The 70857-nt window shown below is 46.6% G+C and overlaps 2 protein-coding genes and 1 non-coding gene across 8 annotated transcripts; 1 reads left to right on the top strand and 2 right to left on the bottom strand.

Annotated features, from left to right (window-relative positions):
- Positions 1-16308: 16308 nt before the first annotated feature.
- Positions 16309-44261, bottom strand: SNX5 (sorting nexin 5). 4 transcript variants are annotated; one of them, XM_060122158.1, is made up of 14 exons: positions 44041-44257; positions 34441-34545; positions 33229-33339; positions 32052-32173; positions 30869-30992; positions 30097-30192; positions 28783-28888; positions 28625-28700; positions 27570-27617; positions 27320-27359; positions 27144-27230; positions 25745-25904; positions 23146-23231; positions 21713-21896 (listed from the first exon to the last, which is right to left on the bottom strand). In XM_060122158.1, exons 1-14 carry the CDS (start codon positions 44089-44091, stop codon positions 21846-21848), a joined length of 1263 nt encoding a protein of 420 aa, XP_059978141.1. In that variant the 5' UTR covers positions 44092-44257; the 3' UTR covers positions 21713-21845. The 4 variants fall into 4 exon arrangements, 3 of the variants coding, with proteins under 3 accessions (XP_059978140.1, XP_059978141.1, XP_059978142.1); XM_060122157.1 differs by lacking the exons at positions 21713-21896; positions 27570-27617 and adding an exon at positions 16309-16899 and having other exon boundaries at positions 44041-44261; XM_060122159.1 differs by lacking the exon at positions 27570-27617 and having other exon boundaries at positions 44041-44254.
- Positions 39114-39350, bottom strand: LOC132506554 (small nucleolar RNA SNORD17). The gene has a single exon (XR_009535879.1). It is a non-coding gene; the product is annotated as a small nucleolar RNA SNORD17 (small nucleolar RNA).
- Positions 44192-54284, top strand: MGME1 (mitochondrial genome maintenance exonuclease 1). 3 transcript variants are annotated; one of them, XM_060122162.1, is made up of 5 exons: positions 44192-44625; positions 45864-46441; positions 49587-49806; positions 52589-52721; positions 53109-54284. In XM_060122162.1, exons 2-5 carry the CDS (start codon positions 45931-45933, stop codon positions 53268-53270), a joined length of 1026 nt encoding a protein of 341 aa, XP_059978145.1. In that variant the 5' UTR covers positions 44192-44625; positions 45864-45930; the 3' UTR covers positions 53271-54284. The 3 variants fall into 3 exon arrangements, with proteins under 3 accessions (XP_059978145.1, XP_059978143.1, XP_059978144.1); XM_060122160.1 differs by lacking the exon at positions 44192-44625 and adding an exon at positions 44640-44786; XM_060122161.1 differs by lacking the exon at positions 44192-44625 and adding an exon at positions 44835-44920.
- The last annotated feature ends 16573 nt before the right edge of the window (positions 54285-70857 follow it).

The following is a 70857-nucleotide window of genomic DNA, read 5'->3' as shown; positions in this document are numbered from 1 at the left end:
AATCGGAAACAGTCCCTGGCCTTTTTCTTGTCTTTCAGGGCACTGACATGCTTGAAGAGTTCAGGCCAGTTGTCACGTTGCCTGTCCCCATACTGGATTTATCTGATTGTTTCCTCATGACTGGATTCAGGTTAAACATTTTTGGCAGGAATACCACATAGATGATGTGAGCTTCTCAAGGGAGAGTTTTTGAAAGATGGAAAATACTCCATCGACTTGAATGCAGATGTAAATGATGCAGTAGATCAGGATGATGATGGGGAGGGAAATTGGCTCAGTGAAGGAGGTCATAACATCCTTAAATTGGCCGGAGGTGGGGTGCGGGGCCGGGGGATGGGGAGGGTGGAAACAGATGAAGGGATAGACATACCTGACTGGCAGCAGGTACGTCTCCTTGGTTGTAGCAAACAAGGAGAAGCAGAAGGTGGTGTGAATGAATGAACATAGTCTGAGGCAGGGAGGGTGAGTCTGTTTGGATCTGATAGCTTCTACCTCCTCACTGAAATGAGGTGGCTGGCGGGAATGTAAAAAGGCACAGCCGCTGTGGAAAACAGTATGGCAGTCCCTCAAAAAATTAAGTAGACAGGAATTCCCTGGTGGTCCAGTGGTTAGGACTCTGTGCTTCCACTGCAGGGGGCATGGGTTCAATCCCGGGTCGGGGAGCTAAGATTCTGCATGCCGTGCGGCATGGCCAAAAAAAAAAAAAAAGAAGAAGAAAAAGAAGAAATTCCCAGGCCTAGATGTTTTCACTGGATAATTTTATAAAATATTTAAGGAAGGCTTAACACCAATTTTATACAATGTCTTCCAGAAAATAGAAAAGTAGGGAGTACTTCCCAACTCATTTTATGAAGCTAGTATTATCCTGACACCAAAACCAGACAAAGATAGTACAGAAAAGAAAACTAGAGACCAATATCCCTAATGAACATAGATGCAAAAACCCTTAACAACGTATTAGCAAGAAAAGTCAGTCATATATAAAATGAACCATACATATTGACCAAGTAAGATTTATTTCAAACAATAAAATATTTGAATGCAAGGTTGGTTCAATATTTTAAAAATCTATCAATGCAATCCACCATACTGACGGTCTTAAGAAGAAAAATCACATAATCATATCAATCAATGAGGAAAAAAGCATTTGCCAAAATTCAACATCCATTTATGATTTTTAAAAAAAAGCTCTTAGAAAAATAGAAATAGAGAGGAACTTAACTTGAAAAAGGAATCTACCCAAAAAATCTACCACTAATGATATACTTAACGGCAAAAGACTGAATGTTTCCCCCGTAAGAGCAGGAAAAAGGGCAAGTAAAGGCTCTCACAACTTGTATTCAGCATCGTGCTGTAAGTTCTAGTCAATGCAATAAGGCAAATACGAAAACGAAAGAAACAAAAAAGTAGGAAGGAGTAAAATGCATATGACTGGAAGAAAAAAATTGTTCCTGTTTGCAGAGAACATGACTGTCTATGTAGAAAATCCCAAGGAATCTGAGAAAACAATTCTAGAACTAATAAGTGAGCTCAACAAGATCTCAGGACACAAGTTAAACATATAAAAATCCATTGTATTTCCATGTTCTAGTAATGAACAGTGGACACCAAAATTAAAAATACAATACCATTTACAATTGCACAAAAAGAAAAGGAAATACTCAAGAGTACACATCTAACAAAACTTGTTCGAGACCTGTATGCTAAAGTGACAACATGCAAGTGAAAGAAATGAAAGCAGATCTAAATAAATGGAGGGACATAGTATGATGGTGGATTAGAATACCCAGCATAGCTAAGACGTCAGTTCTTGACAAATTGATATACAGGTTTAAAGCAAACCCTATCAAATTCCCAGAAAAGGGCTTTTTTTTTTTTAGATACAGACAAGATTATTTTAAAATTTATACTGAAAGGCAAAGAAACTAGCATAGCTAAAATAGTCATGAGAAAGATAAATAAAAAGAGAGGAATCAGCCTATCAGATTCCAAGACTTGCTGTTAAGCCTGCAATTATCAAGGATGTATGGTATTGGCAGAGGAATATACATATAGACCAATGGAACAGAGTAGAACATTCAAAAATAAATGCACACAGACTTGCCCAACTGATTTTTTACGAAGGTGCCAAAGCAGTTCAATGAAGGAAAGAGAGCCTTTCCTACAGGAGCAATTAGACATCCACAGGCAAAAAAAAATTATCATCAACCTAAACCCCACATTTAATACAAAAATTAACTCCAAATGGATTGCTGACTTAAATGTAAAATGTGAAACTATAAAACTTTTAGAAATATGCATAGGAGAAAATCTCTAGGACCTAGGGAGTAGGGAAAAAATATTTGCAAACCATGTATCCAACAAAGAACTATTATTTTGTGTATATAAAGAACTCTCAAAACTCAACAATAAGAAAAACAAACAATACAATTAGAAAATGGGCAAAAGACATGAAGAGAGATTTCTGAAGAGGACATATGGATAGCATGTAAGCAGTTGAAAAGATGCTCAATGTTATCAGCCATCAGGGAAACACGGTTTGAAACTGCTATGAGATATCAGTACACATTTATCAGAAGTCTAAAATAATAATAGTGACAACACCAAATGCTGGCAAGGATGTGGAGTAAATGAATCCCTCCTACATTGTTGGAGGGAATGTGAAATGGAACAGCCCAACTGGGTCTTGGAAAATCTAAACATGCAACTCCCATATGAGCCAGAAATTGCACTGTGGGTAAATTATCTCAGAGAAATGGAAACTTATTTTCAGACATAAACTAGTACATGAATGTTTATAGCAGCCTTATTTGTAATAGCCAAAAACTGGAAACAACCCAAATTCCTTTAAGGGGCAAATAGTTAAAGCAACAGTAGTACATCCATACCATGGACTACTGCTCAGCAATAAACAGGAACAAACTATTGATACGGGCCGTAACCAGGATGAATCTCCAGAAAATTATGCTGAGTGAAAAAAAAAAACCAATTGCGAAAAGAAATCTAAAGAAGAATGAATATATGTATAACTGAATCACTTTGCTATACACCTATATAACAAATTGTAAATCAACTACACTCCAATAAAAATAAAATATTTAAAAAAAACAAAAATTTTTTCAAAAGCCAATGGCAAAAGATTACACATTGTGTGATCCCATTTATGATTCCATTGTTGAAATGGCAAAATTATAGAAATGGATTAAGGAGGGAATGGCTGGGCTTCCCTGGTGGCTCAATGGTTAAGAACCTGCCTGCCAATGCAGGGGACATGGGTTCGATCCCTGGTCCGGGAAGATCCCACATGCCACGGAGCAGCTAAGCCCGCGTGCACAGCTACTGAGCCCGTGCACCTACAGCCCGTGCTCTGCAACAACAGAAGCCACCACAATGAGAAGCCTGCGCACCGCAACAAAGAGTAGCCCCCCACTCACCACAACTAGAGAAAGCCTGCGCGCAGAACAAAGACCCAACGCAGCCAAAAATAAATAAATAAATAAATATATATATATATATATATATATATAAAAAAGGAGGAAATGGCTGCAGGAGGCAAGTGGGTGTGGCTATAACAGCTCAACATGAGAGCCCTCCCCATGTACACAGGATCACTCTGTATTACTTCTTCCAACTACATGTGCGTCCACAATTATCTCAAAATAAAATTTAATTGAAAAAAATCCAGTTGAATTATTAGGAGATAAAGTCAATGACATTTTCCAAAAGTAGAATGGCAACAAAACATGATAACCTGGAAACTAGGAAAGAAAACGTAAGAAAAATACAGCATTCATCCAGGTGGTCTGACATCCAGCTAAGATGAGTTCCAGACAAAAGAACAGAGAAAAACAGTGGGGCAGGAGATTATCAAGGAAATTATACAACAAAATGACCAGAATGAAAGGAAGTGATTTTCCTATTGAAAGATTCATATAAATGTAAATCATCACGAATGTCAGGACTCTAGGGTGAACCCAGAGAAGGAGAAAACAGAAGTGTCTCTGGGGTCCTTTGGTGTCAGTACTTTCCACTTCCCCACTGCCAGCCACTATGGATTCCTGTGTCCTGGCTGCTCAGCCCCTCCAGCTTCTTGTCTCTGTAGGGTTTCTCTCCCTTTACTGTCACTTGGATTCAGGAAGGAGCCGACACTAATACCTGTGCTCGGTCTACCCTCAACTCAGACGTCAGGTGCTAGAATTTTACTCTGTGTTTGAACCTAAAATCTAAATTCTCTCCTCTGCCACCTCACAAAAGGCTCGTGTACAACCAACAAGCCAGTCCCCTCCCAGCCTCTCAGTCTGCAACTGTGCCTTCTTCACGGGAGTTCACACCTGACTCTTACTGTTGTCTAGTCCACATTTCACCTGCATGGCAGAGTGAGTACTTTATCCCTCGGTTGGGAGGTGGGGCGGAGTCTGGAAAATTCACTTTCCAGTGTATCTTGCCTGTCTTAGATCAACATGCCTAGATGTCATGTTTTTTAATTATACGAGTAATATTTGGATGCATTCTTTTCATAAAAATTAAGCCCTTACAAAAGATTCTGCCTTTACCCAGCATTCCCAATACAGGCAGACCTTGCAGGTTCGGTTCCAGGCTACGGCAATAAAGCAAGTCAGGGGCTTCCCTGGTGGCGCAGTGGTTGAGAGTCCGCCTGCCGATGCAGAGGACACGGGTTCGTGCCCCGGTCTGGGAGGATCCCACATGCTGCGGAGTGGCTGGGCCCGTGGGCCATGGCCGCTGAGCCTGCGCGTCCGGAGCCTGTGCTCCGCAACGGGAGAGGCCACAGCAGTGAGAGGCCCGCGTACCGCAAATAAATAAATAAATAAATAAAAGAAAGCAAGTCAGATGAACTTTTTGGTTTCCCAGTGCTCATAAAGCTATGTTTACACTCTACTGGAGTCTATTAAGTGTGTGATGGCATTAAGTCCAAAAAACAATGTACACACCTTAATTAAAAAGTACTTTCTTGCTAAAAAATAACTCTCATCTGAGACTTCAAGGAGTCATAATCTTTTTGCAATAGTAACATCAAAGGTCACTGATCACAGATCACCATCACAAATATGATAATAATGAAAAAGTTTGAAATATTGCCAGAATTACCAAAATGTGACGCAGAGACACGAGGTGAGCAAATGCTGCTGGAAAAGTGGCACCGATAGACTTGCTCAACGTGGGGTTGGCACAAACCTTGAATGTTTGTGAATATTGTAAAACATGCAATATCCGCAAAGTGCAGTCAAGTGAAGTGCGACAAAACGAGGTGTGCCTGTACCAGAGGGATGCGTTTCCAGTCCCTTTTCTATACATTTTCATACATATTCACAAGCCCATAGAAAACATAGAGCATTGTTTTATTGCAGATTTTCTTTTTTACATTTAACACTTGAGAAAACTGTATACCCTTTTTCTACTCAATAACATGTCTCAGCCACCTTTGCACGTCAGGTCTTATAAATCTCCCATCTTTATTTCTTACTACTACACGGATTTTATGCTATGGACATAACATGTTTATATAGTCATTCTTCTATTGATAAGTATTTAAGCTCTTTCCAGTTTGTTTTGCAAGCAGCACAGCTGAGCATCATGACTCAGAGTCTGTGGTCCAGCAACCAGGGCTGGCCCCGAGTTGTGAGGCAGGGGTTGGGAGGGAGTGGTAAATACTGAGAAACTTTTAGAGCAATTTGGCAGTGATGTTATGTCAAATCTCACAACAAAAATCATGGGCTTGTATTTTGTAAGCCTTTCATTTTTAAAACTTTCTCTAGTGATTCATTTTTACTGTAAAAGTAAAAATGTATGAGCTTGTGACAGATTGGAAATAAAGGCTAGAGCTAGCCCAGGACCGCTGAGAAGCCCTGCTTTTGTGAACAACCTCACGCACACCCAAGACCTTACCCTCCTGCTCAAGGGTCTCTGTCCCACAGATTCAAAGACGTGATTCTCTGGGTTATAGGATGTGGAAATTTTTTTATTGCAATAGGTAGTTTCAACTTGCCTCTTTAATTCACTAGTATTTTTTTTTAAGAATTTATTTATTTATTTATTTATTTATTTTTTCTGCGCTGGGTCTTCACTGCTGTGCGCGGGCTTTCTCTAGTTGCGGCGAGTAGGGGCTACTGTTCATTGCGGTACACAGGCTTCTCATTGCGGTGGCTTCTGTTGTTGCAGAGCCCGGGCTGTAGGTGCGCGGGCTTCAGTAGTTGCAGAACACAGGCTTCAGCAGTTGTGGCTCACAGGCTTAGTTGCTCTGCAGCATGTGGGATCTTCCCGGACCAGGGATCGAACCTGTGTCCCCTGCATTGGCAGGCGGATTCTTAACCACTGTGCCACCAGGGAAGCCCCTTCACTAGTATTTTTAATTCATATGTTCCTGAAAACCGGTGAGGTGGAGCTTCTTTTTAGATTGTTTTTTTTTTTAATATTTATTTGATTATTTTATTTTTGGCTGTGTCGGGTCTTAGTTGCCACCACGGGTTCTTCATTGGGATCCTCCACTGCAGTGGGTAGGCTCCTTGTTGCAGCGCATGGGCTTCTCTCTACTTGTGGCCCACGGGCTCAGTAGTTGTGGTGCGTGGGCTTAATTGCCCCAAGGGCATGTGGGATCTTAGTTCCCTGACCAGGGATCGAACCCACATGCCCTGCATTGGAAGGCAGACTCTTAACTACTGGACCACCAGAGAAGTCCCAGAGCTTCTTTTTATATGGTTATTGTCTCTTTCTGTTCCTTGGAGGCCAGGAAGTCAGCCAGGCCCTGGGTTGTGACAACCCTTTTGTCACCTCATCTGCTTTGAAGCCCTAGGCAGTCCTAGGAGGGGGACCAGGTGAGGGTAATTTCCTCTTTAAATTTCCTCCTGTGGGTAATGGAGGTGGGGGCTGCACCCGGGCCCCACATCCACAGATATTTATTGGCAAAGCCCAGGTCCCCTCCCTCCGGACTCAGAACGAAAGCCCAGGCCCAAGAGTTCACCAGGAGAACAGGCTGGGAATACAGGAGGGGCTGGAGGAGTAGTGAGAACATGAAACAGGAACTAGATGCAGGAGGTCAGGAGGGCCGGGGGAACAGTGCAGAGCTGGGACACACAAAGCGTGACTCGGTTCCCTCTTCTGGAGCCGTCAGAGGGGCTGCCTGGGGCCAGAGAGACAGCGGACTATCCATCAGCCCGACAGTCTAAGTCAATAAGAAGCCAGGCGTTCCTTCTGTCTATTCACCTAATCTTTTAACACTGTTTATTGGAGGGGTTGACATAACTCAAGCCTCCTGAAATAATGCAGGGGCTTTTCCCCAACCAACTCAAACATCGAACCTGCAACTACCAAGACACTAGGCGGAACCATCACAAACACACACCCTGCCCAGCCTGGGAGGCAGTTTCCAGGCTAGCAAGAGGGCTGCAGAGGAGGAACCTGCCGTGAGAAGCAGGGGCAAAGGGAGAAGGCTCCAGGGTGTTCGGTGGAGACTTAGAACTGTCCTCATCCAAATTCATATCTTCAAGCGCCAGCTCTCAGTACTGTTTCTAGACCCCAGATAAGTCACTTAGCTTCTCTGTACCTCAGTTTCTTCACCTGTAAAATGGGGCCATGCCTGGAGTGGATGCTGTGGGTGTCCTGCCCGTAACCTGTAGACCCTCACCATTCCCAGGCACAGCTTTGCCTGAGGACTTTCTCCAGCCACCATAGCCTGCTCTGCCTGCATCCTTAGAAGAACTAGAGAATGAACACGCCCAGGAGCAGCCATCAACCCAAACTAATGGGAATCGGTATATAAGCACCCCTGCTCCTGAGGGGCCGGAGAACTCAGGTATGAATTCCACACTGTCTCCCAGGCTCTCCAGCAGGACTGAAGTCCAGTTGCTCATGGTGATGATTTGCTTGATTATACAATAATAATACAATAATAATACAGCAATGGCTGCCCTTCTCTCCCTGTCTCACCTCTCCACACCCCCGAGATCACTTCCCACAGAAAGGCCTTGCCCTTGAATCGTTATAACAAGGTCAGCTTCTGAGGGGCCCAAATGAAGGACCTCCCTTCCAACAACATTCGCAGTTGTTGGTAAGCTCAGTCAAAGCTCGTAGACAAAGGTCAAGGTTATCATCATGATATCTTGGCACTTCCTGACTGCCACGCAAAGGGAGCTCCTGGTCAGCATGACTTGGGTGTTCTCCAGCTTTTGAACCCTAGGGGCTCCCTGGGGGAACTCTAAGGCAGAAGGAACAGAAACCATCAAAGACAATCATTTGGAGCCAACCTAGGTCCTACCTGGTTTGAATGGCTCCCGACACAACAATCACAACTTCCAACCTCCAAATGGTGGGGATTTCTGCAAAGACCCAGCTGTGCCAACACACCAAACAACTAAGATATATGTTTTAGGTATAATCTGGCCCATAATCGATTCAAACAGAAGATGTGACCTGTGGCCTCAATAGCCCACAGAACCCAAGGAGAATATCTAATAATTAGCCGAGTGAGGGCGGCAGCAAATCCTAGAAAACCGAGGGGAACCAGAAAACACGGGGCTGGTCCAAAGGGTACAGGGGCCCTGAAGGAGCTCCCAGAAGCCAGGGCTGAGAAATGTGAACAATAAAATAAAAAATGATAGTATCAGATTATCACCCACAGAATAAAATATCCCTAAGCCCACACAGATATAAATAAGTATTTGATTAAGTAAGTCGGAGCAGAAGGGACAGCTCTTTCTTTTTTAATTTTTTAATTTTTATTGGGGTATAGTTGATTTACAATGTTGCGTTAGTTTCAGGTATACAGCAAAGTGAATCAGTTATATATATATATATACATATATCCACTCTTTTGTAGATTCTTTTCCCACATAGGCCATTACAGAGTATTGAGTAGAGTTCCCTATGCTATACAGTAGGTCCTGGGACAGCTCTTTCTTGCAGTGGAAATCCAATCAATACATGTGGAAGGAAGGAGGGAGGGAGTAAGGGAGGGGAAGCCAAAGAAGTGATGCTGCAGACAAGATCTGATGGAGGCTAGAATCTTGAAAGGTTTAAGGAGAAAAGGCATCTGCACGGCCTTAAGGAATTTCTCCTGAGATGTCTGTCGATGGGGCTGGGGGTGGGGATGGGAGGTGAATATAACCTTACAGAGGAAAAGCCCCTCAGGACCACTTGACCAGAGAGCCAGGCATCGCTGCACAAACCGGCGTCGTGACCCCGTGGCCCCAGGCCCGGAGCTCCACGGCAGCGGTGCCCTTGCCAGATGTACGCCCTCCGCCCAGACATGAGGACCCCACAAAGCCTGGGCTCAGGGGTGTCAGTCAACACTCCTCGCGGTATCCGGGTCTGGGCAGACAAGGAACAACTTAGGGACTGTTGCTGATAGCAAAGCAGCAGAGATGCAGAACAACTAAATGCACGGGCGGGACCCTGGATGCATTCTTCTGGAGCCAAGAAGGACGTTCGTGGAAAAGCTGGCGAGGTTCACGCAGGGTCTTGGGTTGGATTAAGGGTGTTAGGACGAGAGCTAACCTCCTGGCTTTGATCGCTAGGCTGCGGGTTTGTAAGTTTGGGCAAGTTGGGAGAGGAGGACTGGAAACTTTCTGTACTGTTTTTGCAACTTTAATACTATACTTACTACGTTTTACTCCTACTTTTTGAAATGTAGTTCAAAATGAAAAGTTTAGAAAACAGCAGCCAATGTCCAGTTTGCCAGCAATGTCCTTCTTAGAAAAGGAACAATCGCCACACCTGTGCTGATCTGAGCAATGCTCAAAACTGGGACGACAGACCTCAAAATATTCTGCCGCGTGTGAGTGGGGAGGTAAAAGCCAAGGCCTTTTCTCTCTGCAACGCGCCCCCCAGGTTCAGAGGAGGCAAAAATTGCAGGATCGCATCTGAATAAACTTGGCAGAAAAAATGTTTGGTGGCCTGTCCGAGGGCCAGTCACACATTCATCAACAGCGTTCGCAGCTCTGGGCTCCCCACTGGGGTCTCCCAGGCCTGTGCACGGCATCCGCCAAGGCCAGGAGCTGATTTCCTGGAAAATAACGTGCAAAACTGTTTCAGACAACACGTCCTTTCACCACAACCTCTACGTGGCTTGTTCGAACTGGGATCAGGAGCCCGTGTTGCAGCCAGGAGCAGTTTGGGACATTTAGAATGTTCTCGGGACCTCAGTTCTAGGTCCGTGGACCAGACCCGACATGTGTGGAGCCAGAGGACAGGTTCGAGGTGGAGTCGAGTGACCTGGGAAAGCCATGCTGGGCCCAGGGAGCCTGCTCGCAGAGAAGGGGGAGCCCCCAAGGAAGGACAGGGAAGCAGAGGACTAGGAGGCGAGGGCTGCCATGTCTGCTGCCGCCCTTTAAGTAAATACCAGCCTGTTTGAGGAATAAATATTGACCAAGGCGAAGAGCAGCACAAGGCCAGGAGGCTGAGGCTGCAGAGGGAGCCTGGCTTAGAAAGGGTCCCCTGGAGAGAGCTCTCAGGATCCCCAGGCCACTGAGGTCCTCTCTCCAGGGCGTTGGAGAGGGGCCCTCACACACGTCCTCGATGTCTTTCAGCTGATGCTCCTGGGGGACTTGGGGTCAGTGGCCAGGATGGGAGCCACACCAGGGGCAAAGGCGTAGCCCAAGGGGCTGTCCCTGGTCTAGGATGAGTGCCAGGCCTAGAAGGTCCTGGGTAAACACAGTCCTGCTTCAGCGGGTGCTTCATGGGTCCCGGGTCCAAAAGGCCTACCAGCATTCTCAGGGTCAGGGGAGCTTCTCAATGTGTGGGTACAGGGCTCTCATCAGAGGCCCCTGGGGAGCTGGGTAAAAATGCACATTCCTGGGCCCCCCGGGCCCCTCCATACACTCAGAGGTGAAGCCTGGGATTGTGCATTTTTAGCACCTTCCCTGGTGATTCTGATGCCGGTTCAGGCATGAGGCCGGTTAGACCCATTTCGCAGAAGAGTAAGTCGAGGCCCAGAGCGGGAAAGGTGGGCACGGCTTCCTTTGGCTGCAAGGCGGGTGAGGGGCAGTGAGGGAGGGAGGGGAGCCCTGGCTTCACCTCTCCTAGCCCCCGGGAACAGCCAGCCGCTTCCACCCTTTGACTGGGAACGTCTTTCCCTCCCCCCACCCAGATTGTACAGATGACTCCTCTGGGCCACGGGGGTCTCAACCTCTGCCTCCAGCCCAGGAAGGAGTCCCTGCCTGTCCTCGGCCCCCAGCCCCTGGCCCTCTCTCCCGGCACTGGCCACGGCGAGTGTGACTGACCACGACCCCCGGAGGCCCCACAGCAGCACGGACACGGGTGCGGGAGCCACAGCCTCAGGGATAGCTCTGCAGCGCCACACTGCCCACCTCCACCCGGCAGCTCTAACAGACGAGGAGCTGGTCCTCCAAGTCCCAGGGCCGTCCCCCATCGGCCTGCCCGGGTCAGGGGAGAAGCTCACCCAGGCCGGACCTCAGGGCTTCAGCCTCACCAGGCATGGGGGCAGCCCTAGCAGGAGGGCAGGGCTGGGATTGGGGGAGAGGCTCCTGGGATGGGGGGGGTTCCTCCCAGAGGAGGGAGCAGCTGGGGAAGCAAAAGCCAGCACCTGTCACCCCGCCCACCCCCTCCTGACCCGGGTCTCACCTTCCGTGAGGGCTGCATCTCCTGCCCATCCCTTTCGCTCACCAGACGGCCCCTAACGGGCTTGCTGGCAGCTCCCGTGTCCCCCCCCCAGCCACCCCAGGCTCCACTCCCCTAACACGGGTGTATCCCTGGCCCGGCACTCCCACTTCCTTTGCCTAGAATTGCAGACCCCTCCCCCGCCCAGCCATGGACACCTGCCCTTCCTCGCACGTGGCCACTTCCCTGCTCAAACCCTCAACGGCTCCCTATTACCTGCCGTCTGAATCCTCACTCTGGGGTTTAAGTTCCACCTAAATCTGGCCTCCAAGGTGTCACTGGCAGTGTCATTATTCCATAAGCCTGTTCTGATTACTTATAATAAAAAAGGTAAATATCTCCAGATTCTCCGACCCTCATAGAGATTGGACCTGCTTGTGGCCACTCTTTTCTTCTTTATTCCCACGTGGGATGGAGAAGACACCAGCCACCTCATTACCTTCCCTCACTTTTCCTCTAAGCCTAAAACTGCTCTAAAAAATAGTCTTAAATAAAGCCACCCCCTGAAAAAGTACTTGCGAGAGAGGAAGGGAGAGAGTGAGTGTGTTTGGGGTGGGGTGGGGGACCCACACTTGTGCAGAAGGAAAGGCTGGAAGGCTGTGTGGGTGTCTCACCTCTCCGTCCTGCCACTCAGTGACTTAACATGTAATTTGGGGGACATTAAAAATCAGTTTAAGGAACTTGGGGGGCAAGAGGCAGTTTGCATGAGAAAAGGCACCAACCACGACATTACACAGGCTGGGTTGGAATCTCCATGGTCACATGGCCTTGGGAGAGTCACTTGTGCCTTTTTCTCTCTGAGCCCTGGCTTCTCACCTACAATGTGCGGGATTATAGTAAATTGCAAACGTGGCCGCAATCTTTGCAGCACCTACTATCAAAAATTGGATCGATTTGCCCTCCCCTTGAATCTTATATGTTGACAAAACATGTCCGAAGTGACCGTGCCTGTTCCAAGCCCAGACTTGCTCTCCTGGAAGCTTGTCCAGCGGCCATGAGCACAAGCTGGGTAAGGCCTGCTGGGGGCCGGGAGCCGAGAACACTCACCCCAGTGGAGGCTATCTGAAGCCCCCCACCCCAGCCGGCCTGGCCGCTGACCTCAGGCAGTTGAGTAAGCCCAGCTACCAGAAAAACTGCACTGCTGGGTCCAGCCAGTAAAAATAAACAGCTGCTATTTTAAGCTACTAGGTGCTGGGGTGGCTGTTACACAGCACTAGCTAACAGATATACTCACCAAAAATGCCCCGACCTTGCAACCTTTGCCCTTGCTCTTTCCTCGGCCTGGACCCTCTTCCCCAGATACCCACATGCTTTTCTCTCTCATTGTCCTCAGGTCTCTGCTTGGTGAGGCCACCTCAGCAGGTCCACCCCCACTCACCCTCCCAGACGTGTACCTCACCAGAGCACCATCACCTTGCTTCTTTAAGTGCCTGCTTGTTTGCTTACTGTCTCTCTCACCCCAACACTCACAGTAGATTAAAGCTCCACAAGGGCAAGGACAGTGATTCCTGCCCGGCTGGCTCTGCACCACCCTTGGTGGCTTCATGCCGGCAGCCCCCCATTGGCCCACCTTGCTCTGGATTCTCACTGCCCTGGTCTTTGCATTCGAACGGTCCCTTTAGAGTGTAAAAGGGACTCCACACCATCTATTGGTCCCCTTTCCCTCCATCCACCACTGGGTACACTCCCACCTCTATTTTTCAGAGGGGAAACTGGGGTCTGAGTGACTTGCCAAAGGAGATGGGGGTATTTCAAGGCACATCTTGCCCAGAGCTCCCTCAGACCACTGGACAGAGGTACCTCCTGCCTCCTAGCCCAGGGACCCACTGGAGCCCTGGTTGTGAGACCGCGCTGGAGCCTTTTCTTCTGCTCCAGGCTGCACTGGGGCCTGACCTGCCCTCCCCGCAGAAGTTGTTCCAACAATCCCAGTGCCTCATGACGCTGACCTCAGCACTGTTTAATGTGAAGCACACCACAGGGGTCTTCGACTTTGGCCTGGGGTCCCTCTACACCGAGAGCTTCAGAGACTAAGGAAGAGGGGCAAGGAGGGGGTCCCCTGCAGCCTCGGGGCTACTGCCACCTGCACCTCAACCTCCCTCCCACCCCCATGGGCACCTCGGGGTTGACCTAGTAATTTGGGAGGAAAAGCACCGAGGGCAAGTCTCTGGAGTTCCCGGGTGGGCGCTCCGTCCTGTTTGCCGTGGTTCGGGCTCTTCCCAAGCGTACGGGGAGGACTTGGGCACGTTGTATTTAGGATGTGGCCCGGGAAGCCCTGGAAGGGGGTGTGGAGGTGAGTGGGGTCTGGGACTGTGGACCCACCTCTAACTCATCCCACCGAGGGCCAAGGACCCCCCAGCTCCTGCCCCTCTCCAGGTGGGGTCCCTCCCAGGGGAGCAGCCAGGCCCGGGGGCAGAGGGCCAGCTGTATGTGCAGGAACAGCAACAGGTGGCCTTGGTGGCCAGGGTTGAACCCAGGGTACCTGCAGTGCCGTGCGGGACAGAGACCAAAGAGTGGCTCCCCAGTGGCTGTGTCAGAGGAGAGCAGGGCCAGGAGGAGGGCTCACGTGGCTGACTCTCCATCTCCAGACCGAACGCAGGGTTTTCCGAGCCCACCTGGCTAAGGGCCTTTGCCCGCAAAGGCCCCTGTGTGTACACAGTATTCTCGGAGGGCAGCTCCAGTCTGGGGAGCAGGTCTAGGCCACTTCGGGAGATGCCCACCTGGCCAGAGTAAAGCCTGTTGCCTCTGGCTGCCCTGCAGGCGCCTGAGATATGAACTCTGGCGGAGCTGGAACTCCTAGAATTAGCCCCAAGGAAAGTGGCTCCAAACCAGTGGAACAAACAGCAGTGATTGGGAGTCTGCTGTGTGCACGGCCCTCAGCCAGGAGATGGCAGGATGGATAACAGGACGACCTCACTTTTGTGAAGCACTGACTGCGCCGCTCAAGGCTTTGCGTGGACCATCTCCCTCGGTCCTCACAGCCCCTCCAGCTAGTCGGAGCTATGACACTCATCTGAGATGACACTGATATTCCAGCATCTCAGGTATGCGCGGGGGCCCATACCTCCCCAGCTGGACCCTCTACTGTGCTCAGAGCAAGCCCCACCCTGTCCCCCGTCCCTGCGCACATGTGCAGAGGCCTGAGCTTCGGGAGCGGAACCCCTGTCACTGCTGATGGGAGGGAGGCAGATAACTCGGCCTGGATGACGTGGAAGCGTCAGAGTCCTTACCCACAGGAGACACAGTCCAGGCAGAGAAACAAGCCCCGGAGGCAAATGAGCAAGAGAAGTTAAACCCCAACACAACGCAGTGACACAGGAGAGGGTGCCACCCAGAGCCAGACGCTGGGCACCAGCTGTCCTGCCCCTGCTCTTTACCAACCCTGTGGTTTCTAACAAGTGTCTGAAAAGGCACTTAGAACAGCACAGGGTGGATGGAGGGGCCGCTGCCTCCTACTCTAAACTGTTCGCGACAGATCTTCCCACCCCTTGCAGGGCTCTGCAAACAGCCGCTGCCCCCCTCCGCCCTCCCCCAGAGGGATCAGCCAGCAGGAAAGCAGCCCCTTCACTAAGGCAGGGATGGGCCTCCTACTGCAAATGGAGCCCCCAGGCCTTGGGACACTGCTGGGGAGACAACAAAATTAGAGGGAAGGGCAGTGAGCAAATCACAGAGTGGGAGTGGGCGGTTCAGAGAGCCTCTCGTTAGGCTGGTGAGCTGTGCAGTGTGAGCCCAGGCCCTGCGGAGGGGTTACCTACCTCCTGGGGGGTTGAGGGCCCCTCTGAAGCCCAGGGCACCCCAGCCTCGGCTTCCGCCTTCTGGGCAGACCCTGTCCCCTCACTGTAGGGGAGGAGCCAAGGGGCTGCCGGAGGGACCCTTTGACCTGTGTGCCCGGCCGAGCCTCATTTTCCTCATCTGTGAAATGGGGCTTATGAGAACCTGGCTCACAGGCAATGACGAGGGATCCACCTAAACAAGTGGTTCTGATCTTGCCTCTCCATCAGAACCACGGTGAGTGCTGTGAACTGCCAGCACTGGGGCTGTACCCCCCAGCACTGAAATCAGAACCTTGGGGGTGGGCCCAGGCATCAGCATTTAAAAATCTCCCACACCAACAGCAGGTTGAGACTAGACCAGGCCTGTTGAAAGCGGCTACAACTCCTTGGTTCGTGTCACCAACACCAAGTTAAATGGCCGATTTGGAGTCGCCCTCCCAGATCCCCACCCTCCTAGAACAGAGGGTACTTGAGGTCAGGGCCCTCATCTGTCACAGCCACCTTTGCAGCCCCAGGGCCTGGGACGGTACATGGCATACAGTGTTTGTTGAATGAATGCTGGTAACAGAACGAAACCTTACATCTACAGGGAATCTAGGGTCAGCAATCAGCCGTGCTGAATACTCGAGGGCGTTTGGAAAGACAGCCCTGCCTCTCCACTAAGCAGTGGTCACTCCTTCCACAGACGTCTGCCAAGGACCCACTGCATGGCAGGCACTGTTCCAGGCGTCCAGGTACATGAGGGAACAAAAAAGGTGTGGAGCCCTGCCCAGCCTCCTTGAGCTCACAGTCCAGCAAAGAGAGACAGAAAATGAGCTGAACATATCAAGAGTAAAGATGGAGAGGTTTGTGAACATTTTTTCAAGTAGGTAAAGTAGATCAGGAATTAAGTAGGATGGTGAGGGAGGCCTCAATGAAAGGCAAGATCTGAGCAAAGACTGGAAGCATGTGAGGAAAGGAGTGAAGGACGTGTGGGAGAACATTCCAGCTCAGGGCCCGGGGTGGAAGTGAGCTGGGTTCCTGGAGGACTGAGGGAGTTCCAGCTACAAATGACCACAAATTTAGCGCATGAAACAAGCACCATCTTACCGCGCTCAGGGATTCTGTGGGTCAAGGACTCAGGGCCTAGGGGGACAGCTTGTCTCTGTAACACATCGTCTGGGGCCTCAGCTGGGGAGCCGCAACTGTCCTGGGGTGAATGACTGGACCTGGCTTTCTCTAGAGGACACTGGCCAATACAGTAGCCACCAGAAACATGTGGCTGTTTATTCAAATTTTTATAAATTGAAAAGTCACTTCTTGCTAATTCCCTGACAGTCCAGTGGTTAGGACTCGGTACTTTCACCGTTGTGGCCCAGGTTCGATCCCTGGCTGGGGAACCAAGATCCCACAAGCTGTGGGAAAGAAAAAAGAAAAAACTCACTTCCTCAGCTGTACTAGCTGCATTCCGGGTGCCAGACTTTGCAAATAAAAATGCAGGATGCCCAGTAAATTTGGATATCTGAAAAACAACACGTAATTGTTCTGGTATAAATATATTCCAAATATTGCATGAGACATACTTAACACTAAATAAGTAGTGTTGAATTCAGAAACAATTTGACAGGGTGTTCTGTGTTTTCGCTACACCAGAACTACCATGTGGCCGACAGGCACCTCGCTAGACCACACAGACAGAACCTTCCCATCACACGGAAAGTTCTATTGTCTGCTTCCTGGGCTGGGATGGCTTGAAGGCTTGGGCTTAGCTGGGACCCGCGACCTCCTGCATGTGGCTTGGCTTCTCCCAGCACAGCAGCTGGAGACAGAGAGAGACAGAGACCAGAGGCGAGAGAGAGAGCAAGGCTTCCTCTGGTCCCTACCGGGAAGTTCCACCCCCACCCCACCCGCAGTGTCACTCTGTCCCATTCTATGGATTACAAACGTGTCACTAAAGCCAGCCCAGGTTCAAGGGGAGAAGTAAATTCCTGTGCCGGGCAGTCACATTACAGAAGCACACAGGGGACGTGGACACCTTTGGAAAATACAACCTCAGGGTGGGGTCTACAAATCAGGTGGGGTCTTGCAGTTGTTGGAAGGACTTGTGACTTTATGTTGCATCAGATGGGGGCATCCTGAAAGGGTGTTTTGTGGATGAGGGTAATGATCAGATTCAGGTTTTAAACTGAAACGTTAGGAGCGAAGTGGGGGACCGTGAGCCCGTCCAACAAGTGGCTGCCAGTGCTGGTGATGCGGAGGCTCCCTGACAATCCCGGCCCCTGCCCACCTCCTCTCTGCTTACCCAACAAGGACCCTCGCGACAGCACCCCACGCTGGCCTGTCCCCACCCCCCTCAGTGGGACAAGCGCTTTGCAGGCGGTGTGAACGGGCCCAAAGGCAAAAACCAGACTCCAGAAAAAACACTTGTGCAAGCCCCACAGGCTTCTGAGCAGGCGTTTCCAGAGTTTCCCTCTCGACATGGGCTTTATCCATCACCTGTTTGTGGGCGCTCACTGGCTGCTTCCCTTTTCCTTCCCCTCCTCCTCTGGCCACTTTTTCTGCCCCCAAATCCATGCCGCATGCCTCCCAACAAGACCAAATGGGCTCGTGATACGATCAACCCCGAGGACAGGGAGGCCCCAAGAGCCTCTGTTGGAGCCAAAGGCTGACTCACCCTCGAGCGACCTGCTCAGCTGCTTTGCAGGAACCTCCCTTCCCCAGACAGGACAGGCCACTGTGGCGTTGGGACTCCCACCACTAGGCCAGGAATTAGCACGTGTACCAGGCCTGAATCTGGGGAAACTGGTACTAGCCTAAGCCCAGCAGCAGCGTTTTAGTTTGCTGTCCCAGAATCTTGCCCTGTCTTAGGTTGATCCTCCAGAGCAGGCAGAGTCCCCTCCTGTGATTCTGCAGTGTGAGGGGACATGGCCAAGTACAGACACACAATCTCCATTCCATCTCCAAACTCCACCAAAATGACAAGAGTCTGCAGCGTGGCAGTTAGAAAATGAGGCCAGTAAACAGTTCCTGAAACGTTAAGCATCTGGCCAGCCTTCCACTACATGATCTGTGCAGCAAGCTTCAGCGGAAATCCTATCCCGACCCCGCAAGCCTCTCCCCTTTGACTGATGCTAAAAAATCCTCCTTCAGCTGAGGGTGCACCAGATGAATTAATGCAAGAGCTGGAAGGCAGCCATCAGAAATAAAATGGCTGTGGGCTGGGATTATGGGCTCTCCTTTTTCCTGAGTGTTTTGAAGATTACACGTCTCACAATTTAACAAGCTTTAAAAAGAGGTTTTGTAAAGCATGAAAGTAAGACCCAATTAAAATTAAAATCTTCCTAAAATGGCTATGTAAGTCTTTGGTTTAACAAGTGAAGACTTTGCGGGAGGGGAAAAAAGATTGCTGAAGAGACGCCCGAGGGTGGGAAGGCCAAGAAACCCTCACTTCCTCCACACTTGACTTCCGGGGGTCCTGCCCTCTTTCTGGTGGGACTGGCAGTGGAAAGACAAAGAAACAAAAGGTGTTCAGGCCTCTGGACCACGGAGACCATTCCAAAGGGAGAGAGAAGATACTCAACGGTTAGGAACCTCCAGAAACCAAGCCCTACTCTGGCATCCTGAACTGTAAAATACACTACCTACATAGGTAGGGGGAAAATCAGAAACATATTAACTGACTTTTATGGGATGTGGTAAAATAGGATTTTTACTTCCTAGTTTAGTTTGTATTGTCTGAATTCATTTTTGGTAGTCAGAACTAAAGATTAAAAACAGAAATTAAATGCCTTTTGAATGGCAACTAACTAAACCTGCAATAAGGAGTCACTCTGCTCTGCCCACCCAAGCAAGGGGAGCCGTGCATCTGTTTTGAGGGGCATGGGCAACAGGGCTGGGGGAGGCTCCTCCTGGACCGCTCAGCTCCCAGCTGTCTCTCCAGTTCATAACCGGCCACTGCCCAGCTGTGGTGCTCCCGGCCTTCCTTCCAGACTTGTCACACGGCCCAGCTCTGAACCCATTACCTCCCATCTGTCTGACACCAGTCCCAGAACGCAAGGAGCAGCCTCAGCAACAGAGAGTGTCTTGGGTCACCCAGAGAGGGCTGCCGCTCTGGGAAGAGACCATCGGAAACAACTCTGCAGACACCGGGCTGCCCCTCTGTCCCACAAGCTGAGGGCACGTGTGGGATCTGGGTGACTCTGCCCCTACAGGTGGAAGCTGACGGTGCAAGGTGACTTCCAAATGGAAACCACATCTTACAGCTGGGTCTAGGCATCACCTCAGATGAACCTCGAAGGCAGCACCTGACATGCGCTGTATGTGGTACAGAAGGGTCACTAGCCACCAGGTCTCTCAGAGCAATCCTCAACCCTACAGCACACTCACTGAAGCTTTCAGAACACCCCAACAAAAGTCTCCCACACATCACTCAGAAGTGGCCCCAATTCACCCATGGGCTTGAGGAAAAGCATTTTAGAGTGCTCTGTGCCCACCTGTGCCCCTGGAAGGTGCCTGAGCAGCTGTAAGTTTCCCACTTGGCTCTCCTCCTGCTGAGGCTGCACAAGGTAGCCCCTCCCTTGGGTCTGCACCCTCTGCCGCCCCACAGGCGGCACATAGATGTCAGCACCCAGTCCCACACCGAGCCTTGCCTTCCTGCATCAGGGCGTTGGCTCCCTCTTAGCCAGGTCGCCTGGCTCCTCAGGAAGAGCCCAGGTTTGCAGAGGCAGCAATGGCTCCACTGGCCGACGTGGGCAGGGAAGGGGAGAACTAGAAACACCCTCACCCGCCCAGAACCCCGTGCAGTTTCACGAATGACCAGCAGGCCCATGAAGACTTTAGTGCAGAAGGTAAACACAAACACTCTTGAGATCACTCGTATAAAATTAACTTGAGGGGCACCTAGTTTAAAGCACTGCTGCACCTTACAGATCTGTCTGTTTCAGCAGGGTGCCCCCTTAGCCACCAAGCAGGGCCGGGACTTGGACCCCAGCGTCCCAACCACCTGTTTCACATCCAGCAACAGACCTAGTCCAAAGTGGCCCCCAGTCAAGGGCTGAGGCAAGGCGAGCCATAGCCAGAACTCCTGGGACCAGCTGTGACCCAGGCACACTAGGCAGAGTCGCACACCCCAACGCCACATGACGCCTGTGTTACTGTGGGGAATCCGGGGGTGACAGGTGTGCGGGAACCGAGATGTGGTTAGGAACCCACACAGGAGCACAGCTTGTTTAAATGCACTCGCTTCCTGCACCACGCCTCCCTCCCAAACGCTTTACGTGAAGGGAGCAGGAATTACTGTGTCTAGGCTCGTTTAGTAAATTTCAGTCACTGTAACTGGCTGGGAGGTCAAGACTTCAGCATCAGTTTAACATCAGAAAAAGTCACCTATGGTGTCCAAAACCAGAGTTTTACAACCCTCACACCAGTTACAGCTGATTAAAACACAGGCTAAAAGAAGTGGGTAAACTTTTTACATAGTCTCAAAGTATCTTTCGAATAATTACAAAAGATAGACATAAACCTGGCAGGCACCACCTTAAGGCTCAGTCACACCGATGATGGGACAGATATACCCTTAAAAACAGGTCTGTAGTCTTCTAAACTGTTAAGATTAGAACAGAGTCTGGGACAATGCCTGGCAGATACCAAAGCCCTCACCACCCCCAAGGCTTAGCTGCAAGTGCAGTCTCAGGGCACACCTGGCCTTGTTTCCCACAAAAACACTCCATAGTAGAGCATGGATTATTTTATTGTACACTTTATAAAAAGTCCAAACACACATACCGCCCCCCCCATTAGGTAGGGGGTTCACATCTTTCTTAATGTAGATCTGGCCACCTTCTAAATTAGGCCTTATTACTTGTTCTTATACCCTTAAGATGCTTCTCTTCCCTCAAATATTTATCTCCCAACTACAAAAATGGAGTTGCAAAGGGTGTATATAAAGATATGAGATTTTTCTTGCTCTTGTTATAGTACAAACAACTCAAGGTGATTAAAGAACCAGGAGAGTAAGAAAGGGGGAAATTACCTAATGAAGAGATGGAATGTCCCTCATCTGTAACAAGCGGCTGACTCATCTGTTATAATTGGCACCTACCCTAAAGTAACCGGTTTGTAGGGGCATGGGCACAGGGAACAGTGAGGCAGTGTATGCCAGACCACTGCTTACACAGACTCCAGAAGGCGCAAGATTCCCGCACCCTTTCTTAATTACGAAAGACAAATTAGAGGAGAACCCAGTACTTAGATTCTACCCGCTCTGAGGTATTAAATGCATAAAGATTAGTTATGTCGAAGTAGCATGCAATAGAAATATTTTTGAACCAACATGGTTAAGTGTTAAGATCTTTAGAAATCAAAATATTTATTCACATAATTTTAAACTAAAGCCAAAGGTAATAAATCTTCCGTGGTAATGATCTGAGTGCAAGTGATGCGGGCTTTCTTCACATTCACGTCCTTCGTTCAGTTGTTCTTGAACAAGTCGATGCAGCTCTGCAGGAGGGAGACGTTGTTCTAGAAGACAGACGTTGGGGCACTGGTGAGGCATGGGCCTCAGACCTACCAACTTCACTTGTCACAAGACATCTGGCCGGGTACTTGTTTTTCATTCAATGACCCCTGAACCACAATTCCCCTCATCCCAATTTCACGTTGGGGATTTCCTCACCCTCAGAAGGGCTGGTCAGCACTTCAGCACCTCCACCCCACACCCCAGGTTTGCTCCCACTGCAATCATGCCAATCCCAGTCATGTGACTTAACCTAAATGTGGTATTTGAAAGCCTTGGAAATACTGGGATAAAAAGTTGTTAAAAAGTAGTTATGGGTGAGATTATAAATGAGATTACAAATGATAAATATTCACATAGGACTTGGCAGGAAATACTGTACAAAGTACTCACTTTAAAGGAATTCAAAAAACCTAAAATACTCAGAACACTATCATAAATGACCCATAAATGATACTTTGAAACTCCAATTTAAAAGGTCATATATACAGCAGGACTTAAAGAGGCAAGTGAGTAAGCATCTCTGTTGTGGTCAAAATAAAGAAATTCAAAATACATACAAACGTTCAGTCTTCCTGCTTTAACCAGCACAGATGGCCAGTGACAGTGACCTGACTGCCCTGGCTCAGACAGCACCCTGAGGCTCAGTATCTGCTGTACCCAGGAACCACCCAAAGAGCCCAGAAACCCTGAGTGAATGAGCCTGGGCACAAAAAAAAACAAAAACAAAAATTCCCTAAGAGCTCCCCAGTAGGATTCTAATATGCTCTAGCACTGAGAACCACTGTTCTCCCATCTTTTCTGGGCTAAATTATGCTACAGACATTATGAGGAAGTTTTCCTCCCTTTTAAACCAAATGGGAATTAATATCAGAAGACACTTAGCAAATTAGAAAACTATTTAAAAAAAAATCTTCCATGAAAACTCCAGATAACGAAGAGCTTATAAATGCTATGATGGATGCTCACAAATTACTGGAAAAACTCCTTCAGGGTGTGGCCCGCAAGGACGTCAAGAGAGAAGCTGGGTAACCGCCACCAAGAATGCTCTTCTCAAAAAGCAGTATTTCATCAAGATATACGGAGTTTTGGTTTGCAGTGGAAAAAATACTCTGACAAGTGGCTCCCACCCACATCTCAGGGGATTAAAACCTCAAAGCAAATGCCATCTGCTTGATGACACTGGAATAGTGAATTGGTAAATAACTTGAAAAAGACCCCCCAAAGTTGACTTAGTTTGAAGATAACACTTACCCTGGCATGCTTTATTTCCAGTTCAGACATTTCAATCAGATTCTTCCTAAATGCTGCCACTCTCTTTCGTTTGAAATTGATTAGCTCTACAAAGCAAAGTTTACCAAGAAAAACAGAACAATCTTCATCTTTAACTTCCAAATACCATTTTTACAAATAAAATGATCTCCAAAGCTTTGGTACCCTACAACCACATTTTCTCACATTTTTGTTATCTCTGCCATTGGAACACACCCCCAGTCACCAAGAATGGCCCCTGAACACCTGGAGGTTTCTGAGTTGAGCTGCCTTGCCCTTTCCCTCTAGGAACCAGTGCTTGTGGAGGGTGGGCTAGGGAAGTAGTGGGCCACACATACTTGCACCAATGACCTTTTTATGGATCATTTTTAAACTTTGAAAACTGCTTTTTTGTGGCTATTTCTACAGAACATGCCACCTTTGTGTCTATATCCATCATGAAAATTCAGGATCACTGTCCTATCAGACTCCCTCTGATTCCTTCCACACACTTGTGAACTCAGGCTCTACCCTGCAGCTCTCACCATCATTCCTGTAATCAAAATCCTCCCTTAGCTTAAGCTGGTGCTCAGAGTCCTGTATCTTGTCTACACAGCACCATCCAACAGAAATGTAATATAAGCAGCCACATTAAAAAATAAAAACTCAAAAAATGCATAGTGATGTTAACGATAGTAACTCGGATACATCAGGCTGGTTTTGTCAGATGTCAAAATAAGCTCTTCTCCTTCTCCTTCCCTCCAGGACCAGAACTCTAGACTGACCCATCTGTCTCCCAGGACACCTGCCCACTGCCCTGTGCTTCTGCAAGAGTTCCCATCAATTCAGCCACAATCTTAGAACCTCAACCTAAGACAAACAGGCTAGGAGCCATTTATCTCATTATTCTACAGAGTACTGCACTTTTAAATAGTGTACACCCAGGCTTACATTTTGAATAAGGAGGATAAGATCAAACAACAAAGGGACAAACCTTGGGCAATAGAGACAAGCCTAATCTGGCACCATTGTAAAGCTTTGTGGCTTCTCTTTAAAAAAATTCTCAAAGTCACTAAACTCTGGCCTATATAATAACCTAAGATTTCAACTCAGTAGTTTTGAAGTGTTCTTTTTCCTTATAAATTTAAATTAGCTGTTTTTTTTTTTAAAAAAGCTAGAATTTTTATTTAAACTACAGTGCAGCAAGAAAGAGGTTCCTCTGAAAGAATACAAAGGGCAGCCATGGGAGCATGTCTGCAGGCCATTTGCAAAGACTGTACAGAGAAGCCCTGTCCCTCAGTGAGGGCACCGGAGTCCTGAACAGAGAGAAGCCAAGACAAAGGAGCAGAGCTCTTCCAGATACACCGGGACTGCAGCGCCAAAGAGGAGGGGGAAGTTCTGAGGAAACAGTCTTATAATGAGATACGGATTCCACATGGAAACCTGAGTTTTGAAGGGGGAGGGTGTTTTGAGGGTGAATCAAGTGTCCACTCTAATTTACATTCACATTCTGGAAGACACAGTCTTTACTTTTTGCTCTGGCATGTTCCATGGCCCCTAAGAACTTCAGGGCAGGGAGATCCCCACTAAGGAAAAGACTACCTAGAGTACACTCATGTTCAATGGATATGGTACACCATCTCCCAATTTTATTTTATTTTTTTGGCCATGCTGCGTGGCATGCGGGATCTTAGTTCCCTGACCAGGGATTGAACCTGTGCCCCCTGCATTGGAAGCACAGGGTCTTAATCACTGGACCACCAGCGAATTCCTAAATTATATTTTAAAAGCTCCTTACTCTGGAATGGTAGAAGGCAAGAACCAACCCTGTGGAGATGGAATACAACTGAGTCATTATCACAGACTCATGATCCCTGAAGAGTATATACATGTATGCACACATCCTGATATTTCCCCACTGTTGGCTGAAAGGTCTAGAAGCAGAGGCACCCCAGAAGAAATGAGCACACGTAGCACTCAATCTGGGCTCCTGGAAGAAATGGCGATTTTCATGGCTGGAGTAGAAAAGGTCTAAGATTAGCACAAAACATCTAATCCTCAAAAATACGGGGGTGTCATAAGGCCACGCCAGCTTTAAGGGCGCTCTCACTGGCTCAGTCTGGACAGTAGGAACACCAAAATAATTTCGTACAGTCATGAATTTTAAAACTGTTTGAAAACAGGAATCCATGGGTCTAATGAAGATGATAAAAAAAAAAATATGGGAGAGAAGGGAAGGCTTGTGTTAATAAAGGATAGACAGCACCAAGTGCTGACCTGGAGGAGTGGGGGAGAGGACAACTCTGTATTGTATCAAAGGTTACCAAAGTTGGTAACTGTACTGTAGGGATGTAAGAGAAACACAGCGAAGTTTTCAGGGATAAAACGACTAAGAAAGATACAACTTAATCTCAAATGGTTAAAAAAAAACCACCCAGATATGTTTATAAAATCACACAAGTAGGAGCACATGTACGTGTGCAAGTGACAAGGCAGAGGATGTATGGGTGTTCTCTGTACCATTTGTGCAACTTCTCTCTGTAAGCTTGAGATTATTTCCTAATAAAAAGCAAAAAGTAAATAAAAAGTGGCCCCACTCAACCTTCTTTTGCAGATTCAGAAAGCTGTTCAAATTTCTGGCAGCATTCCTGCTGGTGTGCCTCAGCCAGCTTGACATCTTTGCTTTTTAACCGGGCCTTATCCAACGCCTTGTTTGAATTCTCATAGTCAATGAGGGCTTTAGTGCGTCTGTATAAGAGATCCTGAGAAGAAAATTAACAGATATGATGCACGGTAGTTAAACCAATACCGAAAAACCTCTAGAACAGAACAGGAAGACTATCTGAAGTACTCTAAAAAACAGACAAGTACCTTGGGGCACTGCCTAAAATGTCAGACATCAACCACCTCCTGCACCGCCCCCGCTTTAAATCTCAACATTAGGCTGGTAATAGCAGTGCTTAATGCATTGCTGACGGCCTTTCCGGCATTCTTTATACAGATCAAGAGAAGGAACCAAACAGTGACGACTACAGGATTTTTTTTCTCTAAGAAAACATGTCACAAGACAAGTCACCTAAAAAAAAACTAAACTATGGAGGAAAGAATGAATTTCTACTTCCTGATGACATTTTCCCATTAGGTATTTTCCCTACCTAATTTTATGCTGCCAGGTTTAGTATATTTCACATAAAAATAATTTAAACATTTTTCTTCAGGACAGTGTACACAGTGAAGAATGCACGTTCCATTCCCAAAGGTCATTCTGCCGACCACTTCACCTTGCTTTTGGTTAAGTAATGCTCTATGACTCAAAGGCTGCAGTGACAACTGCAATTCAATAAAAGATCACAACCCCAAAGCCTTTTCTGCCTCAGAAATAGCCCCTTTGGCATGTGTCCGGTTATCTCTGCATCCAACAGCATATAATCTCCCAAGCCATTACCTGTCTACTCGGCACCAGCCCTACTGCCCCTAAGTTCCTAAGCAATGCAAACTAAGGACACAATGTCACAAAAAAGGCACGTCACTGTGAGATGATTTCAATCTAAAACGGAACTGGAGGATACACACCCGCACCCTCAGAATATAACTATACAAATTAAGAACTGAGAGACTGATTTCCCACAAACACCTGATATACAGGAGACCCAGACTTACCTCCTGACCAGTGAACACCAGCCAATGAGCTTACTGGTGGGGACCAGCTCCCTCACGCCAACCATCTTACTGCCAAAGACTCTTCCTCTCTGCACTCCTTGCCCCAAAATACATCCCACCCCACACCCTCAATGGACTCTCCTGTGGCTTGCTACAGTGTTTCCCACACTGCATGCAACTCCTCTCCTACTCCTGAAGAAACTCGAGCTTGCCTCAGTTTACTTCTTTATTTAGGCTGACATCACTTACATGAACAATCCTGACAAATTCCCATCTTCTTTCATTTTTAACAAAGAGAATACATCGGTATCATCAGACCTCTTCTGGGAGAACTCCCTCACCTTAGCAGCCTCTATGTTGAGCATGTAGTATCGGAGGAGCTCTGTCAGCTTTAAGTCTTCATCTGAGGAGACTCGACTCTCTACTTTCTGTTAAAAAATCAAAGGCCACCATCATCTAAGCAGAAATCTACAGATTATAAAACACATACCTTGAAGACCAACATAAAAATCCTTACCCTAAGTTTTTCAAATAGCTCAGCCGCCTTCAATAGGTACCTGCAAATATACACGATTTTGGCTTACGGTCTTAAATCATGTATGAAATATGATCTTATCAATGCTCTAAGACATGAATGGGCAAATTCAGGAGTCCTAGTCTGTGGCGCTTTAGAATTAACTTATCAAAGCAATGCTTTCATCACAAGTGGCCCAAACTAGCAGAGAAGATGGTTACGAAATCGAGTACATTTCCAGTGCTGCACTCACCGGCATTGGTCTCTCTTGCTGCCACTCAGCCACCTTGCTGTGCAGAACCTGTGTCCCCAAGTTTTTATCCGCTGTTAAACTTGTGTTAGCCAAGGTCAGGTTCTAAGCCATAAATACGCTACTAGTTTGTCTTGGTTCTGCCATCAGCCTGACTCCCATTTTCAAGTCTGAAATACTAACGCCCCCTAGACCAAGCCTAGGTGTAAGTAGAACACAGTCATTTGACAGTAACAGTGAGGGGTGGTTCCAGGATACAGTGCCCATCCTGCACAGAGCTTAAAATCCACAGTTGATCAAGTCCCTTATCTATATGGTGTATTTGCATATAATGCACATACACACTCCTGTATATGTTAAATCATCTCTAGATTCCTTATCACGCATAAAATGTAAATACTATGTAAATAGTTGTAAGTACACCGTAAATGCTACGCAAATAGTTGCTGATGCACAGCAAATTCAAGTTTTGCTTTTTGGAACTTTCTGGAATTTAAAAACAAGTATTTTCGATCTGCAATTGTTTGAAGCTGTAGATGCAGAACCCACAGACATGGAAGGGGCCAACTATACCATCCCACACCAGAAATAACTAGAATGAAGAAACTGTGAAAAATTAATATAAAAAAATGCTCAAAATCAGACTGGGGTCATTACTTTACCCTTATGGCTACCTTAACCAAATCTCTTCAAGTCAGCCCAGGGCATTACCGAGTAAAGCGCAAGCACCATTTGCCAGAAAACACAAAGCAAACTTCTCTCAAAGACAATTCCAAAATCAAAAGAATCAACAACAGACACATGTAAGTTTGACAGAAATAAAGGCTTTGACAACAACTATCACGTTTGGTACAGAAGTGCCCTGAGTCCCCTACAAATGTCTTACAAGTACTTATGTTCAGAGGGTGTATAGTATAAAGTGAGTGCTGGAGACTATGGTCCACCCGAGATGGGCTTGGCTCAAGAGCGGAACTGAACCTGTGTAGTCATTACCCATTTTACCACCCAACAGTTTTCAATTAGGGGATTAGAGAAAATGTTTTCCAACAAAAACTTACTTTTTGATGACCGTGGGCTCTTCTAAAGCCAGGCTATGCAAGCAGGCTGCGGTGTGGATGTAATCGTCTGCTACATCTGCAGGAACAAGGATAGCCCTTTTATGTGAGCAGAGCTGGTACATTAGCAGACTAAGGGGCTAATGGGCGAAAGTATTTACTTTTATGAGCGCTGGTCATTCTGTCAGCCTTTGCACAGGAACCCTTGATCCTATCGTAATAGTTACTGAGGAAATGCTTCTCTTGCTCAAAGAAGTCATCTACTTCCTAAAGGGAAGGAAAAAAGAGGTCTAAAAAGCAAAACTTCTTACAAATATGTATTTTATATTAGAAAAAAACACTAAAGAAATAAGCTTATGCATAAGAAGTTTAACCTCTAAAGACTAGGGAAATAAAAATAATTTTTTTTTGAAATGCACTTTTTATACCTGGGATTAGGAAAAGCGAAATGCTGGCAGGAAATGTCGAACAGAGAGAACCACTTTGAAGAGCCATTTAGCACAGCCCAGTAAAACTCAGCATCCTCTCTAACCTCCAGCAATTCCACTAGAGCAGTGGTTCCACCCAGTGGGTGGCTCTCTCGCCTCGGATACCTGCACCTGCCAAATGTGTTCGGTTCCAGACTGGGAGGCAATGCTGGCATCTGGTGGGCACTGACCAGGGATGCCAAACGCCCCCGCAATGCGTGGGGACAGCACACCTTCAGCTGTGCCAGAGACAGCCCCAGAGCTTCCACATTTCTGACAACGCCCTGTCTTTCTCAGCACCTACACCCTGGGCTCCCTACTCAAGCCCTGAAGTGGCAAAGTCAGACACCAGACAGTAACTGTTATGGTAGAAGGGAGGGGCGCTGAGGAGTGAAGAAATAAACCACACCTACAAGGCTAGTGAGAAACTTGTACATTTATTTGATGTTCTAGAACAGCACTGTCCAATAGAAACATGTGAGCTACATGTGCCGCTTAAAACTTTTGTAGTAACCATATTATAAAAAGAAACAGGTAAAACCTATATTTTATGGTTCTTTCTTCCTATCAAGTCCTTGAAATCCAGCATGTAAACAAAAAATTCAGTTCCTTTATTACACCAGCCAACTGCATCTGTCAAGTGCTCTACTGCCACCTGAGGCTGGGGCTACCAGGGGGCAGTGCAATTCTGGAGAATAGCATGAAATACTGGTCTTGTAGCTTATTTTTTTTAAAAAAATAACTGAGTAACCTCTCCTTACAGAAAAGGAGAAAATGAAGATTTAAGTGTGGAAAGGTTCTTATCCCTTCTCCTGGGAAAGAACAGAGTATTTTTGGAAAATAAGTGAAAATTCAATGAGTAGATAAAAATAACCAAATTTGAAAAAAATTATTTACATTTTTGAGAAGCTAATACCATTTGTTTCACAAATATCTATTCTGAAGAAACAAAAGGTCACCTATTCACACAAGGAGAAGAATTTTCTCAAATAGCTAAAGGCCACTTACCTTAACTCCTGAAAAAAGAACTTCATCAGCACTTTTCACCACACTTTTGAAAAAGCCACCAAACATCTCTTTGGTATTTTTCCGCCTAACACTTAGCTAAGGAGAAATCCAAAACAGTTAACGGTACATATATTTCCCATCAAGTCCTGAACACATTCCAAGTAATTGTTTACTAGTATAAGTATACACTTAAGATACCTCTAATTCCATCGTTAACAACAGATCTAAAATATCAAATAAACAGCTAAATCTAAGCACAGGTTGTAAATCTAAAAGTGTGACTTAGGAGATATTGTGAAAAACTATCTAGGTATCAATATCAAGTCTTAGTGCCTTTAAATTCTTGATAGAATTACTGTGCTGTTATGTTGATTATTCACTGGTTAGAAGACCTGTGAGGAAATGTCTAGGTCAGGGCTTGCCTCATACATATTAAACAGCAAGAAATGTAACGTATTTTTGTAAAAAAGCAAGCATATGTCTCTCTTTCAATGAATAAAACAAATGTGGATCAACTTAAATTATTTTGAATAATCCCAAGCTTAACTGAGGGGAAAAAGGTCAAAATATTTACATGCAACATTTTATAAAAATGCCTTACACATTGGATCTATTGCCCTGGGGGAGGTAGGCAAGGGGAGGAGCATCTAAGAAAGGTTTCTGTTGTGTTGATAAGAAACTCAACCTTGAAAGTCAATTTTTCAGAAAATATATCAAGTATATTCTTTGTACATTTTAACTGGATCATGGAAATGGAATAAAAATGCCTTACATCTTGATCATATTCCAGGAAAATGTGAAAGTTGCGATCTTTACTGAGAACAGGGTGAGAGGAGAGCCGCTGAAGAAAGACTTCATGGGAAGACACAGTCTTCTTGAAGACCGCAAGATACTCACTGGAAGAGAAGCGCACAAGGCCTCAGCTCAGCTGACCACCCAACACTGCTCCCTGGGACCTCACTGTGCTGCTCCTGCAGCCATGCAGAACACCTCAACTGGACCCAAAGCAGCTTGGTATAATGTAGCATCCAACTAGGTAATAAGGCAGTTCTCGTTTTGGAATCTGTGGAACAGCCACCGAAAGGGGAAGCGATATAACCAGAGTTGATAGGGTACATCTGTGAAGCCCAAACCCACGTGTACTTAAGCACAAAACACTGGCTTCTTTATAACCATGAAAACCCTTTAATTTTGCAGCCATGTACACAGCAGTGAGTCTAACAAAGCCTGGAACCATCAGAAACTACTAAGTGGCTTCATCTTAATCTACACACTAGAGATGACTCTAAACTTCCCAACAGTAGGAACTTGTCTGTTGTGTTCAGCGCTCTATCCTCAGAGCTGTCCACGGGGTACCAGGCTAATGGGCCTGTGGCAGCATGCTGAAGAGACTCGCTGAGATGGACCCCAAAGAAGGGAGGGAGCCAACAGAAAGAAGTGCAAGGAGGGCATCATAAGAAACTATATGCAAACCTCCAACTATGATACAGAATAAAGAATCCATTTTTCTTTGAAAGAATTACAACCAGATTAAGAGCCATAGCTGTGGCTATTCTTAGAATGCTTCTTTGTAGCAGCACTCACTGCCATCTAGTTTCAACCATACTTCCAGTAAACAAACTTCAGGGAAGAAAGTTTTGTACATTATCACAGCCTGAAGACTTGTTTATATATAAAGACAAACGTTTAGTTCTTCACTTTATGCCAGACCAACACTCCATGACAAGCATGGTCTACAGATAGAACCACCATCTACTCAGCGTCAGCAGTCCCCAGGGAATCAATGTCTAAAGTACAAAGACCAGGCCCCTTCACCCACACTCTGCAAAATGTGGTTTGAGAAGACAATAGCCAGGTAACTAATTAACTGAAATTAGCTGTCAGATTCTCGTTTCTGCACACATCACCACTTTTATTCTCAAAGGGTAGAGCCCCCATCAAGAAAATGCACTTACGCTTCCAGCTCTTGCTTCATCTTGGCAAATTCTTCTTTGGTCATAGACCCTTCACCCTCTCCCAGTTTCTGCATCTTCTCTCGAGGGCCGTCGAAGTCAGGCTTTGCAGGCGCGGGCGGAATCTGCAGTCAAGGCAGTAACTCGTGAGGGTTCTTGCCCCCGAGATGTGCAACTCAGTGCCTGTGCACAGGAGGCAGGGAGCCCAGTGGGGCTGCCTGAAAATCAACTTGCACTTTTCTCTTAACCTTATTCCTTTCGGCCATTTAAAAGAAGTGTCCCCTACAATGGGCACTCACTTTGACTGCAATCATTTGTTCGGTTAATCACTGGACAGTTGGTAGGTATGACAGTTTATCCTGCTTCAATTGTCAGTTTAATTTATATATTACAATCAATGCTAAAATGAAGCCAATGAAGTACGATGAAGATAATAATCTCTGGATTTATAAAGGAATTTATTCCAGAGGATAAAAGATTCTAATTTTGTGTGGACATTCTTAAACATAAGCTTCAGTACTGATTTTGTTTAACTATTTGGCCAGATTCTTCAGCTGGCCTGGCAGGAAAAGCCATGTTTCTCTCTCCTTTAAAATCGGCTAAGGGACTTCCCTGGCAGTCCAGTGGTTAGGACTCTGCGCTTTCACTGCCGAGGGCGTGGGTTCAATCCCTGGTTGGGGAACTAAGATCCTGTGAGCTGCACAGTGCAGCCAAAAAATAAAAATAAATAAAATCAGCTAAGTCTCTTCCCAGAGCCACGCATTAACTCTCAAGGGCCAAGCACAAAGACAACTGCCCCCTTTACGCCTTCAGCAGAACACACCTGAGAAACCCAGCACACACTACCACCAGCAGAGATCAATTCCACTTGATGGCTGAAAGGAAATGCCAGAGAAATGCTAAACCCAAAGGTAGACAAGACTTTACACCATGAAACTGCTTACTCTCTTTTATTGTACAGAATATAAGACTATGCTTCATCTTACAGCTAAAACGCTATTTTCACATACTTTAGATTTTACCAGTAATAGCTAACACATACTCTAGTTGACAAATGAAATCAGACTATTTTCACAATCTATTATAAATAAAAGTGGGTAAAAGTCTCTCAAAACCAAATGAACAGCAAGGTAGAAGAAATTGGCTTCAGTAATTATCTGATTACCCAAAATGTACTTACAATAAGCCCAGCGTAGTCTGTAGTTTCAATAAGAGTGTCATGTAGCCACACAAAGTCTTCATGTTGCCTTGTAACAGAAAACTCTGGGCTCTGAAACGTGGGCAGCGTGGTCTGTAAAGAAAAAAGAAGTGACTGTTAACTACTATTTTCAGATAAAGTGGCTTGGGTTTCATGCAGTGCACTATGGGAAAATTCTGCATAATAGAACATCCAGTTTTTTAATGAGATCCAATAAAGAACAAAGCTAAGATTCAACACGTTCTTTACGGAATTCTAGTCACAAAACTCCACCTTTCAGGTCAACTCAAACAGATATAATCACATAGGCCTCACGCTGCCTGAGTGACAGGTATGTTAATACCACCAAGCCACCAAGGTACACAGAGAAAACCTCATAGACAACATATTACCAATATTATGCTGGAGATGGCATAAACCAAGAGCTCTAGCTTCAAACTTCCTGACTCAAATTGTGCCTCAGCCATTTACTTCATTTAAACCTGTACCTCAGTTCCTCACCTGTAAGATGGGGATAACAGAATACCATAAGATTGTTAGAAAGAGAAAATTAAGCCCATGTAAACCCTTTACAAAAGTGCCTGGCATAAGACAAGCACTCAATATATTTTAACTAGTATGGAAGGAGAAAGGAGGCTAAAAATGTTCCTGAAAAGATCCCAAGGAATTAAATTTTCTATATTTTTCACAGATTGGCATATTGCTTTTGTCAACTTAAAAATCTGGAGAAAAATTAACACAACATTATAAATCAGTTATACTTCAAAGTAAATTTTTTTAAAAATCTGGAAGAAAAAAACCTCTTCTGAATCATAATAGGTGGGGTGACGGCCAAGAACTTAGTAAATATGGGAAAAGCAAGCACTTCCCACGCACACAAATTACAAACAAAGGTGGAGTTCTGTGGCAGGTGGCTCCAGCTCTGTCGCTCTGCCTGGTTTGCTTCCCCACGGAGCAGAGCACAAGCCACACTAAACACCAGCAAAGCCCACAGCCCCAGGGCTCCACCACAGTAGAAAATGCTGTAAGAAGAGCACTCATCTGATGCTTACTAGGAGCAAGTGGAGGGAGGGGCCTCACTTAGCAGGAGTGCCACACTGCACTCAGGTCACTAGGTCTCTTCTCACACCCACTGTGAATAACAAGGCTGCAACCTGGCACTGTTTTTATTACTGAAGTCATTCTGTCACTTACCTTGGTGTGCACCGTAAATTTGACTTTATCCCTCTCACTGAGTGCATCAGGTATGTCAATCTGAAGCGAGGGATCAACATTCAGGTCCACTGACACAGATCTCAGCTGAAATACATTTTTTGGCTATTAGTCTCAAGTTCATTTTAGTCCTAAAAAGTATCCTTCCAAAAATGGGGAGCTAGTAATTAAAAAGCAGTCTATACAAGACTTCTATTGTTCTATTTGAGAACAAAGTTGAGATAGTATTTGAAACTGTGGGGAAACCTGCTCTTAAATGCATGGGTGGGTCCAGTGAATTCCTGTAATCTAAACAAAGCAACTATATAATTCTAATATCATGTACATTACATACTTTATGTGTACATGAAAAATACATTTAACCCAATAATTGAAGAACTGTACTAAGAATAAGAAGGCTTCAACTGGATAAAACGAAATCTTGAACTTCTTACATAAATGCCCAAATTACAAGAACATTCAAGAGGCGTTAACAGACTGTCCGTATATCTGAAAGTTAGAGGCTGGGAAAACTTGGAAGTACAGAGAACAGTCAGGTGGTATGGGATCTTGCGTGGAGAGATAAAAACCCACTCAAGAGTGGACCTATTGATATTCAGGGACTGTCAAGGAGATGCGAAATCTAGACACAAGAAGTGAATTGTAAAAACCAACAAAGGCCTTAATTATCAGAATTCCACTGCGATTACACATAAGGAAGAAGTGTGAGCACTGCCCTGGAAACAAAAGTAAATGATTTTTGTTAGTTGGAAACTCAGAGGAAAATAATATCCAACTCCAGTTTTGACTGTTTAAAAAGAATTCTTGGAAGAAGTGGACTATTAGGAAAAAGTGGTTAAAATGGTCTTGCTTAAAAAAAAAAAGCTTTCCTACTGAGTCTAAAATATGATAATTTCTTTCATTCTTAAGACAGACAAGCTGACAGTGAGTGGATCTGAAGGCCTGACACAAATAAGAGACTGCAGGGATTAAACACCTCATCCTTCCCCCAGCCCCCAACTGTAAACTAGTGCTAAAGTTGCCAGAACCCTCTAGACTATTAAGGAAAATGCCAAGTGAAGACTGGAGTTAAGAGGATGAGAGAACAGGGAATCCTGAGTATTTCCCTTTAAATTTCCCTTTGAATTCCTTTCTTCAAAATAAAAAGACCAAAGACTGATGAACTTCTGAAAATAGAAAAACTGGTTCTATTAGGTATGAAAAGATTAAACATATTCTCTAAGAACACATGGATTACTTCTCTCTCCTTTGTAGTATCTCAGAAACTGTCAGTACTTCCCTTTTTCCTTCAGCACTGTGACCAAGAAAAAAATTTTAATTGCAAAAACCAGAGTGAGCCCTTAGAACAATGGCTTTCCTCTAAGAACTAAGGCTCACGTTCTTGCCATCAGAACTTGATTTTTAACATCAAGTATTTTAAGATCACAATATACTTAACAGTTCCTTACATGTCAACCTAAATACATCTTCCAAGTGAACTCGTGATGACTCCTATGAAATATTTGCTTGTTTGGCTTAATTTTCACATGTCCATTTATAAAATCTCTGCAAAGAAAGATAAAGCTTCAAGGTCAGGGATACTTCATTTTATCACAGCTGTGACTCTCTGACATATTTCTGATAAAAGCTTCCTTCCTTCTGATAATTTACCACTGGGCAAATGCAGCATTCAAAAAGACCTCAAAATATACACTAAATTTGACTGCAGAGAATACTGGCCACTCCACTGATCTCATGTTTGTACGCGTCAAGAGTCAGTACACGAATAAAGTAGGTCAGGTTACTGGTGGAAAGATGGGGCCGGCCCAGGGACCGTGTCTAAGGTGCATTTCCCTGAGTTCAGCAACAACAGCCATGTTTCCTGAGATTCCATTTCCTAACGAGGTCACAAATCCTGGTTTCCAGCAGTCTCTCAATTTCTGAACACACCGTCAATTCCATTTTAGCTCACTCCCAGCCCAGTGAGCCTGCGAGCACCACAAGGACTGCCTTGGGAATTAGGGTTAGAAGACCCAAGGGGAATGTAATCTAGTAAACGGGGCTCATTGAAGCACCAGTCAAAGCAGCAATGGATTTCACCAGCGAACATCAGATGTCACCTCTTTCCCACACCTCCAACCATACAGAAGTAACAGCCCAGGTTATTCACTGTGTTACTATCTTCTTGTCAGCAAAGATATTTTGTTTTTTACTCTAAGAGTGTGATGAGAACACAAAATAACAAAAACCACTAGAGGTTTGGAAAGACTGTGCACTATAACAAGATGCCAAGCACCCAGCTTCTCCAGCAGTAATCACTTTTGCCTAAATATACCACCCTAGGAAGGGACTCAACAATCCCACCACCTGACATGATAAACACTCCCACCCCACCACGAAAACAAAACAATTAAAAAAAAAAAAAAAAAAGAAACCCACAACAGATAACACGAAAAAGTCTGCATTTGGGCCTCAAAGAATTGTCTGAAAAAGGATGGTGGCAAAATTCTGAGTATGCAGACCATCACCAACTCAAATGATCCCTATTCACAAGTCAAAGGAACTTTCTTGTATTGTAGCAAGATAACCCTCCAGATAATGAAGCCCATAAATCACCAAGGAGTAAAAAGTTGTGAAATGTTTAAAGCTTCTAAGTCAGCACTGTCTCCTCACTCCGGAAGCATCAACTGTGATTAAAAGCTCAGCATTCCTTTTTCTGCTTGGTCAACAGAACCAACACTCCATAGCCCCACGGCACAGTACTTGCTAAATAATCAACAGGGTGGAGGGTACAGCGAGTGGGTGACACGCCTCCATACACTTTCGTCCACTCACCATCTCTGCCCCCTAGCCTAAGTAAGTGCCCAGAGTGCTGCCTTAGCCCTGTTGGCCAACACTGTCTGACCTGGGCCACAGGTGTCAAAATAACTGGGACAGCTGTTTAAAGCAGCGGGGAGAGGCAGGCAGGAGAGGCAGGCTTCAGAACAGAGTCTAACCTTAGGCACGTTAACTTTCCCTTTCCCATTCCCTTAGGTCACTTGTGAGAATCAAATTTAAAACACATTTATTCTCCAATGCGCAATGTTGTTTTAAAACAGACTTTCTTTTGTAGATTTCCACAGAAACCACTATATCACATACTCCAAGTTTTAGATGGAGTTTCAGTCCCCAATATACTTCCTTATCAGACTAATCCTTACAGTAAGGATTACAGTGATCTTTGTGAGAAGAAAAGGGGGTAAACAAGCATCGCTTCATTTAGAAAACAAAATTTTAACTGTTCTAAGAAATCTGAAGGCTTGGTAAGAGAGCTGAAAAGGAGAAAAACTAAATCAATCCCTGTGCATTCCCTCACTTGTTCATCAGCCTCCCAGCTGGGGCACCTGACACTGGCCACAGGACAGATCTGCAAAGCTCTGAGCTGCTAAGGACCACTTTTGGTCCAGATCTCACTTATGACTCACTTTGGTACACAACTTTAATTTAACGCCATTGCAAAGCCTCCTCTTCAAAAGGTTAAGTGGCACACAGATGGCAAAGAGCATCTCTGTGGCTGGACGACACAGAAAGCCAGATTCAGAAATTCAAAACCCACAGAAGAAGATACATAAAGTACAAAAAATGTTATGGCAGCTGCAGACTCCAGTTTACATTACTGCCATATAGCCAAATGACAAACACAATGGGAAGAAATCATCTCCACAGTCACTCTGATCTGCTAGAATGGCGTCTAGTTGAATAGCCACTTAAGTCTAACCAGTTTTGTATACATGCAAGAAATTGAATATGCCAGCCCCTATATTTCCATCTTAATTTGAATGTTGCAAGGGAACTACTGCAGATAGAAGAAAAGCCTGCATGTATACACTGAAATGACTTTCCATTCTCCAGTACCGAAGCAGAAATGTACTTAACCAGCACATGCTACATCAGTGTGCCTCTCCTTCAAACTGTTTCTCTCCTAAGGATTCTGCTTTGCTTTCCCTTCACCCAATGGCTAAGGTACTAAAGACCCCTACAAGGGAGAGGGCCAATATGACAAATAATCTTTGAATGGTCTGTAAACAGCATGGAGCCAGAACAGGCAAGAAACAACCAGGCCATATTTCAGCTAGACAGGTACGGATACCTTGCCTAATCCAATACTCACTCGTGAGGAAATAAAACCAAAAATGCTCTGCAGCAGACACACTGGATTTGCAGTAATTTCTGAAAACTGACTCACATGATACATACTTACGAAACATATATTACTTTGTTACTGTTTCAGCTCACAGGAAGGAAGTGCTCTGTAAGAAATTATCATACTGTATCTTTCTCCGAACCCCTCTTTATGGCTCAAATACTGTAATGGTACTGAATTATTTCTCACTATTTTCTCCCACCCTGAAGGTAACCAAAACTTGTCTGTATTCTATCCCACTTATCCCTGAGGCACTGGTGCATGAAAAACAATTGAACTGACTGTGCAATACATGAGCTGCTTTTACAGGTATATGTGTTCATCTCCCCCCCCACCACTGGCTCCCCCCTTCCTATAATTCAGGCCTGCCAGTATCATATCATAGTCCTCAAGGACAACAGAACCAAAGACTTCTAGATCTCAGTCTACTAACATAGATAATAGTTATGGAAACTAGCCACAAGCTTAACAACTAGATAAAGAGCTGCAGCAAGTGATCAGATTTCCACCACTCATCTTGGTGAGATGAGACCCACAGGGACCCATCCCTGCTGACACCAACCATTCTTACCGGTAGTCCACCAACACACAAGCTGTCCACAGTAGAACACTGCAGACTGCAGGGCATTTGGAGGCTACGCAGCCCAGAGCTCCTAGAACAGAAATCCAGGCTTCGAAGAAGGTCAGTGCAGCGCACTCAGCGAATGGATAAACTGAATCATCATTTCACAAGGCTGCAAGCCCACGAGCCAGTGGAATCCCAACGTGGAACCAGAAAGAGATTAAGTTGAATTATTGGCTAAAATAAAATTCATTGTGAAATTCATCTAATTACAATCCATCTAATTGCAAGATACCTGGATTATTTTCAGGAGTTCACAAAGTGAAACGCTGAACCACATGATCTATAATGATCTAGCACAGAAATTCTATTGGGAATCAACATACCACTGCTACAGAGGAAGAAGCTGCCACAAACAAAAAACTAATTTCCTCCATTCAAAGCTAAAGCCCTTCACCTACTACTAGATTTCATCAAGTCTCCCTTCCAAAAATTCCTGGTCTATCAAGTCCACGGCTCCTTACTACAAAGCAGTCTTACTTTATGATCAACCCAAGATGAAATAGAAAAAGATTTGAGAATAAAATTTACCTTCACCAACAAGGATGATTCAGCAACGTGGATGGAGCTGAGCTTGAGCTTGTGTCATGAGTTAAAGATACAAATGGCAGCGTGGAGAGAAGAAAAGCTTGCCTGCTTCCTGGTGGGATTCCTTGTACGCTAGTCAGAGGCACCACACATTTCGCAGATCTTTCACATATAAATATTTCAGCCCTTCATCCCTCACCAGATACCTGGTCCCCACTAGCACAACATGTAAGCTTTGTACTGCTCTTCATTAAAGATCAGGTGAAAGCCTTAAGGCTGGTGACATTTGCATTTGTGCTCCTCACCATTTACACTAACTAGACCCAAAGGCTTAGGGATCTGCCCCTCAAAAACAAGTAAACCATAAATTCTTCTGGCAGAAAACGCATACCACAGATTAACATAAGCAACTATTTTGAGAAAACTACACTTTTCTCTCCAGACCATATAGCAGTGCCTGAAAAAGTTACACCAAATTTCTAAAAGGAAGCGAGGGAGTCAAGCCAAGAACCCAATCTCTAAACTAAAGTTCAGTCTCTCCTGAACCTCAAACTACAACTTCACTCCTCCCTGTGTATTTACGGTTTGCCTTTGGGGTATGAAACAGTTGAGAAATTCCATATCCCCCTTTTAGGGGGAAATCTCTCTTCTTAAGAGTTAACTCAATGGCCTATCAGAAAATATACAGGTGTTGGAGGTGAAGTATCTTTTTTTTTCTTTTGGGGGGAGCTAGTTTCTCATGTAAAGATGTAGAGAACCTTCTCAATTTGAACCTGTAAAAAACAAATTTGCTATTCATGCAAGACAAGATTTCCCACTATCCCTTCGCTATTTCAAAAATAAAAGGCAGAACTTATAAAGCGCAAAAATACTTTTCTCTGAATAACTGGGTTCATTAAAAGGTTGTTTCCCTAAATACAACCTAACTTCACTATATGTGCCTTTCACCACTGGCCAGTGGTACTACTGACCTACAGAAGTACATCCTAATATCCTCAAGCAATCAGGACAACAGAGCAAAAAAGCAGGATTTTTAAACCAAGTTCCACCCTGTAGCACATTTCTCAGTGATCTTCAATTCTGCACCACAATGCTTTGTGAGTACTGTGGCATCCGAGCCTCAGGTTTCCACTGTCCAAAGGGGGCAGTGAACTCCAACATGGTAAACACAGCAGAGTTTGTAACTCTCAACTGCCCAGAACCCTTTACCATTTTTTGGTAAAGCTCCTCAATACTGGGGGGAACGCTAATTCTACCAAAGATAGTCAACAATCTGACCCACCCATATCACACCATTTTAGAAATTTTAAATTGGTGATTCTCAACCAAGGGACATTTGACAGTGTCTGCATTTATTTTTGACTGTCACTGATGAAGGGAAGAGAGCTAAAGGTACCCAATAAAGGCCAGGAATACTGCTACAATATGCAGGAAGGACAATTCCCCACAACAAAAAATTATCAAGCCCAAAATGTCAATCGGTAATGCTCAGGTTAAGAAACCCTGGTTTAAACTGAAGCTCTACATTAGATGTTAGTCACTTACTACGTCTCATAGCAAATGAGAATTTGGATCTCAGAATCCAGAAAATTCTCTCATAGTTGCCCTAAGCCATTTCTTCCTACAGCCAAAAAAAAAAAGTGGGCAGATCATGACCTGCTTATAGTAGTATTCACAAATGGGGATCTTAAGACACTGTCTGCAAGTTACTGATCCAGAACTAAGGCTTGGGCAGCTTTGAGAAGCCACACTTCCCAAATTTAAGAAGTCAAGCCATAAACATAGTACAAATCTTCAGTCCACAAGAATCAGTTACTCTGGACTTGCTGCAGTATTGGTGGAAATTCAGGACTGTTCCTATACTAACATAAATTTTAACACTCTTCATCTAAGCTGGTGGAGAGTGGTGTCCCTAGAGACAACTTCCACACCAGTTAACAATCTGCAAACCAGAGCAGCAGCATAAATGTAAAACATTAATGACTGGCTCTGGGAAGGAAACACTGTCCACCCAAAGCCCATGTAACCAACTAGTGAAAGTTAAGGTGAAAGTAACAGCACTAGGCTGGGGAGGGCCCTTACAGATTCTCCTGTGTGATCATTTGCTTCAGTCCACTAACAAGTTAAGAATAATAAAAATCCCAGAAGACAATCAGGACTCGCACTCCATTTGCTGTAGGTTGGCAAGACTAACAGGACCAAGACTCATCACAATAGACATACACTGAGTCTGTGAGTGGGAGCCTAAACGTGCTGCCCACTGTTTAAAGGACCTTTTGGCAAACAGGAAACCTGGGTAAATATCTTATGGGAACAAGGTTCTGCATAATCTCCATTTCTCCCCCCAACCTTTAAAAACTCCAGACACCTTAGAATGTTGATGCAGCCAGTGCGAGAGGCGGGGCGGGGACTGCACTACACCAGTTTCTTTATCGTGAAGATGCGGCCTAATGGTGTTAAAGGTTCAGTTAAATTTCTCAGGGGCTCGACTTAGCAAAACCTTACTTTTCTAAATTTAAAGACCAGAACACCATCTTTCCCATCAGTAGAGGACTAGTTAAAGAACAAATTAATCATGCAACTGCTTTCTGGGAAAGGAGACAAATAACACCTTCAGCTCAAAAGGATATGACTAAATGGAAGTGCCAGGCTACCGGATATAGGCCAGTACTACTGTTTTGCTGAACTAGCCAAAGTTCTGCAGGAGCACTCAAAATCCTCAAGAATTAATTATGTTCCCTGCCTTATTAGCAGGTCTAAACCTCAAGAACCCCTATCCTCATGGAAATTCCAAAGCAATCAAAAAGTTTAAACTTACATTTTCAGCAAAAACGTAAAATATTTCAGTTAACTAACAAAGTTGAATTACAGCAAGAGAACAGTTTGCCCAAGATTTGCCCTCCTGTTATTCCACTCTTGTCCCAAACTCCCCTTTGGCGAACAGTAAAAATCATCTAGACTTGATCCACATGCCAGGACTAGTATCGGATACCAGGAAGAAAAATGAAGCCACGTGTTACAGTAATATTTTATTAAGTTTACTATTTCCTTATTTCTGCAATTAAAAGAAAACCAAGAAGATAATTCTATATAATCCTTTCCTGTAGTCACTAAAACCAGGAGGCATGAAACAGCCTTCAGAATCCTCTTTTGCTCAAGGATCAGAATGGTGGGGAAGTTATTTTAAAAACCAACCACAGATATACTATACTAACAAATAGGAAGGTCGGTTGAAGTTTTAAACAGCTGTCTAAAATAAATTCTGGACCAAGAAAGAAGATGGAAGGTAGGGGATGGGGGGGGGGGGAATCCATCTACCCAAATTTCTATTCAGCCATCTAAACGTCTAGAGAGAAAACTACCTTTGGAATGTTCTAGAAAGAATGGTTCTCAAGTTCCCACTTCCGGCTTTAGGGAAGGAAAAAAAAATTACTTCTTTCCACTTTGAAATAAAAATACCCCAACCAAGACCCTATCCTCACGCTTCATTTCAGTAACTAATACAGCTGTGACCCCCTTGCTTAACAATCCCGCAGCCGTGTGCGACCTTTGGCACCACTAGATGAAAAGGTCTTTCCAAAGAGCTGTGGATCAAAAATGCCTTTGATTTCTTAAGAGATGCCTTCCACGTTACTTAAATGTCAGAGCGCCTCGAATTTCTAGATTAGTTATTTTGATTTTCTGTTAGAAAAACGTTTCTGTTGACGATTCTGCACAAAACGTTGCGGCTCATACCAACCCCTGTATATTTCAAACTAACTTATAAGTAAAGGACGAATCAAAGTGGAGGCTTACCTCAATCTTCAATTGGTTATGGTGACATAAATTGACTGCATTAGTCACCTTTTAGACCTCAAGATCCAAGCGGCATGGGGGTACCTGACATCAACACGCAAATCTTAAGAGCGAAACTTAAGTTCAACTATTTGAGCACCTCCTAAAACTGACAGCACTCCCTCCCGGAGCGGCGCACTGAGCGCTTATGAAGTTGCAAGAGACACTCTCGATACCTGACTGGACTGAATCTCCCCAGTATTTTGGAGGAGCTGGGGTGCGGTTTCGAGCTCCATCGTTTGCTGCAAAGCGGGTCACGCGTGCACCGCGCGGTCTCCCCCGAGAAGTTTTAGCAACTTTCCACGCCGAGCGCGCGCTCCCGCGTCTCCGGCCCCTGCCCCGCGAGCCCCTCCCGGGAACCAGGGCAAAGAGCGTGGGAGTCTGGGTGACCGCCGGGGCCTCCCGGCCCGGGGGCCGAGGGCGGCCAGGGCCTCACCTTGCTGCGGTCCTCCTCCTGCTGCTGCAGCAACTCGGGAACCGCGGCCATGGCGACGCGGGCCTCGAGCGTGGCCGCCTGGCTGTGCGAGGAGAGAAGAAGCTGGGCCGCCGCCGCCGCCAGGGCTCGTCTCGAGGGCGGCCGCGGCCCCGCCTCCGCCAGCCTCTCTGCCCGACGGCGGCGGGAGGCCTCGCGACTCCTCCACCGTCCCAGCAGCCCCAGGAAAGGCGAGCGGCGCCCCACGTGCTCCCCCAGGGCGGCCTCCCCCGTCCCCGCTGCCGTCCATCTTGGAGCCGGGCAAAGAAGCTACGCGGGGCCTACCCTCGCTCCGAGCCACGCAGAAGCCGCCGACCACCGGCCGCCACGGGGACGCGGTGCCCCTGACACTCTCCCAACAAGGCGCTTCTCAAGAAAGGCTGCGCGCTCTTGGAGGGACGGAATTTATTATTCAGTCAGAGTCCAAGATGGCGACGAGCTCTGACGTAAACGAAATCTCGTGAGAGAGAGAGAAGGCGAGATTTGGAGGCGCCCGCGCTTCTGCGTGCGGGGAGGGTCTCCCCACGGATCGCTCGAGTGTCCACTGAGGTGCACGAGGGGCTAGGGGTGGGGCGTGAGCACCGCAGTGTATGCTGGGGCCGCCGTGCCTGGGGCGGGGCCTAAGTCTGGAGCAAATCGCGGGACTGACGAAAGTACCTGCTCGCGGGGTAGTCGCGCCCTGGAGCTAGCAGAGCGCGCCGGCTTCCGAGGTACCTCCCCTGCCGGCCCTCCCTAACTCTGACGCCCGCCCGGGGGGCCGCCGCCGTCCTGTCCCCGCTGGGGCTGAGCCTCCGCCGGAGCGGAGATTGGGCGGTGGGCCTTGCTGATGGCCTCTAGCCGGCAGGTCAATGGGGACCCTTCAGGAGCGCGAGTGCCGCGTCTTGAGCGGGCCGGGTCGCAGTGGTGCCCACCTTGGAGGGTGTGAGGGGTTAGATGAGAACTCTCCACGCAGGATACGTAGCAGAGAATCTGGTGTTTAGGGATGAGTGGAGGCACTGTTAACTGTCGCCGCCCCTCGAGCGTCCTGTGTTTCTTTGTCTCACACACGCCTACCTTCGTGGCCGGCACATGGCTCCATAGCTGGGGACATGTGGCCCCAAGCTGTCTAGTTCACGTTTAACAGGTGCCGGTCCTTTAGAAATAGTTTTGTCCGAGTATTACTGAGTCCAAGCTCGGCTGCAGGACAAGCCAATAAATTGACAGATGCGCTGTTAGGGCAAAGTATAGAGACCTTATTCAGAAAGCCAGCAGCCAGAGAAGATGGTGGACTTGTGTCCCAAAGAACTATCTTCCCCAGTTAGAGTTCAGGCTTCTTTTATACTAAAAGGGGAGGGGGTGTGGCTGCTTGTTGCCCACTTCTTGGTGCCAGAATCCTTTGTTATTACAGCTGTCCACGCAGGTCTGGTCACAGTGTTCCTATATACCTGCAACAAGATCGTTATTTTCTGTTCTGCAACTTTTTAATCTCTATATGATTGGAAAAGTGTTAATACCTTTAAAGGTCAGAGCCTTGAGAATGGGTTCTCCTGTGTATTTCAGGCTATAGGCAACGTACTTTTCCAAAAGGTGCAGAGCCAAAAAGACTAAGCCCCCTGCAACAGGGCACAAAGGTTAGAGCTAAAGTAATAGATTCAGTATGGAGTCAGGTTTGTTTTCCTCTGTTAAACATGTCGAAAAAGCGTACCGAATACAATTTTAATGTGCAATATCATACTGTTGCAGCTTTCGCTTTGATGGTTCAAATATTTAACACATTTGATATCTAACACCACTTTTCTCTTTGATAGGAAAGCGAAAATTAAAAAGGTCCTCGACATTACAAGTAGACTAGAGGGAAGTGAAAAAAATCTGAAGATGAAGGTATTTCAGACCATCTGCAGGCAGCTTAAAAGTTCAAAGGGGTTTGCTGTAGAACCAGCCCCCCGTGTGGTCTTCTCCACTTCCTCTTATTTGTGTGGCCGGAAGAAAAAAGTGAACCCTTATGAAGAAGTGGACCAAGAAAAGTACTCTGATTTAGTAAGGTCTGTCTTGTCATTCAGAGGCCATGCTCAGGCGCCACAGTCTTTGTTTGAGGAAGATGCTTTACTCTACGGACCTGTGAGGAAGTGTAAGGCCCCAAAGCAAGAAGAAGCAGGAGTTCCACGAAACTGGTGTCCTCTCTTCAATCCAGAGAAAAGCGGAAAACCAAATGCAACAAATGATCCTACAATTCCTTTGAAAATCCCTTTGCAAAGGAATACGATACCAAGTGTGACCCGAATCCTTCAGCAGACCATGACCTCAGAACAGATTTCCTGTTTGGAGAGTTGGAAACGTCGGATGATTCTGGAACTGGGAGAGGATGGCTTTGCAGAATATACTTCAAGTAATTTTCTTAATCCTGATTCTGTATGGTTATTATGTTTTCCAGAATACAGAGCACCAGTGTCAAAAGGATGAGTTGTTCTTTTTCTAACGTTAACTAGTGAGGAACTACTTTCAAATGATAATTAGTATTAACAGCATTTTTTATATATTAACTCATTTAATCCTTATGACAACTCTATGAAGCACAGATACTATTATCCCCATTTCACAGATAAAATTGAAGCACAGAGATCAAGTACTTTGACTAAAGATGTATGAAATTCATTTATTTTATAAGCTACAAACTTAAGTATTAGAATTGCCTGTTTCGTTTGATTATGGGACAATCGCTTCATAATGGAATTCTAGTTGTTTGCTAGGCATTCTGTTCAGAATCTAGTAAATACCCCCTTGCTCTGCTTATCAGCAGAGACTGACTCATAAATTTAAAGATGGGCAAAAAGCCAGAACATGTGATCTGTATTTAGGTCTTAGTAAATTGAGATTATCGGATGTTCTTCATTAGGAACTGAATTGATAAACTTCAGCCTTCAACTCCTAACTCACTAACTTCTTAGACAAGTGAAGAGAATAGCTTTCTTAAAATAGATTCCATTCAAAAGCAAGATGAAAGAAAAGACCAATGGTACAGGAGAATTAGCTGGTCCCCCATCAGGATTATAGTTGTTGAAGCTAAGTTTTACACTGAGCATTCCTTAGGCCATGCTTCCCAGAGAGCAGTACATGTACCCCTCGTGGTACACAAGAACTTTAATTTTTAATTTAAGAGCAATGCACTTATTTTGAGGCATCTTAGAAAAAACCTGTGTGTATGCATAACACATTAAACCTGTGGTCACGTGTTTTAAAGAAAAAATATTAAGTATTTAGATGGCACTTGGACATGGCAAAAATGGTCAAGGCCGGAGCCCCATGTAAATTCCTTGGCTCCCTGGGGCAAGGACTATATGCAGGAGCTAATTGCCTTTTATTTTTATATAAACTTATTTTATTTACTTTTGGCTGCGTTGGGTCTTCATTGCTGCGCGCGGGCTTTCTCTAGTTGCGGTGTGCGGGGGCTACTCTTCATTGCGGTGCGCGGGCTTCTCCTTGCAGTGGCTTCTCTTGTTGCGAATCACGGGCTCTAGGCACACAGGCTTCAGTAGTTGTAGCACGTGGGCTCAGTAGTTGTGGCTTGAGGGCTCTAGAGCAAAGGCTCAGTAGTTGTGGTGCACGGGCTTCGTTGCTCCACAGCATGTGGGATCTTCCCCGGCCAGTGCTCGAACCTATGTTCCCTGCGTTGGCAGGCGAATTCTTAACCACTGCGCCACCAGGGAAGTCCTACACTGACTTTTTAAATTCTAAAATATCCACGCTGTCAGTCAGAATATAGGAAACTCATGTTTTTTTTTTTTAATACATTTTATTTACTGGGACTTGAAAACATTTCACTTTTATTCCTTTAATTTATTGAGTGAATTACTCTGACTTGATGCTATCTGCGATAACTCTTGAATCTTTCAAGATTTATTTTCACAAGTTTAATCACGTTTAACGTTCTCAGCTTTACAATCCTAAGGGATTCTGTAACCCAGATCCCATGTTTGTTGCCCCTTAAATATGAAGACCTCCCTGGGGTTAAGACTGCAGTGGGGAATGAGTTGTCTATTTGCTTGGCTGTTGATAAACAAATTTTTTTCCTTCATGTTTTTAATATGTTTGTGTTCTGCTTCAGTAAAACTAGTCTGTAGATAAATACTGCTCTTCTTTTCCCTAGGTTTTAATTCCATAAGGCTTAAATTTGTAGGCCTTTTATGTGCTGATAAGTCCAATTAAGCCAAGTAAATTTGGAGTAGAATAACTTATTTCCTCAGTTGAATTTCACTTCACTTTCCAAGTAATTTCCCTGAAGCAATTCCACTTTTTGCCAATGGTAGAATTGACCTTTCAAAATCTTTGTGAAAAATACTTGACAAAGGTAATATGGTTTGACATTACCTCATTAGATGAGATGGTTTTCCTCATTTTCTGTGGGTCTGTCTCCAAGCATGTATATTTCCTGCTCTGTTTCTGTGTGTATCTTCCTGATTTTTCATCTCTCACTCTGCTGTGTCAGGGACCAGAATGACCTTAGGCTCTGGTGCCAGGCCCCAGGCCAGCATTTTGCTTTGAGGCAAATTAACAGCACTGCCTAGGCCTTGTTCATTAAAATGGGGGTGATGATCCTTATCTTGCCAGGTTGTTGTGTTTGAAAGTTAACAGTTTGAAAGCGCCAAGGCCACTGCTTAGCACAGCAATACCCTCTTTTTCTTTCTTTCTCTCCTTTCCTTATCAAAAGTCAAGTGAATATGTAGTGTTTCTTGCATTTGTTGAATATGTTTGTGTCCTCTTTTCTTAAAAGTGTATGAGAAGGGACTTCCCTGGTGGTCCAGTGGTTAAGACTCCACACTTCCATTGCAAGGGGCACGGGTTTGATCGCTGGTCAGGGAACCAAGAACCCACATGCTACATGGAGGCCAAAAAGAAAAGTGTACGAGGAAAAAAAATTCAGGACAGAGCCACTGTCATAGGCTGTTCTTGCCCCAAAAGAAAGTGCAGGAGAAGAATGTCATATATTTTCCTCCTCTCTGCCCCAAATCCCACAACATTAATTTGTGTGTGCCTTGATTTTCACTCTTTGCCAGTCACTAAGCCTGTTGGTAAAAGGATGCCTTCACCTATGTTCATAATTAAGATTTGGTTGTAAAAAGAACTGTAAACAAGCACAGTTCCCTAATATTTATCACAGCTAGTTAACTTACTGGTTACCTAAATTAAACGGACACTTAAATTCACACTTAAATTCTGTGTGAATTCACTAGGTGTGGTCCTGTAAGCCCAGATCTTCAATTCTAGCTTTGACCTAATGCTACTAGAAATACTTCATTTTAATCTATTTTATTATCTAAGCTCTACTAGTCCCTTTTGTTTTCAAAGTGCATTCTTAGTGTATTTCACAAGAGGCTGAAATATGGTGTCTTAGGGGTTGTCACTTAAAGGTAACTCAGGTAATTTTTAATTTGATTGTTGAGAGTTTTATAGAGTATCTGTTCGTTAGTATTAGCTTTGTTTGGGGGTTTTTTGTTATTGCTGTTGTTTTCCTTTTCCCCTGATTTTCTTTTCAGACATGTTTTTACAAGGGAAACAGTTTCATGAAGCCTTGGAAAGCATACTGTCACCCCAGGGGAACTTAAAAGAGCCTGATGAAAATCTCCTCAAATCTGGCTACATCCAAAGTATCCAGCATGTTCTGAGAGATGTCAGTGGAGTGCAGGCTCTGGAAAGCGCTGTTAAACATGAGACCCTAAAGTATGTAGGTCTGCTGGACTGTGTAGCTGATTATCAGTAAGTATTCAATTTTTTACATCAAGTGTGGAGGTGAATTCATTCTGGGTGGGACACATGGTTCCCTTCCAATGCTAGTTTTTCCTTTTAATTCCTGCTTCAAGGTGTGGCCTCTGTAAAGTCACATCAGGTAAGAGCCACCTCATCCTTGTAAATCTATCTACATTCCGAAGTCAAAGTGTTTCGTGGAGAAAAGGTACAACTTTCCAGTATCCCTAGGATGGCCTTTTTTCCAGCATGTTCCCCTCCCCTCCCCCCACCCACCCCTAGCAAAGTACCAGCCGTGAGATCCAATTTGATTCCTGCATTTTCTTTCCTGTTTCCCTAAAAATAGCACCTTGATCTGTTGGCCCTGAAAGTCAACTCTTTGCCTGGCTTCCAGGCTGTGTTTGACATGGATAGGAACTCTGAGCTTAATAAAGCTTCCCGTGGCTTTTAAATTGCTGCTTTGTTCCTGTTTTCACCACTTACTCCTGATTTCAAGGGTAGATATAACCTGCAGATACCCCTATTCCCAAAAAGAAAAAAAAGGAAAGAAAAAAGCATATGAGCGATACAACAGGATAAGGGGAAAATCTGTGAGTGAAACCCTTGGAACTCTAGTTAAAAGTTACTGGGCTCTGGAGACAGGCTGCCTGAGTTTGGTTTCTGGCTTTTCTTCTTAACCCTGGGCTACTTACTTGGCTTTGGCTTCTCTGTACCTCAATTTGTTTATCTGTAAAATAGGGCAAATAATAGTACTTACCTCATAGGTTTGTTATAGACATTAAATGAGACATTCCCTGTACGGTACTTAAAATGCACACTATCTACTCAGTAAATGTTAGCAACATTATTTTGATCCTATTCTCTCTTGATCCTATTCTCTTTTTAACTGCTGTTGGGTATGAATGAACCATATCCAGTTCCCTGTTGGGAGCACTCAGGTTATTCTAGTTTTTCAGTTACAAACTACAGCAATGACCGCGTCTCCTCCTATTCTGTCGTGAGTTTCTCTTGGCAGGTGCACGGGTTCGTTGGTTTGTTTGTTTTGGTGAATGATATGTGAGGTTTGGATAAATTGCGTTGATCTGAAGTAGGCCTGGGCGTGAATACTTCTTAAATTTTCCAGGCATGTGTCACTTGCACCCAGGATAGCAAACCGTTGCTCTATGGTACAGACCTAAAAGGGAAATTGCGGGGCCACAGGGAACATGCGTTTTAACACTGTTTTGTCATTTCAGCCTGCATTTCAAAATAAATTAGGCTGAGCAAAATAAATTAGCTCTTTTTATTTGTTAAAGAGCTATTTGTGGACTGTCTCATTACAATTTTAATTTGGGCTTATACTACTAAGTTTTTTTCCATGTTATTAAGTTCTACAAGTTATAGTACATTGCTAGAAACAGTGGTACGTGGCAGAAGTCTTTACTGTAGGGTGTTTTGATTTTTTTCAAGACAGAGAACTGGGAATGGTAGTGCCCTGGGGATGCTGGGGCCCTCTCTTCATTTGCATAGATTGTCAAGCTCTACAGCAATAGAAAACAGTTATAAAGATGACATGTTAAAAAAAAAATAAAAAAAGATGACATGTTACCTCTGTACCTGCACCGTCCAGTAGAGTAGCCTTTAGCCATAAAAGGCCATCATTAAGCACGTGACTGTGGCCAGTCCAAACAGAGGTATGCTGTAAATATACAAACTAGATTTCAATGACTTTGTACAAAAGAGAATGTAAAATATCTCATTAATAACTTTTTAATATTAATTATATATTGAAATGATATTTTGGATACGTTGGGGTAAATAAAATATTAAAATTTCATCTTTTTTTTTTCTTTTTGGATGTAGCTACTAGAAAATTTTAAATAATGTGTGTAGCTCGCATTTTATTTCTTTAGACGGTGCTATTCTAGACTTTATAGATTTTATAAATACCTTGCATAAGTTGTAATCTAGCGCTACGGTGACAGGAAGGTAGCTCTGTGCAGATCTCCCTCTACACTGCTGGTTTTGAAGCTGAAGTGAGCAGATAGAGCCCTTTGAGAATCACCGGTTCTCAGTGCACCCACCCTGCGGCCCTTTTGACATCTGTGCTTGGCAAGTGTAAAAGTCCACCGGGATGGGGTGGGGGTGGGGGATGTACTGGTTATTTAACTTAAAAAAAGTGGCAGGAATTTTTCTATTTTCCCAATATCCCTAATAGTAATATCCCTACCCTGTGTGTAAACTTTTAGGACAGGGACCAGGTCTTCTTATTTATATTTCTGCATATAGTTGGTGCCTGTTAAGTGTTGATGGATTTGAACTCCAGCTTTGGTTTCTGAGGCACCATGATGCTTAGTCCTTTACGATGGGGACTTTGCTACTGCTGGTCTGTTGTGGTTCATTCTGATAGACCTTTGAAGCCAAATCAACTAAGATAATAATAGTTTCAATTCCCTTGTCAACTGTTAAACCATGGAGGTCCAAAGGAACGTCTAGAAAGTTTAGAAGCTTGTGCTGGAGGAGTTGTTTCCCAGCACTCGCACCTGGGCCCGCACCTGCAGCTCCCATGGGTGCACTTAGGAAGCATCTTCCGTCATACCTCGTGGCTGACCTGAATGAGGGGCTCAAAGGAAAGAGAACGTCACACCTCTTCAACCCTAAGTAAAGCTCAGGAGAGCCGACTTCTTGGAATGTGGGGAATAGAAGCAACAGTCATTGGGTGACAAGTAGCAAACTATGTATAAGAAGAGGCTTAGCCTAATAGCGTTTTAGTGTGCACTATTACCTTCAAGGGCTTCCTTTGGTTTCTCTTTAGGGGCAAGCTGTGTGTGATTGATTGGAAGACATCGGAGAAGCGAAAGCCTTTCATCCAAAATACATTTGACAACCCGCTGCAAGTCGTGGCGTATGTTGGTGCCATAAACCATGACATCAACTACAGCTTTCAGGTCAGGACGCGGAGCCTCCGCTTACTTAAAGCTTTGCTCGATGCTGGGTTATAGCTCCTTCCCTCCTTAGGGTTTTATTCTGTTTGTAACCCACTGCTTACTCTGTTGCTGTCCTTCTACCACTTCAGAAAGCACTTTCCCCCTCTTCCTGGGCTTTTTGTTGTTGTTAATCTTTAACGATCACAGTCCATTCTTTAGCATCTTAACTGTCATCTTTGTGTTCTTGTGTATCCTGGGCCAGTCTTTCATCAACCCGCCTTAGAAATTGAGTTAGGAGCTGTTACTGTAGATTGTTCTGTTCTGAGTGTGCCCTGGAGTAAGAAGGAAATGGACCTCAACTCTGTTGCTACTGTGGAGATGCTGGAATTGCCCTGTGTTCCTTCCTAGGTTCAGTGCGGCTTGATCGTGGTTGCCTACAAAGACGGGTCCCCTGCCCACCCACATTTCATGGACGCAGAGCTCTGCTCCCAGTACTGGGCAAAGTGGCTTCTTCGACTAGAAGAATATACAAAGAAGGAAAAGAACCAGAATATTCAGAAACTAGATTAAAGGGCAGAAAGCTGTGTGGGAACATTCAGAGCTTTCTCAAAGTTTGGGAACATGTATCGCTGTTTCCTGTGATCTGGAACGAGGTGCCACAGGGTCTGAGAGCTGCAGTAACACAAGCAGAACTAGTAATTTGTTGAAATTTATTGCAACCAAAAAGGCAAAGCCAGAAAAGTTAAATTTAAAGAGCTGGACTTGAGCACATAAAAGACGAGCTCTGCTACCTCTGACTAGCAGTTACCCGAAAAAAAAGCAAGAACACTGGCACAGTGTTGGTGGCTCTTGGACCCCCATAGACCTTTCTGTGTTCCAGGCAGGGCGCCCAGTCTTTGAACTGAGAGATTCAGGGCGGTGAGGCTTGGTGTGCCGAGCATTTCCCCTGGGTACACCGGGGGGAGGGCTGTGCGCAACCCTAGGGTATGTGTGCAGTGAGAATTCCTATCAGCCAACCACTGCTGCCAGTGCCGGCTCCTAAAACTTGTTTTATGTATGTGGTTCCCTGTATTTCATTTGGGGGAAAAAGCTTCCATTTGACATTTTTGAAAAATAAACATGATTCCTTAGCCTCAAGTAGACATTGCTCTCTGGACAGATGGAGCACACTCACCTTATTGTGGGCAGTGCCCCTTGGCATCCCACCAGATAACCCTCAGAAGCAGCCAGGCTCTAGTCTGAGAATCGTAATTGTAGGTATTTTGGTAGCTAGCTTCTGGTTTGAGTCAAGGGATTGTGTACATGGAGAAAATGTATTGTTTGTGGAATTTTCCAGCTATGGGAAACAATAATAACATGTAATTTTTTCCTATGTTTGGTAAGTAATAAAACTGACTAGTTGCCCCTGGGTTCGGGAGACTTAATAAACGCCCACTACAGCCCTGGGGGAAGGCTCCCTGTTTTATGGAGTAGATTAGCATTTAAGTTACAGTTGCTGTCTTAAAATAGTAGGATGCTACAAACACTTTTTTCCTTCATTAGCCATTAATTATAAGAAATAAAATACAAGATGTGATTAAGGAATGAGGCTTTGGGTTTTGCTTTTTATTTAAATTTGTGCATTTATAGAGTGATTTCACAAACCTGGAATTGTTTAGATTTTGTTTCTAAATTCAGAATTTTACCATTGACCCAGTACCTCTGGGGCATGTTGTATGTACATGCACACACGAAGGAGGTGCCCTTGACCATGGTCACCTCACACGGAAAGTAAGCTTCGGGTAGGAGGGGGGAGGATTGAGGGAGACCTGGTGTTGACTCCACACACGTCACATATTTTTCAAGCAGCGTATATTCCTGTAGCCTGTAATTTCCAAAGTCAGAAACCAAGTGAGAGCATTCGGAGTTGTCCCAGCAGGTGTGGCCACTGCTCCCCCAAGCCTCACCCTAGAGTTGGGGAGCCCAGACCCAGCAGGTTCTCTCGGCTTAAGATAAACACACCTCGGACCTGTTACTCTGTCCCAAGTCTCCCAAGCTGAGGTGGCGCGAATTGTTCCATGAAAGACCCTCAGTCCAACCGGGAAGGCGTGGTGAGAGTGAAAACAGTTAAGGCCCCCGGAACTGCACCAGTTCCTCCCTGCATCCGCCACACGCCTCAGGCTCACCAGTGAAGGAGGCTCTCAGTCCCCTGAGCCGGGGAGGTCAACTGAAAAGAGCTTGTCTCACTACTACGGCAGAAGAGGAAGTTTCTCACGGAGTCACAGCTCTTCCAGAACTACCGTGGGTGTTCCTAATACTTGGAACCACTTGTTCCCTTAAGCGATGTGGCATGTTAAACTCCAGGGAAGGGAAACAGGATTTGCAACAGGATAATTAAAGTATTTGTGAAAGGAAGTAGAGATTGCTCTTCTGAGGAGGCCTCACAGAAGTGCAGAACAGAGCCTTACCGTCCTGAGCTTTGAGGCAATCCCAATCCGTTAGAGTCAAAGCTAATCTGCACGCCAAGCTATTCCACCTTTCCTCTGCAATTCTACACTTCTTCCCCGCCCCCTCCACCCCCCCGGCTGTGTGGCTTGTGGGATCTTAGTTCCCCAACTAGGGATTGAACCCAGGCCCCGGCAGTGAAAGTGCAAAGTCCTAACCACTGGACCACCAGGGAATTCCCTACACATTATTAATGCATTTGGCAGCTGGCAAAAGCTCCATGCTGGCACTAAAAACCAGTTTTCGATTTTTTTCCCCTCAGACCTGGCTTCTTGCTCAGAGCCATTAGCCCCCGTTAATCTTGGAACATTAACCTCTATAAACCTTTCAGAGTTCTAGGGAAACTTGTCAACGAATGACCTATGGTTTCATATGTGTTGAGCCTGGTCAATACAGGAGGCCGGTTAGTCATAAGTCATTGTGTTTCTAGGTAACCAATTTGCCTACAGCTTTAGAAGAACTTGGAGGGGGGAAATTTGTTTTAATCACTGACCTTTCCACCTGAGCAATTAAACATTTGATTGTAACCTACCCTACCCTCCTCCTACACACAAAAAGCGAAGCAAGGGAACAGTTGGAACTTTCATGTTTAAAGAAACACCTCAGTTGTTTGGAGCTGGTGTCCTAAAGAGAAGCACTGTCTTAAAGCAAACCAATTACTAAGTAAAAGGCAGAACTGACTCTTCCCGGGCTCCCTTCCTTTCCCTCCATCCTTCTTTTCCAGGTTAACAAAGATGTGCTGTGGCTGGAGGTCTAACCTGCTGAACTCATGAGCTATTTACACCCCAGGAGGGAGCCTGGGGGAATCTCTGGGGAGATACCCTGCCTGAGCAAAGGCTCACCTGTTGCCTTGACAGTCACAGCTGTCAGGTGTAAGAATTGCGTTCGTGGGGACTTCCCTGCGGTCCAGTGAGTAAGACTCCACGCTCCCAGTGCAGGGGGCCCGGGTTAAATCCCTGGTTGAGGAACTAGATCCCACATGCCGCAACTAAGATCCTGCATGCCGCAACTAAGATCCTGCATGCCGCAGTTAAGACGCGGCGCAGCCAAATAAATATTTTAAAAAAGAAATGTGTTTGTGAAGATCAATCATAAAATGCTTTTCTGAGTTAGAGTAGGGTTTGAGTTTTTTCCTTTTTGCTCAAGAGGGAGGGAGGAAGAGAGAGAGAAAAAAGATAATAGACACTACAGATAAAAGCCGTTTTCCCTAATCCCACTTGCCTCTCCCCTGAGACAAACACCATCATAAACGGGGTGCGCTATTTCAAGCGTATCCTTTTATAGTCTTACTACTTATACCTGTGCTGGTCGTCATGAATAACACAGTTCTAATTTCTGTGTTTGGTTTTTACTGCTGTGTCTCAACATCAGTCTCTGAGATCATCCAGGTTGGCCACCACTAAACCAAGCACCCTGCCTTGTCCCCTTGTGCTTTACGGTCTCGCCCGTGGGCTGTTAGACCAACAGTGTTTCTCTGCTGCAGACAGTGCTTCAGTGAGCACCCCCAGGTGTACCTGTTTCCTGGAACATGAGCCGTGTGCAGCGCAGTGGAAGCAGGGTGTGGATTGTGGCTCTGCCACTTGCGAGCTCTGTGACCTTGGGTGAGTTACCTGACCTTTCTGCGGCTGACTTCCTCATTTGTAAATTGAGAGGAAATAATAGTACTTCTTAGAGTTGTGGGGATTAAATGAGGCTTCGTGCCTGGCACACAGCAGGAACAGAGTACATGTTGGCCATCCTCGTCCTTATCAAGGGTGAGACCTGCCATGTCTGCCGGGTCCCAGGATGTGCAGGGCGTGAGCATCATTGCCCAGTCCCCCGACAACTGCGATGTCAGCTCACGTGCCCACCAGTGGCTGCTGAAACGTCCTGCTTTCCCTCATCTTCACTCACAAAAGGGTTTAAGACTTATTCCAACATAATGGGGTGAAAACAGTTATTTTTTAATTTTTAACTTCAACAGTGTTATTGCTTGAATAAAATCTGCTTTAAAACACGATTGCCGACGGGCTTCCCTGGTGGCGCAGTGGTTGGGAGTCCGCCTGCCGATACAGGGGACACAGGTTCGTGCCCCAATCCGGGAAGATCCCACATGCCATGGAGCGGCTAGGCCCATGAGCCATGACTGCTGAGCCTGCGTGTCCGGAGCCTGTGCTCCGCAACGGGAGAGGCCACAACAGTGAGAGGCCCGCGTACCGCAAAAACAAAAACAAAACCAAAAAAAAAAACAAAACACGATTGCTGGGCTTCCCTGGTGGCACAGTGGTTAAGAACCCGCCTGCCAATGCAGGGGACATGGGTTCGAGCCCTGGTCCAGGAAGATCCCACATACCGCGGAGCAACTAAGCCCGTGTACCACAACTACTGAGCCTGCGTGCCACAACTACTGAAGCCTGCACACCTGGAGCCCGTGCTCTGCAACGAGAAGCCACTGCAATGAGAAGCCTGCGCACCACAACGAAGAGCAGCCCCCGCTGGACGCAATTAAAGAAGACCTGCACGCAAGCAGCGAAGACCCAACGCAGCCAAAAATAAATACATAAATTAATTAATTAATTTTAAAAAACGGGATTGCCATCTAGTGGTGGGAGAAGTGGACTGCAGTTAGGGGCCTAGAGCCAAATGTGAGTGGACCCACGTATACCTCGGGATAAACTGGGCATTTTAGTCACTCACAGCTGTTTTGAATTGAAGCAACTGCGTGAGAGTTCTTCTCTTCTCCCCTTTTGAGGCAGCTTGTGATTTTGTCCTCACTTTTCCTGGTGCAGCGGCATGGAGACCCGTCTGCACAGTTCTGGACAGAATCTTCCAGCCAGTGGAGTGGGTCGCTGGCTCAGAAAGGAGCAGGGAGGTAGATTAGGAACGAGGCTGTTTATAAAGTGGCGGGATTCTGTGGCTCCAGCCGGGCAGGCTTTCCTTGAGCGACCCTCATCCTCCAGGGGCGGAGGCTCAGGAGCAGGTGGGCGTCAGGGCTGTGCCCGCAAACTGCCTCCGAGGGCTGAGCTGAGCCCCAGTGAAACGTCCTTCCAAGCCAGGGTCTTGGACTGTCTGCTGTGAAGAGTTCTAAGATCACAGCTGAGGAAGATGAGTGCACAAAAATGTTAGATACCGTTCATCAAAGACAGAGATACCTGTTAATGGATCTGTACAAAAATGTTCCACGGAAGATAAGGGTGTCAAAAAAGCAGTGTTGCTGAAATGTCATATAACATGTCTTTAAGTCAGTACTGTCACTAAATGAATGGGATAGTGAAAGTTAAAAATAGAAAACAAAGTCTAGGACTTCCCTGGTGGTCCAGTGGTTAAGAATCCACCTGCCAATGCAAGGAACATGGGTTCGATCCCTGGTCTGGGAAGATCCCACATGCTGCGGAGCAATGAAGCCTATGTGCCACAACTACTGAGCCCGCACGCACTCTAGAGCCCACGCTCCACAACTACTGAGCCCACACGCCACAACTACTGAAGCCCGTGTGCCTAGAGCCCATGCTCTGCAACAAGAGAAGCCACCACAATGAGAAGCCTGCGCACTGCAACGAAGAGTAGCCCCCACTTGCTGCAACTAGAAAAAGCCCACGCTCAGCAACAAAGACCCAATGCAGCCAAAAAATAAAATAAATTAAAAAAAGAAAAGTAAAAGATTATTTTAAAAAATAACTACTTCATAGGGTCTTTATAAAGATTAGAAATAACAAATTTAAAGTCCCTGGCATATAACCGATACTCAGTAGTAGCTGTTTTATTGTTATGAATAATGAAGACGTTTAATCTCTATTGGATACGAGTATTTCCTAAACTTCAGTCACTCCTGTGCCACCACCAGGTCTTTTACCATATGTGAGGGCCATTAGACAATTTTTTTAAATAAATTTATTTATTGTATTTATTTATCTTTGGCTGCGTTGGGTCTTTGGCGTTGTGCGCGGGCTTTCTCTAGTTGCAGCGAGCGGGGGCTACTCTTCATTGTGGTGCGCATGCTTAGTTGCTCCGCAGCATGTGGGATCTTCCCGGGCCAGGGCTTGAACCCGTGTTCCCTGCATTAGCAGGCGGACTCTTAACCACTGTGCCACCAGGGAGGTCCCCACTTAGACAATTATTTACACGATGTTTTTCTTTCAACAGGTTCACTCTTCTTATTTAAAGAAATTTATGTCAAAAGCAAACTGTATCTCACTACCACCTTGAAAAACAGCTATGACTTGCTGTAAACAGAAGGCAGCCGTATAATAAATACAAGAAAAACAAAACAGTGCTATTCATTCTAACTCAGTTCCCTTGCTTTCCGAAGGCCAAATCTGAGGCCTGCTTTCTCTTGGTTAAAGAGGGTATTCGAGCAAAAGAAGGGCCAAAAGGTACAGCCTACAGCCGTTTTCTTCTCAATACGGAGAGAAAAGAGGCCTTTTTCACTGCGTGCTCGTGTTATTTAGAGCAGCACATGGGCAGCACACAATATGGTCTCAAGCCATCTGGGAAATGCTGAGGCCGGACCAGAGACCAGAGGGAGAGAATGGCCTGTTTAGCCCCTCCCACCCTCGTGACGGCCCTTGGGCCTCTGGGGGGCTCTAAAACGAGGGAGACACATGGGACAAGGACCCGGGTGTGCCTCCTGGACCTGCCACGTCCTGGCTACGTCACCTCGGGCCCATCCGTTGGCATTTGGGAAACCTTGGTTTCCCAAAGCTAATAACTTCTTACGTGCCTTACGGAGTGGCTGTAAGAACCAATCATGAGCGTGTATGTCACTTTGCTTCTTAATCTGTAAGCTACTGTGTAAACAGAGCGGGTCATAAGGATATTCCCTGAGGCCAGGCATGAAGAAGTGGGCGCAAGGAAGGGATGGTCTGCTCCTTAATCACTGGCACAGGTGACAAAGCGTGGGCACACTCCCCACCCGCGTGGTCTTAAAAGCAAGGAGCTAGCCAGACACGACTTGGGCAAGGAGGCAGGGCCAGGGGCCTCTCCGACCACTTCCAATGCCAGGACCCTCTGATTGGTCACCAGGGCCACTGGGCTGCTGTCCCTCCCCACCTGGCACCAAAGGTGTCACCCTGGGATGTGGGGCTGCCTGAGTCCAGCCCCCTTTGCTGAATGCCTGGGGGAGCAAGTATCCCAGCCGTCCAGCCTCACAGAAGGCAGCTGCCACGTGAGGCAGAGACGCTGTGAGCAGCTGACCACGCGCACATGACCCTGAACTTCATGCGGCTGTCAAGAGGCGGCTCACGTCCCCGGCCCTGCGAAGCTCCTCGCTGCCCTCAGTGTGGTCTGCCTCCCGTGGCGTCTGAGCCAGGCCTCTGCGTTAGTGTCCACCTCATCTGCTCATACAGCCACTGCCCCCACTAGACGGTTTGTGTTTCTTCTACCCCCAGGTCTGGCACCACACCTCACCTGCAGCGGACGCGCAGGCAGTGCTGGTCGGTGTAGCAAACCCCGCCTCGCCCTGTCCGCGTCCCCTCAGCGCTCGCTGTTCGAAACCACGGTGCAGTGGGCCGTGTCCCCTCAAACTCGTATGTTGAAGCCTCAATCCCAAAGCGATGTTGTTTGGAAGTGGGGCCTTTGGCAGGTGATTAGGTCATGAGGGTGGAGCCCTCATGATGGAATTAGTGGCCTTACAGGAAGAAGAGCTGGCTTGCTTTCTTCCTGCCATGTGAGGACACGAGAATTTGGCGAGCATTTGTCTACAACCCGGAAAAGGACCCTCACTAGAACCCAACCATGCTACCACGCTGATCTTGGACTTGCAGCCTCCAGAACTGTGAGAAATACATCTCTGTTGTTTCTAAGCTACCCTATTTATGGTACTCTGTTGTACCAGCCCAAGCTGACTAAGGCATCTTAGTAAGAACCTGAGAACTTCTGCCTGGAGGTTTCGTTGGGTGCAGGCAGACCGAATTCCACGAGGGTAACGCCCGGGGGTCCACCCTCAGCCAGCGGAGCATAGGAGGTGGTGGGTGAAGAGCCCAGCTTCCCCACCCCTTGGGGTGCCCTGAGCCCCGCAGTGGGGCTGAGGCCCGCTTGCCCACAGCGGTAACCTGCTCCCGGTTAACCCCGGGCTTTCTTCTCTTATGTTTCACTTCCCCACCACCACCTCACTTCCTGGGGGCAAATAAGCCACTGTCTCAGGCGTGCTGCTGGCTCAGTCCGTAAGTTAGCTGGTCGACTGGATGAATGGACGAGCGTGCCTAGCAGCACGGGACATGGAGGCAGCTCGCACGGCGTCCCCAGCACAGGCTGCTGCTCCCAAGGCACGTCCAGACTCCAATGGGCACGTGCACAGCCAACAGCTCGGGCACAGGAGAAGCACTTCCCAGCTGTCCTCACCAGCCTGCTAGCTGTCATCCCATCCATCTGCTGTCCCCACGAAACACTCCCCCACGTCAGCTAAAATGGTGCACTGGGCTTGGAATCCGATGAGAAAACGTCAGGCGGATGGAACCAAGGAGAGACCCGAAATAGCAACTGTGTGGACCGTGGTGGCAGCCGCAGGACTTGGGCCCTCTGCAGAGGAGGCCGGACTCTGGGGCCCGAGAGGCCTCTCCGGGGGATTATTCCGTGGCGGGGTGTGCAGGGCGGGCCCTGCGAGGCATGAGCAGCCCTCCATACATCTCCTACCTGGTACCTGGTGCCTGGTACCTCCGCCCCTTCCTCTGGCTGGCTTCCCATCACCTACTGCTTCTTGTCCCCTCTTTGGGAACACAGGGGATTCTCCAAACACGCAACTGGATTCGTTTAAAGTTGCTGTTATATTTTTAAATGTTTATCTGTTAGTTTTCCAAGCAGTCTTCCATGTAGCAGGAGTTCAATAAAAATGTGCAGATTCTCATGCCTAAGGTCAGTTACAGGAGGTACTCACAGAACAGTGTGTGCCCTTATGAGCTGGGGATTGGATTTTTTTTCTTAGAGGAAAAGGGTCATTCTAAAACCAAGGCCATTTTGATCTCAGAAGAGGGGATAGTAATCCACTCATCCATTCAATAAGTATGTACGGAGGGCTTGTTATGAACCAGCCACTGTCCTCAGCTCCAGGGATAAAGCCGTGAGCAGAACGAACAAATTCCCAACTCATGGAGATTGCAGGGCAGTGGGAGAGATGGATAGTAAACAGATGCATGTATAAATGTCAGGAAATTTAAGGGCTGTGAAGAAAAATAATGCAGAAGAAAGGAAATAGAGACAGAGGCTGCAATTTGAGTGGGTGGCCAGGGGCAGGGTTCCAGTTATTTGCAGCCTCATCAAAACTAAGTGATGAAAACAATCAATTTATTATCGTTCAAGATTCTGTGGACTCAGGGGTATCAGCTCGGTGCTTTGTGACCGCCTGGAGAGGTGGGATAGGGAGGGTGGGAGGGAGGGAAATGCAAGAGGGAAGAGATATGGGAACATATGTATATGTATAACTGATTCACTTTGTTATAAAGCAGAAACTAACACACCACTGTAAAGCAATTATACCCCAATAAAGATGTTAAAAAAAAAAAAAGATTCTGTGGACTGACTGGGCTCAGCTGGGTGGTTCTTCTGCCCCCTCCTCCCCCCCACCCCGTGGAGTTTCGCTGGGGCTACAGTCATCTGAGGCTTCCCTGGGTGGGAACGACCAAGGTGATTCATTCACACATGTGTGTCCTGGCAGGATGGCGAGAAGCCAGGGCTCTGCTGGGATGTCAGAACTGGGCCCCTCTCTCCATGCAGTCTCAGGGCTGTTCCCTCTCTGGGTGGCCTGTCCATGTGGCCTTTCCCACAGCCTTTCCAGCAGGGTAGTCGGACTTCTTACGTGGCATCTCAAGGCTCCCCAAATTCAAAAGCAGAAGCTGCCAGGCCATCTTTAGGCTTAGGCCTGGAGTAGCACAGCATCACGTCTGACACAGTGTTGGTTAGTGTCACAGGGCCAACACAGATTCGGCGTGGGAAGGGGCTGCACAGGGGGCAGAGCACTGGGGGCCGGCCACCCAGAAGGCCTCATCGATTGTGCAACATTCGAGCAGAGACCAGAATAAAGTGAAGGAGAGAGACATGCTGCAGTCAAGGGCGTGCAAATGTCCTGAGGCAGGACTGTGCCTGGGGTGTGAGAGGAAAGCAGAGTCACCGAGGCTGGAGCTGAGCGCTGGGCCACGGGGTCAGGCGGAGGCCTGCGGGCCACGGAAGGGGAGCAGGGAGTTGACCTCGGCGTGACGGGAAGCACCAGACATGCCGTGACCCACAACAGTCATGTGATCTCGATGCTACTGGATCCCAAGCTTTTGGGTGCAGACTCCCCGTCACCTTCCCACCAAGGCCCAGGACCACCTGTTTCACCCACAGCCCCCCACCACCCGGCTCTCGCAGGCACCTTCTCTGCTGTGTGACTCCACAGCACTGAGCGCCCCCTACACACTCCATGTTTCACTAGTTTATCTATGTCCTACCTTCTGTAAATCAAAATGTACTGTAAACAGACAGGCAGGGTTTTTTGCCTGCTTTGTCTGTAGGCCCACGACTAATACTTGTACGAGTGAACTAATGGGTCACTCCCTGCAGCCCCCCACCTCGGGTCTAACACGACATTTGAGACACGTGGGGTGGGGCTGCCTAGTAAACAGTGAACAACATAATTAAGTTGGCAGCAGAATAACTTTTTTTTTAACATCGTTATTGAGGTATAATTGCTTTACACTGTTGTGTTAGTTGCTGCTGTATAACCAGGTGAATCAGAATAACTTTTACAGTTCACTCCGCTTATCCAAAAGTCACCTTCCAGGAAGCAATTATCCAGGGAAAATGAAGAGGTAAGGAAGGCAGCCTAAACAGGGACCAAAGGTCACAGGACAGCCCCCGCGTCACCTGTGATTCCAGGGTGCCCCGCGAGCCGGTCATCAGACAAGTCCTGGATGAAAGCAGGAGGCGCAGTGAGAGGACAAGGAGAAAGTGACGGCCGGGGGAGGGCAGATGCTTCGTGCAGCGGCAGGTGGGAGGGCCTGGGCTGCAGGGCGCGGGAACAAGCAGCCGGTGGGCCACGGCGCCTCGCCAAGGCTTGCACACAAACGGTGTGACCGCAGGCGACGTTTATAAAGTGACCAGGTCACTCTTAACAGATCGGATTGTGTTCACAGTCCTTCCTTGAAGATGAGGAAATACACACAACTGAGAAAGATTTTCGTTCAAAGGGATGAGCAGGTGCCCACCGGTGACGGAAAACACCCGTGAAGGTGCACCCGCCCCACTGCCTCCACCGCGTCCCTCCTGTCCGATGACAGCTCCTTTTTAGTCCCCATCACTGGGTCCCCTAACCTCCCTAACCTCCCTAACTTCACTCCCTAACCTCCACGCCGGCGTGCCCACGTGCCCGCGGTGCTTCTCTTTGCTGGAAGGACAGCATCCAGACTTGTGGCTTCTCACTCTCTGCTCCAGCGAGGCTCAGGTTCGCATCTCCACCTCCGACCTCAGGAGGGAGCTCCCACCTTCCCAGGCAACGTGGATGTCTCATCAGCAACTTGAAAAGCTCAAAAACCGGAACTCCTGGCCCCACCCCCCCCAACCCAGCTCCTCACACTTGGTCGGCCCCACCTCAGTAAGTGGCACTGCGACGCCTGCACAAAAACTCTGGAGCCATCCTCTCTTTCTCATCACCAGGGTGATGATCGTGTCGTTCATATATACACCGAAACTGCCCCAGACAAAGAAAGCTGTATGGTCTGTCGATAACCCACGTCCAACTCATCAACAAACCCCGTTAGCACTACTTTCAAAAACACATCCGGGGCTTCCCTGGTGGCGCAGTGGTTGAGAGTCCGCCTGCCGATGCAGGGGACACGGGTTTGTGCCCTGGTCCGGGAAGATCCCACATGCCGCGGCCCGTGAGCCATGGCCGCTGAGCTTGTGCATCCGGAGCCTGTGCTCCGCAACGGGAGAGGCCACAACAGTGAGAGGTTCGCGTACCGAGAAAAACAAACAAACAAACAAACAAACAAAAAACATATCCGGCATCTGGACGTTCCTGCCACCTCCTCCACCATCACCCTGGTCCAAACGTTCCTTGTGTCCTGCCTTTATTTCTGCAGTGGCCTCCTAGCTGGCCTCCCCACCTCCACCCAGGCCTCCCACCTCCAAATCTGTTCCCACAGCAGCCACAGCCAGTCCGCTCAAACCTAAGTGAGATCTTGTTACTCTTCAGCTCAAAGCTCTCAATGGTTTCCTGATTCATTCAGAAGAAATGCTGATGTCTTCAGACCACCTGCAGTGGCCGCCTGCTGCCCCCAACCTCCCTGACCTGTCAACACTCGCCCCAGCTCTCCTCACCCCCTGCTCTCAGGCAGGCCGCACGCGCTTCTGCTTCCCGGCCTCGGCCTTTGCTCTTCCCTCTGTCCTCACTTCTTCCAGGCCACACGTCCCTGCCCCCCCAAAACAAAACACCAACACTCCCCACCAACATTGCCTGTCCATCCTGGTCCCAGCCTCCTTGCTGTAGGTGGCAGGTTCCATTTTCTAAAAAGGGCCGTAGCAACATGGATGGTTCCCATAAGCTCTTCCAGAACCACTCCTCCCATCAAAAGGGAGACTCATTTCCCTCCCCTCAATGTGAACCAGCCTTAGGGACTCGCTTCTGACATAAAATGCGGCAGAAGTGACCCTGCAGGACTCCGGAGGCTTCAGAACACGCCCCTGGGAACCCACCACGTTGGAGGAAACCCACAGAGAGACCCTGTAAGGAGAGGCCCACAGCGAGGGGAATCTAGACCCCAGGTGACAGCCAGCATCGGCCCCCAGATGCACGAGTGAACAAGCCCTCAGACAGTCCACGGGCCCAGACGCCCTGGAGCAGAGGAGAGCCATCCCCTCTGCCCCTGTGCTGTACCCTGTCCCAATGCCTGCCCCAGAGGGCCCTGAAGTTTTGACACAGCTTTTATAGCCATAGTAACTGGAACACCAAATTTTATTTTTTCTATACTAGTTAACATAGGGGAATTCCCTGGCGGTCCAGTGGTTAGGACTTGGTGCTTTCACTGCCCTGGGCCTGGATTCAAGCCCTGGTCGGGGAACTAAGATCCCACAAGCTGCACAGTGCAGCCAAAAAAACCAAAAAAACCAGAAAACAAACAAAATAACACAGTCTATATTTGCTTATTTCTTATCTGTCTCCCCCCAGCAGAATGGGCGCTCCCGGAGAGCAAGGACTTGGGTCCATTTCTTCCAGCCTCAGTATTTAGAAAAGTACCGAACACACAGTGGGCACTCAGTTAATACTCGCTGAACAAATGAATCTCTGCTAATTAAAGAAAACTGCTCCTCACTATAATTTGCAATACCTTCTGCTGAGGCATAAGACCTTTTCCTGAAGACAGTGTTTTCTGGTGTGTTTTGGACCAGCTCCCTGTTAAAAAATATCTCTTGTCAGCCATCTGGAAAATGATAAAGTTGGATCCATACCTCCCACTATACGCCAGGAAATAGTCCAAATGGATCAAAGATTTCTACGTGATAAAATGAAACCGTTAAAGTCCTAGAAAAAAGCATGACAGGATTCCGGTACAACCTTGGAGTGGGAAGGCCTTTCTAAGTATGACTCGGTCTCCAGCAGCCATAAATGAAAAAGATGGATCAATTCAAACTACATAAACATCACAAAACTTCTGCTTGGCCCAAAAACAAAAAACAAAACAAAAAAAACAGCATAAGCAAAATTGAAGAATAAATGACAACGATCTGGGAGAAAACCAGCAACTTCGACCACAAAGAACAAAACTTCCCGATATATTCAAAACAAACAAATTCCTACAGGTTGGGCAGAAAAAAAGACCAACCACCCCACAGAAAACTGGGCATTCGGGCAGCTCCCAGGAAAAGGAACTACAAACAGCCCTTAATCATGTGAAAAGCTATGTAACCTCTTTCACACAGAATAAGAAAAACGTAAAACAAAATTACACTGAGAAACTATTTCTCCCTATCAGATTGGTCCAAATCCCAAACCATGGCAATATAAGGTCACCAGGGTGGTGGGGAGAAGGGCCGTCTCACACTTTGTTGGTGGGACTGCTAATCAAATTGGTACGTCTCCATGCTGGGCAAATGGGCCATATCGATCAATGTTATGGCAGGTCCACCCTTAGCCCTAACAATTGCATTTCTGGGAATTTATCCCACAGATATGTCTGCACATATGTGAAATCACAAATGTACAGAGTTACTCACTGTAGCATTCTTCGTAGTAGCAAAACTTTGGAAACAACATAAATGTCCATCAGTAGAAGACAGATAACCTAAGTTATGGTACATCCATACAATACAATAATAGATAGCTATAAAGAAGAATGAGATCACTTTTTTGTACTACTATGGAAAGAGCTACTAGATGTATTATTAAAAGAAAAATGGAGGGGAGAAGGATAAATTAGGAGCTTGGGATTAGCAGATACAAACTACTATATATAAAACAGATAAACAACAAGGTCCTATTTTATAGCACAGGGAACTATATTCAATATCTTTTAATGAACTGTAATGGAAAAGAATATGAAAAAGAATATATATGTATAACTGAATCACTTTGCTGTACACCAGAAACCAACACAACACTGTAAATGAACTATACTTCAATAAAAAATAAATAAAATTCAAAAAAGAAAAATGCAAGGTTCCAAAGAGTATGCATAATGCTATACGTTAATTTTAAAAACAGCAGTGGGGAACAAGGATACATATATTCCTATTTGCTTCTATATGAGTAAAGAAACTCAAGGAAGGTACACAAGAAGCTAAGAGCGGCTGATGATGACAGGAGAGGAGGTTTGGCAGATGAGAAACGAATCTGGGGGGAAGACATTTCTCTGCATACATTTAAAAACATTTTTTATTCCCCCCCCAAACACCACATAATTTGCAATAAGTGATTCACTCCTTTAGCTCCCAAAGAGGGCCCTTATCAAAGTATAGCTATTGGACCTCAAATCTCCTTCACCCCTAAGAATCCACTCCTGTGATTTCTCCCTCCCTCACCCTGGAAACCTCTGCGTGAACCACCCCCAGGTTCCAAAAGGGTTGGCTGCTGAACAGCCGGTGGTCCTGCCTTCCCCCTCCCCCGCCCAGGGATAAGCCAATGGCCGGCCCCTGGCCTCGCGGTGGGACAGTCTATGGCACCTCACACTCCAGAGCTCCCCCTGGGATCGGGCTGAGGCTAGACTCCAGCGGAACCCACAGCCTTGCCTGGTTTCTCTCTGTTGTAACTTGCATCCCTCACTTCCTTATTGGTTTCTCCTGAGAGCCTCCCCCACTAAATCACGTACCCTAGATTCCCTGCCTCAGGCTGCTTCAAGGAACCCAGCCTCAGACATCAACCAAATAAAGCACATAGGTTGATAACAGATCCCTCTCTCTGAAACAAAGCACCAGGGGCACTTCTGATGAGCACAAGAATCAGTTTCCATACCAGGTGCTGACCTAACACCAGCCAAAAGCAAAGACGTTGCTGGGTGGACTTCATACAGGCTAGCAGATGGTTTCCAATGAGGGACAGAAGATATTGACAATAGCTCGTCCATCTCCACCCTCACCACTTACAGACTTAAGGTTCCAGGGCTGCCAACCTGAGAACCAGTGCCCTAAATCATGACCCTGGACACTGTAGCTGGATTTTCTGACAACTGGCTGAGAGCAGGACAAACAGACAGGGTTGGGAGGAGGAGGGGGTCAGAGGCTCGGGTGGTCGTCAGCTGGCTTTGCCTGCCACGCCAGAGACCGCGAGTTGCTCCCATAATCCGTCCCCCGCTCTGGCCTACAACAGCCTGTGGCTGAGAAGCTGCATTTTTCTGTCCGCCAGGTAACATGGCAAAATCCTCACCCTGGAATGTGAGTGGAAGGGCTGTGTGCCACGTCCGGGCAGCAGCTTCAGAGGGTGGGTGTGACGCGTCCACACCTGTAGCAGACCCAGGGCTGCCCCACCCACGTCCCCTCAGCATCTGCTGTATGTGGTTGGTATATAAGATTGCTCACGGCCAAGCCCTTGCACTCTGCCTGAGGGCTTTTCCTGGTACAGGAAGCATGCCTGGCCAGTGCACAGGGCAGGCTGGAAGCGCCCAGAAATGAATGCCTCCAGTGCCAGCACCCTCAACCAAACCCCCAGGCATGGGGAGCTAGTGGACCATGGCTTGCTGTGCCTCTCCTGTGGGGGAACAGTCTCCCAGCAATCCCCTCTTGGATTAAGCTCCAACTGCCCACATCAGTAACTTCTCCGGTTACAGCCCTTGCATTCGTTGTCTTTCTTTTCCTGTCCCACTTCCCCACCTCCCTACATCTGTTGCTTTCTGGGATCACCTGCTAAGCCGGCAACTTGAACTTGAACTCTTGACTCAGAAGCAGCTTCTGGAGGAAACCAAACCAGAACAATTCTCTTACTGGCTGAAAACCAGAAACCCAGCTCCAACCATGCACATGTTCACAAGGTCCCAGGGCAACAGATGAAAGAGGTTCCAGGACTTCCTTGTTGGCGCAGTGGTTAAGCATCTGCCTGCCAACGTAGGGCACATGGGTTCGAGCCCTGGTCCAGGAAGATCCCACATACCGCGAAGCAACTAAGCCCGTGCGCCACAACTACTGAGCCTGCACTCTAGAGCCCACGAGCCACAACTACTGAAGCCCACACGCCTAGAGCCTGTGCTCCCCAACAAGAGAAGCCACCGCCATGAGAAGCCCGTGCACCGCAACGAAGAGTAGCCCCCGCTCACCGCAACTAAAGAGAGCCCGCGTGCAGCAACGAAGATCCAAAGCAGCCAAAAATAAATAAATAAATACATTTATTTAAAAAAAAAAAGAGGTCCCAGTCCCTGAGTGATTGTATGGAGGAGAACTACCTGCCAACCCAGAGCCGCTAGGTGAGGAAGAAACACCCTTCTCTCTTCTTTAAGCCATACCACGTGCTGGGAATCTTTGTTCCAGCAGCTGTGCCTTGTCTTAGCTGGTACACCTACCCAACCTCCATTTCCTCCCTGGGTACTGCACCCTGCTTTCTGCCGGGGAAGCACTTTCCCATCCCTCCCAAGCCAGAGGTGTAGCCAGCCTGCTCTCTCCAGCCCTGCTTCGGAGGAGGCAGGAGCCCATGGCTCAGGCCTGGGCCAGCAGAGCACAGTGATTGGCTAGGGTTGGAGGGGAGAGGTGATGACAAGAGACAGACGGGGCCAGTCAGACACAGGAAGCATCAGCCCAGGATCTTTGGCTAAAAGATAAACCCCCCTTCTGCTGGGCTGCTGCACAGACGTCCAGAGCAGTGGATGGACATCCAGCCCCCACTTGAATCTGCCTGAGAAAGAAGCCACCTGGAGGAAAACTGGATAAAAGACAGAAAGATAAAGGATATGATTTAAGCACCTAGATCCAGCCACCCCTGAAGCTGGAAAAACCCTAGACATTACAACTAATACATTCTTTTCTTCTGTTAAAGTCATTTTAAACTGAGTTTTTGTCACGTGCCACCAGAAGAGTTCTGTTTAATAAAAATCTGACCCTAAAGAGAACACCACGTCAGCTAGTTCACAATTCCCTATGCAAAACCGGCCACAGGCCAGCTGGCCCAGCCAGTCATTGAGATATTCCTTTACAGGAATGCCAGGTAACAGAGGAAGGCAAATCAGCCACCTTCGAGCCTCTCTCCCCTGTATCAACTGCTGAGACACAACCCAGTTTGCCCATTGGACCAGGGCTGAGCCCTCAG

Source organism: Lagenorhynchus albirostris, chromosome 15 (assembly GCF_949774975.1).
Source record: "Lagenorhynchus albirostris chromosome 15, mLagAlb1.1, whole genome shotgun sequence".
In the NCBI taxonomy this organism is placed as follows: Eukaryota; Metazoa; Chordata; class Mammalia; order Artiodactyla; family Delphinidae; genus Lagenorhynchus; species Lagenorhynchus albirostris.
This window is presented reverse-complemented; position numbering and strand designations above follow the sequence as displayed.

Coding starts and splice junctions, on each gene's coding strand:
- SNX5 (XM_060122157.1), bottom strand. CDS start 44,091: ATGGCCGCGGTTCCCGAGTTGCTGCAGCAGCAGGAGGAGGACCGCAGC. Junction 30,193..30,868: donor TCCTGGAATATGATCAAGAT/GTAAGGCATTTT, acceptor ATTTCTCCTTAG/CTAAGTGTTAGGCGGAAAAA. Junction 27,231..27,319: donor AGCTATTTGAAAAACTTAGG/GTAAGGATTTTT, acceptor ATTTTTTAACAG/AAAGTAGAGAGTCGAGTCTC.
- MGME1 (XM_060122162.1), top strand. CDS start 45,931: ATGAAGGTATTTCAGACCATCTGCAGGCAGCTTAAAAGTTCAAAGGGG. Junction 49,807..52,588: donor GACTGTGTAGCTGATTATCA/GTAAGTATTCAA, acceptor GTTTCTCTTTAG/GGGCAAGCTGTGTGTGATTG. Junction 52,722..53,108: donor ACATCAACTACAGCTTTCAG/GTCAGGACGCGG, acceptor GTTCCTTCCTAG/GTTCAGTGCGGCTTGATCGT.